Source organism: Rattus norvegicus, chromosome 20 (assembly GCF_021556685.1).
Source record: "Rattus norvegicus strain SHRSP/BbbUtx chromosome 20, alternate assembly SHRSP_T2T, whole genome shotgun sequence".
NCBI classification, from domain to species: Eukaryota; Metazoa; Chordata; class Mammalia; order Rodentia; family Muridae; genus Rattus; species Rattus norvegicus.
In genome coordinates this window covers 6,409,980-6,479,929 of record NC_141553.1, presented here as the reverse complement: position 1 = coordinate 6,479,929, position 69,950 = coordinate 6,409,980, and the positions used below count along the sequence as shown (strand labels likewise).

Genomic DNA, 69,950 nt, shown 5'->3' with positions numbered 1-69,950 from the left:
CAGTAAAAGTCAAAAGTTAGTGGCAGTAACTTGAGCGTTTTGAGTCAGGGTTTCTCTGGCTGTCCCAGAACTTACTATGTAGATCAGGCTGGCCTCAGTCTCAGAAAGATCCGCCTGCCTCTGCTTCCTGAGTGCTGAGATTAAAGGCTGTGCCACCACACCCCACCTTCCAGGTGACAACACTAATCCCAGAGCTCAGGAAGCAGGCCAGCGAGGGCTACAGAGCAATACCCCGTCTCAGAAACATGTTAGGTGGCTATGTGCTGAATAGATGCCTTTGAGGCGTACGTGGGAGGCCAGGGGAAACTGGAAGGCCTGTGGAAGTGTGGAGACAACTTTGAAAGCTGGGTCTTGGGGCTGGGGATTTAGCTCAGTGGTAGAGCGCTTACCTAGGAAGCGCAAGGCCCTGGGTTCAGTCCCCAGCTCCGAAAAAAAAAGAACAAAAGAAAGAAAGAAAGCTGGGTCTTTTCCCCACGAAATCTGAGATCAAGTTCAGGTCTCCAGGATTTCATAGTACCTTGCATGGAGTGAACTGTTACTGGCTACTTGGTTCTGGTTTCTTTTTTGGTTTTTGGATGCGGGGTTTCTCTGGGTAGCCCTGGCTGTCCTAGAACTCACTCTGTAGACCAGGCTAACCTCAGACTGGAGATCTGCCTTGTCTTTGCCTCCTGAGTGGATTAAAGGCATGTACCACCACCACTCAGATTGTTTTAATCAAGATGTGAGGAAGCAAAATACTGGTGGTGACAAGTTCTGGTGGGTTTGTGGCACTGATTTGCGTCTGAAGAGTTGGTACTGTCACAGTCTGACTGCCAGAGAAGGCTGGGAGCCCACTGTGCTGCCAGTCTCCTGCTCCTTAGTCATTTGCTGCCCTGCACTCACAATATAATTTGGTTTCTGTAGGTCCAGAGGGTGAGCGGCCTGCAAGATTCACAAGAGGGGAGGCAGACAGAGACACCTACAGAAGGAGCGCTGTGCCCCGTGAGTATCTCCTCCTCTCTGCGTGGGGCTGAACTCAGCTTCTAAGCTAGCCCTGGGTGGAGTGCGGTCCTTGTGCCAAGGTGGCCAGGAGGTCCTTGGTGTGGGACTGAAGGCCTGTAAGCCGGAACACGGCCTATTGATAGAGCTGAGCTAACATCCCTTGGGAGAGCGGGAGCCCATGCTCTCTGCCGTCCCTGTGGACTCTAGCTTTTGACAATGCTTGCCTTGAGCCTGCTGTGCGCCAGGCACCTGTGGGGAGCCGAGAACAAGAACAGCCCTGTGATGCTCTTGTCACTGAGCTTGTATTTCGTACCCACTGGGGAGGACACTGCAGTTTTCAGGTGCCTTAGAGAAGCAGGCTCACAGAAGTGAGGGTTAGGTGAACACCTAGAAGACCCAGTGGGGCTCTCCAGAGAGACACGGGGAAACCTGGGCTGTGGGGTGGGTGTGCACCAAGCCGTCCTTTTCTGCACTCTGCTTGGAGGTGAACACAGGGCCTATGGTGTGAAGGAGACAGAGTGGTCTCCAGTTCTGTTGGCCCTGGCTCACCCACTGATACAAACTGAATCGAGGGTGGTGTTGTTTGGCTGCTGATGCATTGCATTTAGCCCTGAAGTGTTTGAACATCTCACCTCATTTCCTTCACTCTTTGACCTCTCACGATGCTTTCTTATTCCCGCCTGCGCCAAGCCTTGTGGTTTGGGTCTCGGTGGTCAGAGCAGCTTTTCTGGAGGAGGGATGGTTAGCAAGTTGGTCTCTGCCTAGCACACACAGTTAATGAGTTTGGAAGGTGACTAAGGGGCATCTGAGTAGTGGGGGGAGAGGCAAGCCGTGTTTCCCACTGCCAGGGTGCGTGGTGAGGTGACTTCCTCGCTACCCAGAGGTCAGATCGTACATGACTCAATGCTCTTTCCAGCTGGAGCTGACAAGAAAGCTGAGGCTGGGGCTGGCTCGGCAACGGAGTTCCAGTTTGTGAGTATCTCCTTCCTGTCTGCTCTTGGTAGTCACTGGGTTCGTGGGGTCTGGGGTGTGATGGCTCCTTTTCCTACCATGTTGGGATCTGTCCTGCACTTTAACAGTGTGTGAACATGTGCAGACGTCATGTCTGTGGCACACTTCATTAACCGATGGCGAGGGCCCAGCCTCTGAATTTTTTTGATGCTGTTTGAACACTTGATGATCCTGCGGGCCCCGGGACGGGCTTGCTCTACCATCAGACTGCCTTCAGTCTGCCTTGGTTTCTCTGTGAAGGGGAACAGTTGCCACTATAAAGGCAGCTAATCCACGTCGCCTGCCTGCCCTAGGGACCGTGGTCTCATGGCGCCCAGTGGCAGGGCTCACAGAGCAGTCTGATGCTCTCAGATCTCACCTGAGGAAAGTGGAGTGTGGGTCCCCTGGGCTGGGGCTTCCTTAGCTTCGCATTGACTGCAGCCGTAGCTCTATTTTACATAGGGAAACTGGCTCAACACTCAGATCCGCTCCACAGCCAGAAGGGGTGGGGCGGGTGGTCTTCTGGATGTTCACTTTTGGGGGTGTCTCTAGTGGGGAGGCCAGAGTGGAAGAAACCCTCCAAGTGGGTGGGGCTGCTGCTAATGCTCCTTTGCTTTGTCTTGCAGAGAGGGGGTTTCGGTCGTGGACGTGGTCAGCCACCTCAGTGAAGTTGGAGATTATGTTGTGTTGAATAAACTTTAAAGAAAAACGTGTTCACTCGTGTTGTAGCCTACAGGGGACTGGTTCAAGGGTCAGTGTGTGAATGGAGTGAAACTTGCTTGGATTTGGGGGTGTCCTGGGCGGTCCTGTTCTTAGCCTGGCCCAGTTAGCATCTCTGTCCCTGCAGAGTGGCTTCTCTGCGGGAATGTGCCTCCGAGGTCAGGATTTGGGGCTTCTACCTCAGACCAGCCATGCTGGATGCTGCCTTCTGGAGAGGGAGGTCCCAAGCACAGGAAGGAGCTTCAGGGCAGCTTTGAACTTGGACCCTCCCTTTCACTTGTGGCCTGTACTAGAGTAGTGGGTACTGGGCTTTTTTAATGCTAAGGGTATAAGCTCAGCAGAGGAACATATGCCTAGGAGAGGCCTTGGATTCGAACCCTGGCTTGAACTTGGTAGGTTCTGCTTGGGTTTGTAAGACTGGATTCTTCTATTTCCGGGCTTGGAAATTAAGTTGCTGGAGTCCTTACTGGGGCACCTGGGGGTGTGTGTGTGTGTGTGTGTGTGTGAAGGGGTCTTCAGTGATGTCAACTAAGGTACAAGAAACTGAGAGATGGAAATCTTGAGGTGCAGGCAAGTGATGTCCCAGTTGACTACAGCATACATCCATCATGGCTCCAGAAGGTAGCCTGGTTGTGGTTGAGTGGGCATAGGGACCTGATCAGTCACTGACCACCAGGGTTGGGGCAGGGTGGGAATGGTTGTTGGGAAAGTGCCCCGGATAGGTTCAGTCAGAAGGGCAACTCAAGCAAGTGCATCTAAGGATTGGGATCTGTAGGGCCAGGGCCAGCATTCTAAACCTGTAACTGGACTCAAGTCACCCTCGGTCCTGGTAGCCCTTAGCTGTTTGGACCACTAGGTGGCAGTGGGTGAGTCTTAAAGTGCAGTTGGATTTTAAGCCCTAGGCTTTGGAACCTGAACATTGCAGTTTATTTGGAGATGGTAAACAGTTCCTGCCTTAACTCTAGTACAAAAGTTTGTATCGGGCCTGCTCCAAACCCTAATTTACAAGACAAAACAGAATCTTGGCAAAGCATGAAGATAAGAGACTGAATCCCAGAACTAGGGAGCAGAGGCGGGCGGGTCTGTGAGTTTTATTCTACACAGTGAGACTTTCAAAAAACTCCAAAATGGTGGTCTGTGTTTTAAGATCACCCCCAAACTGTCTTAGCATCTCAGCCTTTCCTGGGCTGATGATAGATGTGTGCCGTCAGATGTAAGAAAATCTAGGATCACCCTCAGACTGGGAGAAGCTTCAAGGCTGTAAGCAATTCTCGGTCATGGTTGCTGTCCCTTGCTAGTCTTTTTTTTTTTTTTTTTTTTTTTTTTCCTTTTTTTCAGAGCTGGGGACTGAACCCAGGGCCTTGCGCTTCCTAGGCAAGGGCTCTACTACTGAGCTAAATCCCCAACCCTTTGCTAGTCATTTCTTAGTGGCTCAGGGATATGTGTTCTGAATACTTTGGCTCATGCCTGTGATCACTGGGGTAGAGGCAGATTCAGAAGTTCAAAGCCAACCTTTGCTACATAGGTTTGTGGCCTGGCTAGACAATTTGCCCTGAAGCACCTTGGGTAAAAATCCAAACCCAGGTGGGCAGTGGCAAATGCCTCTTTCCTTTTTTTTTTTTTTTTTTTTTTTTCCCGGAGCTGGGGACTGAACCCAGGGCCTTGCGCTTGCTAGGCAAGTGCTCTACCGCTGAGCTAAATCCCCAACCCCGGCAAATGCCTCTTAATCACAGCACTGAGAGGCCTGCCTGCTTAGGGCAGATCTGGAACAGGTAGTTCCAGGATAGCCAGGTCTGCACAGAGAAACCCTATCTACAAAACTCAACCTAAGAACCTGCTTTGTAACACTAAATACCAGGTATTCTCCAAACTTAAAAAGAAACAAACCGGGGCTGGGGATTTAGCTCAGTGGTAGAGCGCTTACCTAGGAAGTGCAAGGCCCTGGGTTCGGTCCCCAGCTCCGGAAAAAAAAAAAAAAACAAACCTTGAGGGTAGGGGGACAGGTAGTGGTTGGGCAGGGCACACTTGTGTGAGGTCACTTAAGGAGGGTGGGCTAAAGTCAGCAAGATCCCAAAACCAAAAGGTCAATGAGATGATTGGGTAGTTCATCAAGCCAGTGGGTCTCCGTTCACCTCAGGTTCACTGAGTGCTAGGAGAAAACCAGCTTGTCAGCTTCTGAAAGTTGTCCTTTGACCTCCACACATGTGCACTGTACATGCTCGACTGTCCCATTCGTATGTAGTAAACAGTTGAAAAAAAAATACTATGTGTTCAGGAGCTGGAGAGATGGCGCATCGGTTTGGAGCACTGGCTGCTCTTCCAGAGGTCCTGAGTTCAATTCCCAGCAGCTCACAACTGTCCATAACGTCAGTTCCAGGGGATCCCTTACATGCACAGTCATACATGCAAGCTAACTTAAATATTCAAATATTGTTACCACCATAAAGGGTTAATAATGGCAGCGAATGTATTGATTAGCTTAGCTTGCTCATTTATATACATATCCCATATACCACCCATATTATCCCCGTGCTCACAAATGGACATAATTATTTACCAGCTAAAAAGATAACTGGGCTGATGAAATGGTTAGGTGGCAGGACCAGAGTACCCATGTTGGGTGACATTCAAGTGGATGTAACTTCAGCTTCAAGGGGTCTGCGCCCTATTCTGGCGTCTGCATTCACTGAGCTAGAGTTTATTGTGCAGACCAAGGTGGCCTCCTTCTAGAGGTGAGACAAAAGTCACTCACAGGCTGACCTGGAACTTCCTATCCCTCTCCTGGTACCTCTCTAGGGCTGGAATTATAGGTCTGGGCCACCAGGTCAGCGAGAGAGCAGGAACTAGCAGAAACTGTCTCAAAACACTGAAGCCCTCACTCCAGTATCAAGGGAAGACAAGACTCTCAGGCCGGCCATTGGCTGCTCTGGCCGCCAAGTGGTCATGGTGAGGTACTGCGTCGGGGAACTCAGCGAGAAGGGGAGGGGAATCCGTCATTCTCTCGGGTTTAGGAGAGGAAACTAGGACAGAATGGGGACATGGCTGGGGAGAAGAGGAGAGGTCTTGTTAGGCAGTTCCAGCCGGTGGAAGCCCAGAGGCCATGACTGTTTGAAACGGCTTTATTGGTAGCCTGTGGTAAATGTATGGCCCGTGTCCAGAGGAGCAGCCACTCGAGAAATACGCCTTGTCTGCTTGATGGGCACATCAAAGGGGCCATTGTGAGACAAAGGGCATCGTTAGAGAGGACGAAATATGCAGTGGGAGAGGAGACCAAGCTGAGGGACTGCCAAGGGCTTCCACATGGAGAGGAGTTCCCAAGAGAACGGGTGTTTGGGAGCTGTGAAAAGAAAGGGCTCGAAGTTGTTAGGTCCAAGCTGGCGGCCTGGGTACGCTGTGATGTCTTTCCGGTCTGCGCGCTCGTTCTCTCTCTCTCTCTCTCTCTCTCTCTCTCTCTCTCTCTCTCTCTCTCTCTCTCTCTCTCTCTCTCTCTCTCTCTCTCTCTCCATTAGACAGTTTTTCCTTGCTATTCTAAAAACTCTCTGGTTGAGATAGCTCTCTCTGCTAGTAAAAATTCTAAAAGCTATCTAGACAGCAGCTCATGGGTTTTCTGACCAAAGTCAGAAAGGCTGTTATAAAGAATGATTGGATCTTCCAACCAAGTGAGAAATCCTGTTAGAAAAAATTCTCTAAGGGCTGTTTTCGCTCTCCAGAGATCTCTGGGTAGAGAAGATTCTAAAGGACCTACTAATTCATCTCATGCGGACCAAAAGCCCAGTTGTTTTTTGTTTTTTGTTTTTTTTTTTTCCGGAGCTGGGGACCGAACCCAGGGCCTTGTACTTGCTAGACAAACGCTCTACCACTGAGCTAAATCCCCAAACCCCAGTATTTTATTTACATATCAGTTTGGTCATTTATTTCAGGTTTCCTTTTGATGAACCTATGAACCAACATCCCGGAACCCCAGCCCTTGATTTTTAGGAGAGAGCAAGTGCACATTTTCTCTTGACATTGTAAGAGAACTCAGATCCGTCTGCCTCTGTCAAGCACAGACAATAAGCTAGCTGGGTGGGACCCTGCCCTGAAGTTACCATTTCCACCCTGCGTGGGCCCAACCTTGCTCTGTCCTAGGCTGACCCTGAACTCAGGAATCCATCTGCCTTTGTAAGAGTAAACAAAAACCTTAGCTACATGGGATTATCTTTGATCACCACACCTTAAATCTCTTTATCTCCTTCATTAGTAATTTTCTACCAAGGAGGTTCACAGTGCAGCTGCGTTTGTCCTTTGCATTCATGAAGTTCCTCATGTAATTCATATAACATCTTCGTTTTTCAGAGTTGAGAAATTACGTATTTTTGAACTCATGTATTTAGAGTTCTTTCCCACAGCCTTACAGTCTGTCCAGAAGGTCCCACTGTTTTGCTGATATATAGCCACACCCTCGACTACTGGATTTGCGCTGTTTCTGATTATTATGGAGTCATTAACGTTAAGAGGGAGGACGCTCCTCGGAAGGAAAAAGTCTTGCACTGCTAGTACTGGGTCCAGAAAATATGCACATTATCACGCAGACAAGCCTTACATGACAGCCCCTATTGACACTCCTGGAGGCTCACACCGGGGGCCCTGTCCCAGGGGCAGAAACTATGTCGTTCTATCCCCACCAAGGCCACACCGGGCTTGGCAAGGGACTGAGAAGGCCCCAAAGCAAAATCTATAAATCAAACGGGACTCTAAAATTCTGAGTTCTCACAGGAAGCATCAATGTACATAATTCTATTTTTTAATTGGATTTTTAAATTTACATTTCTATTGGATATTTTTAAATTTATGTTCCAAATGTTATCCCCTTTCCCGGTTTTCTGTCCATAAAACCCCTATCCCATCCCACTTCCCCCTGCTTCCATGAGGGTGCTCCCTCACCAACCCACCACCCCTTCTTACCTCCCTGCCCTGCCATTCCTTTACACTGTAGGGTCGAGCCTTGGCAGGACCAAGGGCTTCACCTCCCATTGGTGCCCAACAAGGCAATTCTCTATTACATATGCTGCTGGATCCATGGGCTGGTCCATGTGTACTCTTTGCATGGTGGTTTAGTCCCTGGGAGCTCTGGTTGGTTGGTATTGTTGTTCTTATGGGGTTGCAAGCCCCTTCAGATCCTTCAGTCCTTTCTCCAACCCCTCCAATGGGGACCCCGTTCTCAGTTCAGTGGTAGTTGCAAGCATTTGCCTCTGTATTTGTCGTGTTCTGGGTGAGCCTCTCAGGAGACCGCTGTATCAGGCTCCTGTCAGCAATAGTTTGTTTTTGAAGACATATTGTCTGTGTATGTGTGAATGCCGGTGTGTGATGCCTACAGGATCCAGTAGGTGTTAGACCCCCTGGGACTGGAGTTACGGTGGTGGTGACCCACCTCATGGGTGCTAGGGACCAGGCCAGGGTCCTCTACAAGACTACTAAGTGTTTTTATTTTTTTATTTTTTTTTATTTATTTTTTTTTTTTTGGTTCTTTTTTTCGGAGCTGGGGACCGAACCCAGGGCCTTGTGCTTCCTAGGTAAGCGCTCTACCACTGAGCTAAATCCCCAGCCCCCTACTAAGTGTTTTTAACTGCTGAGCCATCTCTCCACTGCCTGTTTCAATCCCTTTCCTCTTTGGGACAGGGTCCCATGTAGCCTAGGCTAGCCTCAAACTTGCTGTGTAGCCAAGGATGATGGCCTTGAGTTCCTGATCTCCCTGCTTCTCTCTCCTCGGTGCTTGGATTACTGCCATTACGTAGTTTATTTGGAATCTAGAGTTTCATTCATACCAGGCAAATAAGCTACACCTACACCCCCCCCCCCCCCAGCACTCACTACAGTTTTAAATTGTATTTTGCTGTTGCTGATAATGTCTGGTGCTTCCTGCTTACTGGTCACGCGTTCATTTTCAGGAGCTACTATCACCTCTACAGCGAGACTTTTTTTGTCTTTTCTTTTTTTCGGAGCTGGGGACCGAACCCAGGGCAAGCGCTCTACCACTACAGCGAGACTTTTTAAAATTTTACTTTATTGGTGTTTTGGCTGTGTGTGTATAAATGGCCGTGTGAAGGAACTGGAGCCACAGACAGTTGTGAGCTGCCACGTGGGTGCTGGGGATTGAACCAGGGTCCTCTGGAAGAACAGCCAGTGCTCTTAACCGCTGAGCCATCTCTCCAGCCCCTTCATTTAGGTATTTTTAAAAAGTTACGATGTGTGTGGATACACACACACACATAGAACACATGTGGTAATTGTGGAAGTTGGTTCTTTCCCTTCACTATGTGGGTGCCAGGGATCTAGCTCAGGTTGTCAGGCTCATGCGTGGCCTTTTGAAACTGACACCTCTTGGGCCCCTCTAGACTATTAATGAGTATACTACATACAAAATAAGTAAAAGAGGTAATGGGGGCCAGTCAGATGACCCAGTAATGTCATTTGCAGCCAGGCCTCACCACTTACGTCGTCCAGTTTTCTGGTTGTGTGGTGGGAGGAAAAAGATTCCTATAACTTGCCCTCTGACCTCACAGAAGCAATCACCGTGCACACACCTGCCCCCACACATGAATAAATAGTTTGGGATCTATTTATAAATCTTGAATTTCGGGGTTGGGGATTTAGCTCAGTAGTAGAGCGCTTGCCTAGGAAGCGCAAGACCCCGGGTTCGGTCCCCAGCTCCGAAAAAAAAGAACCAAAAAAAAAAAAAAAAATCTTGAATTTCCCGACAGAATTTCCTAAACGTTTGCACATGTTTTTTTAACGGTGCCAATTTTGATGCGGGAGTGCTGTACCCCACTTTTGCGTCCTCCAAGAGGGTCAATCCCAATGTATAGTCACTGCCAGAAACGGTATTTCACGATTTATGTACGCGTTCTGTGCACACTGTCTCCCCTTTTCTGCTCCTCCTGTTTAAGAGGATGCGTTTCTTTTCTTTTCGTCCCTTTTTAAATTTTCTTTTGCAGTGTTGGGGTTCGAACCCAGTCCTCAAGCATGCCAGGCAAGTGGTCTGGCCCTGAGCTTCACTCCTAGGCAGCTTTTGCCTTTTTTGCACAAAAGGCCGCAGGATGCACAAGCGTCCTGACAGCTACCAACTGACCGCAAAGAGCAAACAAGACACACGCCCCGCCCCACTCCTGATCCCCGGCAGCTAAGGCTGACGGTCTGCGGCGAGGCACAGCAGACCGGTGCTGCCACTCTCCTGGTCATCTGAGCCACGCAACCTTGGATCAGGCTGGGCCGCTCACCCGGTGACCTTAGGCGGGCCTCTGCTCTCTGCCCAGCAGCGCCCAGGACCGTGGGGTCTCGAGTGGCGCCCACACACCGCGCTTCACCGGGCTTCCGGCGGCCCTAGCCCTACGCTATGTGCGTAGTGGCCGCGCTGGCCCCCCGCGGCCTTCAGTGCACACACTCTTTTGCGCCGGGCGCGATTCCCGACGCCAGCTGCGCTGCGCACGCGCGGCCGTCCCGCGGTCCCGCGTGCCCTTACGCAGCTGACGCAGCGCGTCCAAAATGGCGGCGCGGTCGTCGTCGGGGGCGGCGGCGGTAGAGGGGGCGGCGGCGGTGGCGACGGCGGCCGTGACGGCGGCGCGGAGCTTGGGCCGGGGGCAATGAGGCTATCCCGCCGCGGAGCCGTGTAGCGGACATACAGACTCTCCTCCCCGCCCTCTCGACCGAGCCTGGGGCGCGCGCGCGCGCGGCCGTCCGCAGCAGGCTCCCCTCCCTCGACTCCGAGGCCCCGCACGGCACCCCCCCAACCCGGGTCCGGAGGATGATGAAGCTCAAGTCGAACCAGACCCGCACCTACGACGGCGACGGCTACAAGAAGCGGGCCGCGTGCCTGTGCTTCCGCAGCGAGAGCGAGGAGGAGGTGAGGCGCCGGGGCGGGGGGTCGGGGACGCCCGATGGGGTTTCCGGAGGAGAAGGGGGATGGGGAGGGGAGCGGAGAGGGCCCGAGGCAGGGGCATGCCGCCCGGCGGCGGGTCATCGGAGGCCAGCCGCCGTTCACCCGGGCAGCGGCTCGGCGCTGGGCAGCTCGGCACACGTGCATGGGGCGCAGGCCGCCCTTTGTGGCGGAGCGGAGGGCCGCTCCCTCCCACAGGGTTGCGGCTGGCCGAGGGGAGGTGGCTGCGGGCGAGCCCTGGTAGTGACAAGCCAGGGCCAGCCGTTTGATTCTAACGTTGAGCTGATGAGCCCGTGTGGTGGAGCCTGAAAAGAAAGGGCATTGGACACCGTTGTTGTTGTTGTTGTTGTTGTTGTTGTTGTTGTTGTTGTTGTTGTTGTTGTTTTGTTGTTATTGACGGAAAAACTTCACGAACATCAAAAGCTGTATTTATGAAGATCTTTATCCCGACGTTCCTCTGCAGTTCCCAATAGGGATGACTCGTAGGGGATGCTAGGGAAATAGACAAATTTAGAGTTTTGTTTCTTTTTCCTTAAGGAACTTAAAAAAATAATTTTCGGCTTCACAAAGCCATTTCTGTGGTGATGAAGGGAGAATCAGGAAAGGCGCATGGTTTTTAAATCCACAAAGAATAGCTGCTTTGGAAATTCATAAAATGCCTGTGGGGACACACTGCTGTCGTGTGCACGGTGGGAAGATGCTTGAAACAATGAAGGGCAGTGAAACAGTGTGTTTCATCTCAGCCCTCGGCGGTGGGTTGTGGTGGCAAGCCTGCAGTACAGTGCGTCGTGTTGAAATGGGCGACAGGAACTTGACCCGTTAGTTATGAAAAGCTCTGATGAAAGGGGACGGATGAACTGCCAGGAATCACTGTCTGGAGATATTTAGGAGAAGGAGGAGAAGGAGGAGGGAATTTAAACGAAATGACCGCCTGAAGAAAATCAGTGAAAGCATTCTTTGTGCTGTTGAGGGATTGCAAAACAGGAGTTTTGGAAACGTATACTTTGTTACTTTTCCTTCATTACACAGATCTCCCCAAGGGGCGCAGTTCGTAAGCAAGGTCGTATGATGAGCGATGAGCGGGCTTTAGAATACATACAGTAAAACTGTCAGTGGTGAAGGCTGTTCTAGAAGCTTTGTTCTCTTCACTGTCATATGGGAAGTCAGATGGGATCCGGGAAACGGGAGGAAAACTAATTAGCATAATACCGTGCCTCTCTACAGTACTGTGGTTAGGTCCTTCCATGTTCTAAGTAGAAGGTTGTGTAATTTAGTCACGTGAATACAGCAAGATCTTTGGTTTTAAAAAGATCATCCTAGAGGTGAAAATGTATTTTGGATGAATACTGGACACTTAAGGTCCTTAAGAAAGGAACAACTGATTTTCCAATTTTGGTTAAACGTTTTATAATGGACTGAAGGCAGCTTTGATGTCCACCCTTGCTTGTGTGTTTTGACCACCTATTTATTGCCTTGTGCAGGTCAGACCAGGCATAGGACTTGATTTTTAGGAGCTTAAGATTTTAAACTGTTACTAGAAGGATTCAAGCATTTGCTTTGTGGTGGAGTTGCCTTTACTGAATTTCTTTTTGCATACTGGCTAAGGAGCAGAACAATCATGCTGGTCTTGAATGACAGATTCCAGTGGCTGTTGGAGTCAGAGTTTGGTAAGAACAAGAATGTTAACAGACCCGGCGGGTGTTGGACTTGTTCTGTTCAGTGAAACAAACAGGCTTTAAATGAAGAACCCACGAAGGTACAGCGTCTGTTAGGTGGGATTTACAGGTCAACACCTGTCTACCCAGAGCGGATCTTACAGTCTCGGTCCAGAGGGATTTTGGACCACAAAGTGATCTCTAAGGTACTGTTTAACGCTCAGATTATGTAATTGTGTTGGAAGGGAAGGGATGTGTTAGTTCCAGGGAAACTTCTGCGTTCTCAGTAGTGTGCCAGAGATTGAAGTTGGCTGCAACCATTGTGGGCAAAGAAAATTCCCACTGAAGAGGCATTCAGTCCTTTTTTTTTTTTTTTAAATGGGCACTATGGCTTTAATCAAGACAGACTTGTTTACAGACTGTTACTAGCACAGAGCAGCAGTAATGTAAGTGTAAATGGGACCTTGATTGTTAAATTTAAGTAGCCATTGTCAAGAAACATACATCAGTTATGAAGAAAGAGATGAAAACATTGGGGATGGAGAGATGGCTCAGCGGTTAAGGGCACTGGCTGCTCTTCCAGAGGTCCTGGGTTCAAATCCCAGCAACCACATGGTGGCTCACAACCATCTGTAATGGCATCTGATGCCCTCTTCTGGTGTGTCTGAAGACAGAGATAATGTACTCATATAAATAAATAAATGGTTAAAAAAAGAGATTAAAACATTAAAAGAAAAGTAGACTGAAAATCACTCAGCACCAGGAAACTGACTTAGTTCCAGGTCAAGCAGTGAGAGCATCCGAGCCCATCCAGGCTGGGACACTAGTCCTTAGCACAGCTACTGAGCTCTCCCTGAAGGTGACCATGGGAAAAACAGATAAGAGAAAGCTCAGAGCTCAGAGCTCAGAGAGGGAGACACAGGAAAACCTCTGCAGCTACACGGTGCCGTGAAGTCTTTCTTCCAAACTTGTGGCTGTTTTTTCTGTTGGTAAATTGAAATTAACAGGGAAAAAAAGTCCCCTGCTTATGGGTACTACTAGCTGTCCCTAACATTTCTGTAAATGGGCATTCGTGATAGCTGACATAGTTGCCGAGGTGCTATGACATGGTGCCCTGAATTATTGCTGTACCCAGCAGCTGTTCCCCCCTCCCCCCCACACGTGGAATTTCATGCTCGTGAAGACTCTGTTGTACTTAGTCCCCTGTCTGTCTCTCAGTCCTGTCACGGTGGACCTTAATTCAACACGAGACTCTAGTTCAGATAGGATCACTCTGTGCGTGTACATGCACGAGTGTGAGAGGGAGGGAGGGAAAGAGGAGGGGGAGGGAGGGAGGGGGAGGCGGATTCAGAACCATGAGAATACATTGTGTAGTCGCTAATCTTTGTGTAATATAAAAGCAGTATTTTGTTTTCTTTTCCTTTTTCCGGAGCTGGGGACCGAACCCGGGGCCTTGTGCGTGCTAGGCAAGCGCTCTACCACTGAGCCAAATCCCCAGCCCCATAAAAGCAGTATTATACAAACACTGCAGATGTGTGTTATGAAGAAATGGCTGCTTAGGCACATGCAGACCGGAGAGCTGAGCAGCTTCTGGAGGAGGGGTTGGTACACACAGACCCACCCTCTAGTGTTTTCCGGTTTTTATCCCGTTTAGAGGCAAGGCCTGCGGACAGTTCGTTCATTATGTGGGTGGCACAGTAAGGAAAGTCAGCTTATAATTCAGTTCTTCCTTTGGTTTGTTTTCACTTGGGTTGATAGCTGTTTTAGAGACATTTAGAAGCCCCGGGCTGGCCTTGAACTCCTGATCTTCCTGCCTCCAAGTCTTAAGTGGGGGAACACTGCTCAGTGGGAATACTTAGAGACTTCTTTTTTCCTCCCCTTCAGAGCTGAGTGAACCCAGAGCCCCTTGCATTTTATGCAACTGCTCTGCCGCTAAGCCACACCCACAGCCCACAGTTCTTTTTGTTTTTTAAGATTTCTTTATTTCATGTATGTGAGTACACTGTCACTCTTCTGACACACCAGAAGAGGGCATCAGATCCCATTACAGATGGTTGCAAGAATTGAACTCAGGACCTCTGGAAGAGCAGTCAGTGCTCTAACCGCTGAACTACCTCTCCAGTCCTGTAGCTATTTTTGTATTGTTTTTATATTATACAAAGATTAGCAACTGTACAAATGTACTCTTACGGTTTTGAATCCGCCATATCCTTCAGAAATTGGGCAATGCAGATAGATCATCTTGTCTCATTCAACTTTGTCTCCTAAGCCTTCCCAGGGAGGTGGCTCTTGTCCAAACCTCTGATGACGGGGAGGACTTGTGTGTCTCTAACTCCCCAGTGGGAGGGCTGAGGAGTGTCTTTAGGAGTGGACAGTGATGGACGCTGACCTCTGAGAAAGGTCATTAGTGCTGAGTGCGTACCAGGGGACGTCCAGTGCCTGGCAGAGTCAGGGCAGCCAGCACCTGAGGGTCAGTGTTAGCGCAGTGAGTCTTAGCACATTGTTTGCTGTATTTGTGTGTGCGTATTGGGGCCGCCGCCTGCCATGGCCTGGAGCAGAGGCCAGAAGACAGGTATCAATGCTTGTCCCCACCGTCCTGAGGGAGGGTTTCTTTGCTGCTAGGAAGGCCAGGCTAGTCAGCCTCACACTCGGGGATGCTCCTGTCTCCACTTCCCGGATCTGCAAGGCACCCCATCTGGCTTTCTATGAGTTTGAGGGGTCTTTGACACCTCAGATGCTTTCTCCAAGGACTCCCTAGCCTTTTGTTCCTTAAAAGAGAGGTCACCACCTAAGGGCTTTCTTTCTGTGGTGAGTGCCAGGCGTGCCTGGTGGGTTGCTGTGTGGAATTTTCTCAGACTCTAGAGCTTACCAAGTCGATGGGGAGTGGACTGACTCTGGGGATCCTCAGGGGGTACAGACTCTGGTGGCCTGAGTGTTTGTCTCCGAAATCCCCCAGAGAGATAGGGTAGGACGTCAGTGCAGACCACACCTTCCTGCAAATAAAACACCAGGGCAGCCTCTGGGCGACCACAAAGGGCTTCAGCCAGCTGTGACTAGTGGGGAGAGTGTGCTGGGTGTCTTGCCTGGTGTCCAGCAGGACATGGTTCTCAGGTCACAGTGGGGGCATGTCCACTTTTCATTTCTCTAAAGCAGTGCGGGGGGGGGGGCTTTGCTCTGATTTCCCCTCCTTCCCACCGTGTGGGTGTGGTCCAAGGTCATACCGTATGTCCTTTCTTGTTGGGTTAGTCTTTCTTCTTCACACGGTCTTAACTCTGTGGTCTAAGATGGCCCCTTAACTCAGCGGGGAGACCAGGATGGTCTTGAGCTCTCACTGCTCCTGCTCCACCCAGCCTTCCACACTGGGATAGATTGCAGGTGCTCACCACAAAGGCTGCCGTTTAGAACTACTCCTTGCCCTAGTCCTACTTTCTGTTTCTAGATGATTCTTATTTCCCAATCACAAGTTACACATCTGCCATGTGCAAGACATGGCTTTCTTCATCACCTGGTGCAAGTTAGAAGGGTCTTTCTTTAGGAGTACTTCCTTTTGAGATACGGTTTTGCTGTGCAGTCCTGGCTGTCCTGGAACTCCCCCTGTAGACCAGGCTGGTCTCGAACTCAGAGACCTACCTGCCTCTGCTTCAGGAGTGCTGGGACTAAAGGTGTGTGCCACTGTGCCCAGCTGGGAATACATTTGTTTTATCATTTCTACTTCTTGAGGGGTGGGCGGAGTGAGACAGAGACAGACAGACTGACTGACCGTGTGTGTGTGTGTGTGTGTGTGTGTGTGTGTGTGTGTGTGTGTGTGTGTGTGTGTGTTTACGACGGAGGCCACAGGTCACCTGTCACTCAGTTGTTGTCCACCTTATATTTTGCTGTTTTTTTTTTTTTTTTTTGGTTCTTTTTTTCGGAGCTGGGGACCGAACCCAGGGCTTTGCGCTTCCTAGGCAAGCGCTCTACCACTGAGCTAAATCCCCAACCCTTGCTGTTTGTTTTTGAGCCTCACTGGTCTGGAGCTCACTGTAAAGGTTAAGCTGCCCGTCAGCGAGCCTCAGAGCCGCCTGGGCTAGGATGGTGAGCGCGTGCACTGTGCACTGTGCACCGTTGGTACTCATTATCAGTTAAGCTGTTCCCTAGGCATGCATTTGTGTGTGTGTGTGTGTGTGTGTGTGTGTGTGTGTGTGTGTGTTGTGTACACACATCTCTTTCTCTCCCCACACACATGTGTCTACACATATAATCTGCACATGTATAGTGAGGGTGTGTGTAAGAAAGTATATTGTTATGTAGTTCATAGTCTGCACATATAGTGAGTGTGAGTGTGTGTGTGTAAGAAAGTATTTTGTTACGTATTCAGATCCTCAAATCCTGGCTCCACACTCAGGCGATCCTCTTGCCTCTCTAGATGAAATCATAGGAGTGCATCACCAGGCCCAGTTCCCGTGGACGCTTACAAAGCCAACTCTCTACCTGTGTCTGTCCTTTCCTGCCTACCCAGCGGACCCCTCCCACAGTGAGGGACCCCTCCCTCCATCCTGCGCTGTTCTCCACCATCACTGAAGCCATCTGTGCAGATCGTCCTAAACGTTTTCAAAATCCAGTAACCAGCTCGCACTTCTCATGTTACTTGATCTTTGTTTCTTCTCTTCTGATTTTTCTCTTTCTCTTCCTTTCTTTCTTTTTTTTCCTGTCCTTTTGAGGCAGCTGTGTGCAGCTCAGGCTGGCTTGAGACCCAGCCGTGTATCTGAGCTCTTGAATGTGGACCCTCCTCTCCCACCACATCCAGCTCCTCTTCCTATGAACCTTCGCTTCTCGAGCTTCTGTGGCTTCTCCACCTCTGCTCCTTCTGGATTCCCTCAGTTTTCTGACTTGGTTGCAGTGAGTGAGGGCACAGTCTTGAGCCTCTTCTAAGCAGTTGGGGCTTCACACTGATACTTTCGGGAGCCTATTTTTAGCTCTGAGCACTCCTGAAATCAGGCCTGATGGCCAGCAGTGTACTACTCCATGTTTCCATGTGGGAACCTGAGAGACATCTCAAGTTTCAGGTGCTCACGTGACTTTTATTTTATCTTTTTCACAGGGTTTCACTGTGTAGTCCAGACTGTTTGGGACTTGTGATCCTCCTGCTTCAGCCTCTCAAGGCTGGGATTATTGGCAGGCCTAATGAACTCTGCTTTTTTTTTCCCCCCCGGAGCTGGGGACCGAACCCAGGGCCTTGCGCTTGTTAGACAAGCGCTCTACCACTGAGCTAAATCCCCAACCCCGCTTTTTTTTTTTTTTTTTTTTTTTAAAGTGGGGGCAGGTGGGTTAGAAATTGAATTTAGGGCCTCATGCATATCTTTCACTTCCACTGAGCTCTCATATAACCTCAGCCCTCAAACTGAAATCCTCATTCTATTCTTAAAATCCACAACAGCCAGGTACACAAATCCGCCCCTCATGGCAAAATCAGACTCCGTACACTGAGTAAGAGAGGCCTCCTGTGCTGTGTAGCTCAGGTTGGACACCCTGGGGGTCACCCTAGCCTTCCCTTACTCCATATGCACTTCTAATCTGGCCAGGATCCCAGCTTTAGCCGTCTCTCCCTGACCTTCACTCTGCTGCCATAGCCCAGTCCATTCCTGCTTCTCCCCTGGACTGTCGCCAGGACTTAGCTGGCCTCCCTGCTTCTGGCCTTCCTCCTATGTCATCTCTAACCCAGGAGTCAGATTGTGTCCCTTGTGTGCCGCTGAACCCCCTGCCGTGACTCTGACACACCCGGCCCTTCCTTTTCTCCCCCTGTTCTCCAGCACTTGGCCTCATGTTCTCTCTCTCCCATGTTCCTTACCAGTCTCACTCCCTCAGGCTGGACCTCGACCACCATCTTCTGACCTTCGTTAAGCACAGCAAGGCTGGGCCTGGTAGTGCACTTGGGAGGCAGAGGCCGGTGGATCTCTGAGTCTGAGGCCAGCCTGCTCTACAGAGTGAGTTTCAGGACAGCCAGGGCTACAGAGAAACCTGTCTCTAAATACTCAAAAGAAGCATTACTAAACAACACTGGCCCACTGTCACTGTGCAGACCCACTGCTGCTTTTCCCTCAGCCGCCCCTGGCCACTACATGTAGTGTGTGTTTGTTGACTGGCTGCTCACTCCAGAGGGCAGGCTGGTCCTCGGGACAGGGGCTTGGCTGTTATTATTTTAGCATTTGCTTCTCTGCCTTGGCACTCAGAGTGCAGAGGTTCAGGGTACTGTTTGGTAAATCAGTGAGTGTGTGGGTAAGCCTGAGGAGTCCATCTTTGCCACTGAAGAACTAATAGCCAAAACTCACACGGTTTAGGTGTCCTCCAGGAGCGCGTTAGTGTCCTGTGTTCTTCATCTCTCCATGTGCTCAGATGTCAGTGGGAAGAGCTTTGGTGCTGGCGAGCAGCCGGGGGGAGGGGGTCTTTACACTCGTGCTTTTATTATTTAAGTTATATTTGTACAGGTTCGTGCATGTGACTGCGGGTGCTCAGAGCACAGGTGGCAGCTCCCTCTGGGGCTGCAGGGTCTGGAGCTGCAGGGTCTGGGGCTGCAGGGTCTGGGACTGCAGGGTCTGGGGCTGCAGGGTCTGTGAGCTGCAGGGTCTGTGAGCTGCAGGGTCTGGGGCTGCAGGGTCTGGGGGTGCAGGGTCTGTGAGCTGCAGGGTCTGGAGCTGCAGGGTCTGGGGCTGCAGGGTCTGGGGCTGCAGGGTCTGTGAGCTGCAGGGTCTGTCTGTGAGCTGCAGGGTCCATGAGCTGCAGGGTCCGTGAGCTGCAGGGTCTGTGAGCTGCAGGATATGGGTACTGGCAATCAAACTTGGGTCTCTGGAAGAACAGTGCATGCTTATAAATGCTGGGCCACCTCTAGCCCCAGGGGCGGGGAAGTTTTGAGATGGACTTGCTTTATCATCTGTCCTGTCCTCAACTCATTATGTAGCCGAGGCTGGCCTTGCACCTGCCAGTTCTCTTGTCTTCAGCGTCCTGAGTGCTGGGATTGCAGTCATGTGCCACCAGGCTTAGCGCTTCTCTGGATCTTCCTGGATACCTAAAGGACACAACACAGATTTCTGTCAGATGTTAGACGGTGCCACTAGGAAGGATTTGTGGGGAATTGACACATGGTGTACTAGACCCATAAGCCTGCTGGTGCAGTGCTTGAGGCTGGAGGGTTCCCTTTCTGCTGACAATCTGGAATCTTTTTGTTTTGCTTTGTTTTCATGATGGGTTTCTCTGTAGTCCTGGCTGTCCTGGAACTCACTCTGTAGAACAGGCTGGCCTTGAATTGAACTCACAGAGACCTATTGCCTCTGCCTCCCAAGTGTTGGGATTCAAAGCATGAGCCACCACTGTCCAGAAGGAAACTTTTAAAATATATATTCCTTACTGTGGGGTATGGACATGTGCTTGCGTATCAGGGCAACTTTCACCAGTTGGCTCTCCTTCCATGATGGGGGACCTAGGGATTGAACTCAGGTTGTCAACTTTATTGGAACAAGCCCCAGTATCTGCCGAGCTGGCTCTCCAGCCCAAGAAGCAGTTAGCTTTCCTGTGTGATGTGACCTCTGGCCGTGCACTCTCTCGCCACGGACGTGTTGTGGTTATTAAATGCCTGCCTTTGCTGCTGATTGCCGAGTTGACTCAGGTGCTGGGCTCCTGTTTGGTCGCTTGAGGGAGGGGCCGAGCCGGCTCATGGCTCGTATACACACTGTACTGTGACGCTTTCCCGGAGGGTGTAGCGTGTAGTCTGCCTTCAGCAACAAGGCGAAGCAGGTGAGGCAGGACACACCCTCAGTCACTTGGGAGGTAGAGGCAGGAGGGTCAGGAATGTAGAGCCATCTCAGACTGTCCACAATAGACCAGTTCAAAAGCAAAGAGCAAACAAAATCCCAAGGAGACGAAGCATTTGGATTTTAGTCATAAAGGAAATTAGGAAAATAATCCAGAAAGATTCTAGGTGTAACTGTTTGAGCTGGTCATGGTGGTGCATGCCTTTACCCCAGCGCTTGGGAAGCAGAGAGAGGGCGATCTGAGTTGGAGGCCAGCCTGCAGTATTCCTGAGACACTGTCTGAGATTACCTTTCTGTTAGGCACTACAAGGTTGGTTTGTTTTTTTTTTCCCTCAAAAAGGAATAATTTTTGTTATGGGAAATCGGACAGTGATCTCTAGAAAGAATAGGAACTGGAGGAGGTTTAGACACTACGTGGCATCTGTGTGCAAGGTGAGGTCACTGAATCCGAGGTGTGCTGCTGGGCGGTGGTGACAGGGATTTGGAAGAACCTGAGGATGAGCTGGGATGCGGGGTGGCGTCGGGAGTGTGTGGGGGCGCTGTGGACACTTGGCTCTGTTGGGTTAGTCTAAAGAGGAGCATGCCTGGTCTGCTGAGAGCTCAGCGGACAAAGTCACTGTCATCTGCTGCCAAGCCTGGTGAGCCGAGCTGGCTGCTAGGACAAACACCTCAGAAAGTTGTCTTCTCACCTCCACACACAGGCGTGTCTCTTGGGTGGGCACACTTGTGTGCATGCTTGGGCCAGCATAAAAACAGTTAAACTATAATAAAATGAGAATATTCTAGGCAGAAAAATCTTCGGTCACTGGGCCGTGGAGATTGATGCGTCTGGATACCTAGTTCTTAGGAGCCTGCCTGTCTCAGTGTTTACAGTAAAGAACGCCCCTGCTGCAAGAAAGCTGGGAGCTCTGGGCTGGACGGCGGAATGGACTTTCTCCAAAGAGAAGAGAAGACCCTGTAAGGAAAGGGTTGGCTAGAGACAGAGACATGATAATAATGTCCCTCTTCTGCAGCCACAGAGCAGCCCTCAAACCACAGTCGCTGAGTGCACTGCCACAGTCGCGGTGCTATGCTGGGAGCCTGCGACCTGAGGAGGCCAGGGGGGTGTCCATGCAAGCTCAGTACTCAGTGTCTCCATTTGAAACTGTCCCAAGAACCGAGAACGCACAAATCCCAGGGACAAGAAAGATGGAGATTCAGAAGAGTGATGGATTTTGGAGAAAACCTAGAACTTGGGATTTTGTCAGGGCAGGTTGGATAGTGATGGTAGTTGTGATGGTAGTTGATGTGGGTGAAGCTAGGGTTGTGCTCCAGGCTTTAGAGAGGGCTGGAGAGGCCACCATGCACAGGAGGGGGTAGAGGGGGAGAGACACACAGAGGGTTTGACTGGCTCACAGAGGGCTGGGAAGTCTGGAGTGGCTTTCCCTACACTGGAGAAGTGGGGTGTCCACAGTGGCCGTCCTTACTCTGGAGTAGTGGGGTGTCCACAGTGGCCGTCCTTACTCTGGGGAAGTGGGGTGTCCACAGTGGCCGTCCTTACTCTGGAGAAGTGGGGTGTCCACAGTGGCCGTCCTTACTCTGGGGAAGTGGGGTGTCCACGGTGGCCGTCCTTACTCTGGAGAAGTGGGGTGTCCACGGTGGCCGTCCTTACTCTGGAGAAGTGGGGTGTCCACAGTGGCCGTCCTTACTCTGGAGAAGTGGGGTGTCCACGGTGGCCGTCCTTACTCTGGAGAAGTGGGGTGTCCACAGTGGCCGTCCTTACTCTGGAGAAGTGGGGTGTCCACAGTGGCCGTCCTTACTCTGGAGAAGTGGGGTGTCCACAGTGGCCGTCCTTACTCTGGAGAAGTGGGGTGTCCACAGTGGCCGTCCTTACTCTGGAGAAGTGGGGTGTCCACAGTGGCCGTCCTTACTCTGGGGAAGTGGGGTGTAGCTGTGAGGGAAGCAGAGGTAGGCATTGCTCTATACCTCAGCAGTCCCAGTCCTGAGCCGAGGCCTGGATGCTGTCCGGATGTGGCTGGTGTTGAGCGCATGGAAAGCCTCAGAGGACTCAGCTGCTTAGGAGACAGCACGTCTGCTGCTTTTTCTGAGACCCCTTTCTATGTGGTTGTTCTCTGGATGCTGCCTGCCACAGAGGTGTGTCTTCTAGGTGGTTCTCAATCCTTTTTTTTTTTTTTTTTTTTGGTTCTTTTTTTTTTCGGAGCTGGGGACCGAACCCAGGGCCTTGCGCTTCCTAGGCAAGCGCTCTACCACTGAGCTAAATCCCCAACCCCCTTTTTTTTTTTTTTTAAGATTTATTTATTGTATATATGTGAGCACACTGTCACTGCCTTCAGACACACCAGAAGAGGGCATCAGATCTGGGAATTGAACTCAGGACCTTTGGAAGAGCAGTCAGTGCTCTTAACCACTGAGCCATCTCTCCAGTCCTTTCAAGATGAAGGTTTTAAGGCAGGCATGGTGGAAGCTGGAGAGGAAGATGCCTCTTGGTTAGGAACTAATTTTAGAGCATGGTATGAGCTGACTAAGAATTTCCCTCCCTCCCTCCTCCCTCCCTCCTTCCCTCCTTTCTGTCTTGACAAAGTGTCATTGTGTAGTCCTGGCTGGCCGTGAACTCTGAGACCTGCTATCTTCTGCCTCCCTAGTGCTGGTATGGGGGTGTGAGGCAGTACCTGGGAGCTCTCCTGTTCCTGAGGCCCTGAGAGAGACAGTGGACTGTCCCTTTTGGGACAGGCGGGGACTCAGGAGAGGTTGGCTCTGTTGCTGGGACAGAACTGTCCAGAGTGCTGGGGACAAATGCTGGATAAGAGGTTGGGGGTGGTGGTGGGGCAGGAGGCTGTGACTGAAAGGAGAGTGAAGTCTGTTCTCCTGCATTGTAGGTCCTAGGTGGCTCATGGCTAGAAGGCTTCAGTTTCAGCTCTACACTGAAGGGGAAATCCTCATTCTAACAACACAAGATAGATTTCACTGTGCACTATGGAGAAAGGAAAGACTTACTGGTTCTGTACCCTTTACTTTGAAAGGGAGTTCTTTTTGGAGAGGGAGATCTGAGGTTAGACAGTCTTTAAATCTGTCAGTCTGGAGGTAGTGTTAGGTGTGACCTATCCATCCACCTCCGTGACAGGAAACTGAAACCGAGAAGGCTCACTCTGTCTGTGATGCTATTTCTGGTAAAACAACGCACTCAAGGCAGGACATGTGTTTTCTTGGGCAAATCCACAAAAGACCAAACAGTAAAATGGAAAAGGCTTGAACAACTCTACGCCAGTGTTAACCACAGAGTGGGGGAGAGAGGCAGCCCCGCCACACAAGTGGGGCATGTACGGCTCTGACAGCCGAAGCTGCACTGATCCTGTATCCTAGCAGCAGTGGATGCTGAGGGCAGAAGCTTAGGCCTTCGTCAGAAACAGCTATTTTGGGCGAGTCTCTAAATAGGGTTGAAGTCCACTTACCCACTTCCTGCCAGTTTTCCATTATTTCATGTTTGTCACAGCAAATTATTGGTTTTTGTTGTTTTTGTTTTGTTTTTTATTTATTTATTTATTTATTTATTTATTATATATAAGTACACTGTAGCTGTCTTCAGACACACCAGAAGAGGGCATCAGATCTCATTACAGATGGTTGTGAGCCACCATGTGGTTGCTGGGATTTGAACTTAGGACCTCTGGGAGAGCAGTCAATTTTATGTGTATGGGTGATTTGCCTACATGTATATCTGTGTACCCTATTTGTGCCTGGTACCTGGGAGGTCAGAAGAGGGTGACAGATCCCTTGGAACTATAGTTGTAAACAGCTGTGAGCCACAGTGTGGGTGCCAGGAACCAAACCCAGGTCCTTTGCAAGAGCAGCCAGGGCTCTTAACTGCTGAGCCCTCTAATCCTGGTTTTACTACTGAGACATGGTAAAACTATGCAGCCCTCGCTGGCCTAGAACTCATTATATAGAGTGGACTGGCTTTGAACTTACAGAGATCCTCCTGGAGTTCACCAGATGTGACTCGCTTGAGCTCCAAAATGCCTTCTGTGTGTGGCTTGTCCTTTGTGGCATTGCATGGTGCCCTGATCATCAGTCTCTAGGTGACATCCTGCATGCACAGGAAGACATCCCTTCCTCAGTTGTCAGGCTTGGTTTGACGTTGTGAGTGATGTATATGTGCTTGTGATGCTCACAACATAGCATAATCGTTTTTTCTAGTCTAAATTCTGTACGTGCGTTTATTGGCTTTGCTCATTAAGTGGGTAAAGGATGATTTACAGGGCTGGAGAGATGGCTCAGAAGTTAAGAGCGTTGGCTGCTTTTCTACAGGATCTGGGTTCAATTCCCAGCACCTACAGGCTCACAGCTGTCTATAACTCGAGTGCCCTCTTCTGGCTTCTAAGAGCACCAGACACACATGTAATACACAGACACACATGTATATATAAAATTTTTTTTTTAAGATTTATTCATTTATTACATATCAGTACACTGCAGCTGTCTTCAGACACACCAGAAGAGGGCATCAGATCTCATTACAGATGGTTGTGAGTCACCATGTGGTTGCTGGGAATTGAACTCAGGACCTCTGGAAGAGCAGTTGGTACTCTTAACCACTGAGTCATCTCTCCAGCCCCCTATATAAAATGTTTAAGAAGGAAATCTGATTCCCTGTTCTCTGGAGTTTGCTGTGCTGACTTAGACTGACTCAGAAGCATGACCGAGTGTAAGCTGCTCTGAGGGCAGTGAGCGCCAGCCTGCGCTGCAGAGTGAGGTGCTCCCTCTTAATTAATAAAGGAATAAATGGGGGTTGGGGATTTAGCTCAGTGGTAGAGCGCTTGCCTAGGAAGCGCAAGGCCCTGGGTTCGGTCCCCAGCTCCGAAAAAAAGAACCAAAAAAAATAAAATAAAGGAATAAATGAAAAATTTGAATAATTCCACATTCCTCTCTGCTGTTGGTAACATTTTTTTTAAAATATTTATTCATTTATTATATATAAGTACACTGTAGCTGTCTTCAGACACACCAGAAGAGGGCATCGGATCTCTTTACAGATGGTTGTGAGCCACCATGTGGTTGCTGGGATTTGAACTCAGGACCTCTGGAAGAGCAGTCAGTGCTCTTAACCGCTGAGCCATCTCTCCAGCCCTGTTGGTAACATTTTTACATTACAAAATATAGTAGAGTTGCTAATCACAATGACTGTTTTTCCCATCTCGCAAAGTGTGCATTTGTAAAAAATTATGTGACAGTTAACAAATTATCTTTGAAAATTACTTTTATTTGGGCTGGAAATGGATCTCAGTCGGTAAAACACTTGCCTATCTATCATGCACAACCCTGGGTTGGATCCCAGCACCTTATAGTGCACACCTGTAATTCAGCCCTGGGAGGTAGGAGCTGGAGGCGGGGAGGAGGGGAAGGAAGGAGGGAGGGGGGAGGGAGGAGCGGGAGGGCCATAATCCAGGGCTCTGGCTTGAACTACTTGAGACAGCCCCTGTCTCAAAATCATAAAGTTGCCGTTCTGTTTGCCATGTTAGACATGGGGGTGTGCCTCTAATCCCCATACTTGGGAGGCTGAGGCAACAGAATCATGAGTTCAAGGCCACCCGAGTATGGGGGTTTGAAAAGGAAGGCACCCCCACCCCCCATAGACTCATGTGTTTGAATGCTTGGCCCATAGGGAGTGGCAATATTAGGAGGTGTGGCCTTGTTGGAAAAAGTGTGTCACTGTGTGTATGGGGGGGGGTTGAGGTCTCCTCTGGTCAAGCTATGCCTTGTGTGACACTCAGTCCCCTTCGGCTGCCTTCTATGTAGAACTCACAGCTCCTCCTGCACCATGCCTGCCTGCACACTGCCATGCTCCCACCTTGATGATAATGGACTGAACCTTGAACCTGTAAGGCAGCCCCAATTAAATGTTGTCCTTATGAGACTTGCCTTGGTCATGGTGTCTCTTTACAGCAATGAAACCCTAACTAAGACACCCTTTCTCAGAAGAATATATATATATATATATATATATATATATATATATATATATATATAAAACAACCAATAATAAGTGTCGTACAGTTTGCGCCTTTCCCCTAGTGCTGGAAAGAAGTCTTGTTCTCGATGCATCCCTGTGCAGTGTGTGCTGAGAGAGCGCCTCAGACATCATCACCTACACACCAGTACGGTTCACTGAGGGGAGGCTGTCCTTAATGATTTCAGAGAGGACCTGGTATAGATTTTTCCCTGGTAGAAAATCAGTAACAATCTCGGCCAAAAATCCCTGTTTGGCCTCGGCACCTGCTGAAGATGGCAGACTTGTTTTTTAGAATTTCACAACAATCGGCTTTGTTCTTTGAGGACACAGAAAAGTGCTTGTAGCCCGTCTCCTCAGTGTTGGGAAGTGAAGGAACCTAGCGGCGTATGCAGGCTTGGTATGCGCTCTAACCACTGAACTATTAGGCGGGGTCACTAGTAGTCATTTAAAAAGTAGTGAGGCTGTGCTGGTGCGCACCTTCAATCTCAGCACTCAGGAGGCAGAGGCAGGAAGATCTCTGACTTGAAGGCCAGCCTGGTCTACAGAGCAGGTTCCAGGACAGAAAAAGAAGTAAACAATATATTATTTGTATTTGTGTTTTGAGATCCATCTGCCTCTGCCTTCCGAGTGCTGTGCCTGACTGTTCTGTTACATTTTTAAGCATCCATGGAGACCTGAGACCAGGGAGTTGTGAGCTGCCCAGCGTGGAGCTCTTCAGCTGATGCATACCTTCTTGATCTCCCTCCTTTCCACAAAGCACCTCCTAGGCTTCCTTGTAATTGCGAATGATTGCATGGCCCAGAACGTCTGTTCTCACCTATCTGTCTTCAATGTTGAAAGCCTAAAGTCACACAGACACTTCTCCAGTGCCCCATTAGCCCTGGAGGGGATGCAGGCATTGCATTGAGGACGGAGCATCAGCAACCCTGTGCCGTCAGTACTCCATCACCTGTGCCGTCAGTACTACTACCTCACCTGTGCTGTCAGTACTCCATCACCTGTATTGTCAGTACTCCATCACCTGTGCTGTCAGTACTACTCCATCACCTGTGCCGTCAGTACTACTACCTCACCTGTGCTGTCAGTACTCCATCACCTGTGCCGTCAGTACTACTACCTCACCTGTGCTGTCAGTACTCCATCACCTGTGCCGTCAGTACTACTACCTCACCTGTGCTGTCAGTACTCCATCACCTGTATTGTCAGTACTCCATCACCTGTGCTGTCAGTACTACTCCATCACCTGTGTTGTCAGTACTCCATCACCTGTGATTTCTGCAGTCAGCGCTGCACTGTGGAAAGAAGCTTCTCTGGCCAGAGCTGACAGCAGTAGTACTCTCTGGTCATAAACAGTTCTCTAGAAGAGCCGATAAGCACATCTTGTCTCCCTTTAACGGAACAGCAGCAGTTTCCCCACTAGGGCTTGTGACCTCCCTACGTGGCCTTGACCAAGGTAACAGTACAGGTTTGCTGTACCCCTTGTGACCTCCCTGCGGGGCGCGTGGGCAGGCGCTCAGACTCGTCCTTGGCTGTGCTTCCTCACTTCCCACTTGGGTTTGAGGCAGGGTCTCTTGCTGAGCATGTATACGCCAGGCTCCTGGCCTGCCAGCTTCCAGGAGTTCTCCTGCTTGTTCCTCATTCACTGTTTAGCTGGCTGGGATTGCAGATGCCTGCTACTGTGCAGTCTTTAAAGATGCATTTATTTACTGCATGTAGGAGCGCTCTGTCTGCATGTACACCCGCAGGCCAGAAGAGGGCCTCCGAGCCCATGACAGATGGTTGTGAGTCACCGTGTGGTTGCTGGGAATTGAACTCAGGACCTCTAGAAGAGCAGTCAGTGCTCTAACCACTGAGCCATCTCTTCAGCATCCATGTAACTTTTTAACTGTGGGTTCTGGGATTCCAAATTTTATTTTTCATGTTGATGTGGTCCATAGTTCATTCACGAAACTATCTCTCTAGCCTACTTTTTTTTTTTTTTTTTAAGACGAGGTCTCACTGGCCTGGAGTTCACCAATGAGGTAAGACTGGATAGTCTGGGAGCCCCAGTGGTCTCCTCAGCTCTGAGATTACAAACACTGGCTACTGTGCAGTTTTAATTTTTTAAGACAGCGTTTGCCTGCAGATATATCTGCGCACCACATGCATACCTGGCGCCTGTAGGGGCGGTTGGCCATCACCCATAATCAGTTCTGGAATCTGGTGCCTGCTTTGACCCCATCGGGCTCCAGGTACACACAGTGCACACTCGCCTACAGAGCAAAGAAGGCAGAGCTCTTCAGAGCTCCCCGCTCTTCCACAGAGTCAGGGGGAGGGGGGAGAGAGAGAGAGAGAGAGAATGCGCAAGAGCACTGACCGCCCACCACCGTGATTTCAGCTCTGGGGAATTCGATGCCTCCTTCTGGCCTCTGAGGATACATGTGCACAAAACTATCCCCTACTTAGAACACATTTATATGTGTAAATAAAAATAATAAGGAACTGAAATGCACAGGAGGGAAACAGCTTGGTGAGCTTCAGTCAGAAACACTGAGAGTGAGTTGGCGGACTTTGCAGGGCTAAGGACAAGCAAGTGTGGTTGCTGGAAGAGAACGGGAGCTTAGGAAGTCCCATCAGGTTCAGCCATGACCACAGTGATCTGCCGGGTGGGTGGGGTGGGGTGGAGGCACGCCCTCTTCTGATGGCAGCACTCTAGGCAGAAGCAGGCAGAGCTGGTTCCAGCCCAGCCTGGTCTGTAGCGCAAGGGTGGCACAGCGAAACCCTGGCTTGGAAAACAAAACACATTCCTACAATCATTTGAAGTGCGTTTGTCATCCAACTTCAGGTTTTTTTCCGTATTTTATGTATTGGACCAGGCATGGTGGTACACACCTTAAATCCCAGTGCTTGGGAGATGGGGTCTGGTGGTTTGTGAGTTTGGGTCCGCTCTGTCTGTATCTCAGATCCAGGCCAGCCAGGGAATCTGTTTCTAGACACATCATACTGTTGTGGTTGTTGTCTGTGCACACGTATGGATATGTGTGCTGTGTGTGCCACAGTGCGTGCGCAGTCTCCTCCTTTCTTGTGCTGCTGGCTGCTCTGGTAAGGTCAGTTTTACTCTTTATCTTCCGTCGTGCTGTAGGGAGGCACCGCTGTGTGCTGCTTTCTATGTGGGCTCCCGGGATCTGACTCAGTGAAGCTTTATCTATCTTTGCCAGTTAGGCCATCACCAGCCCTCTCTTCTTAGTTCCCGATGTGCAGTTGCAGTAGGTTGCAGGGTACTGTCCAGAGTCCTGGGCTCCGAGAGTGTGCCGGGAGCAGCAGTCTTTTCTGAAGGCAGTTGGCTGGATCAGTTTTCACCCGGACATGTAAAAGTTGTAAGTGTGCCATTACTAAAAATACACGCTGCTCAGACGACCTCTCCCGTATATGTACTGAATGCATCTATTTTGAGACCCTGTTGCACTGCCAAGACACGCTAATCCCCTGCAGCTGCTGAACATGCTCCTTAACCTTAAGTGACAAGCCTGCTTCCTTCTCCCCGTCCTAGCTGGCACACAGGGCAGTTGTGGTTCAGTCCTGCAGGTGCTTGAGGAAATTTGCCCCCTTTCCCTTCCCTTTGGCTGTTGGACACCTTAGGGGTCTCTTCTGTGGCTGCCATCCTCTGGTGGAAGGGTTTAAGTGCCAGGAGGTGAGGAGAGTCACTAAGCAGGGCTGACGTGGGAAAGGACCAGGTAACAGTAGCTGTGGCTGGCTTCAAACTCAGAGGGCTGCCTGCCTCTGCCTCCCCATTGCTGGGACTAAAGGCGTGCGCTGCCACACCCTGCTAACGGTGAATCTTTATAGTAGTGGTGTGTGGTCCTGGAGGACTCTGGGAACTTAGTGAGCTCTGGTGAGTGTGGCCTCTCAGTTCACAGGCCTGACAGAAATAACTTCTGGGAGGGAAAGTTGACTTTACGGATGGCTTCAGAGAGATTTCAGACTCTCACAGCAGGTGTGGCAGGGGCTGTCCGTGGTGAGGAATGTTGGCCCTCACACACTATGCCCCCGAAGCAGAGATATAGGGAATAGACAGGTCAGAGCTCGAAAGTCCTGTCCTGTGTGAGTTACTGCTAAAGCCAGACCCCAGTTGGACCCTAAGGCCCACCCAGTCTTCAGTGTGGTTATATAGAGCCAGGGACTGAGTGAGAGCCTGTACAGGACGCTTCAGACTCAGGCTGTATTTTGTCCATGTCCCCAAAGGCTCATCATAGCCCTCTTCATAACACCATGTGTTCAGTTCCTCCTGAACAGTCAGCCGCAGGTCTCAACAGCTGCGAACTCTGTTCTGAAGGCCACACAGCTGGAAGATAGCCCAGTAGTAGAGCCTGTTCCCATCAAGGCCATGCACTTGATCCCGAGGGGTTGAGAATGTCTTCTGGGGCCCCAGGCAATATAAAAAAGAATGTGACAGACTTCCAGTGATGATGACAAAGTGAGTATTGCCAGTGTGAACCAGCAGCACGATTGTCACAGGAAGATTGGGCCTGGCAGAGCCACTAGATCCTGTAGTTCAGGGTCCAGCATCTGGAGCATGTGATGGCTGCCCCACCCCCTTGGCATAGGCTTTGCAGTCTATGTAGCCTGGACTTGCTTCTCTTGGTGCCTACAGCTCCCTTCCCTCGCAGCCGTCCGACATTCCTAGCATCCACAGTAGTCTAAGCTCTCCACTGTGGCCCCACAGTGTGTTACCCGGCCACAGTGTGAGCCTTTATTGCCTTGTCTTCAACCCTGCATGCCTGGGACGAGCACCATGGGGACAATGTTGAGTTCCCTCAGCTGGAGATGTAGCAGGGCCCTTTAGACTGGCTTCAGAGTCCTCTAAGAACCTATAGGATGACATTTTCCTAGGCCACCCCCTTCTATCAGTGTGCCCCTTTGACTCTCTCTGGTTGATTGATATAGGGTCTTAGCCTGTTAGCCCACGGCTGGTCTGGAACTTGCTGTGTTCTTCATGTTGCTTTCAAATTTGAAACCAGCTTGCTTCAGCCTCGGGAGCACTAGACTTACAGGCGTGCACCACCATCTGAAACCGATTTGTATTTTATACTCTGGGCCTGCATTGGGAGTTCCCACCTTTTAAACATTTCCTGTTGACCCAGACAACATGCAGGGAGGCTTGCTTCATGTAGAGCTTTAAATGTTTGCTCCCAAAATGCATTTCACAGCTCCCTGATACTCTTTCTGTTTCGCATCCAGGTATAAGGCTGTAAGCCCCAAGCAGGGCCAACGCCATAGATCTATAGACTGAGTATACTGTCTGGAATCTCCTCTGAGACATGAATTCGCCTTTTCCCCCCTTTAGGCTGTGATGGAGTGGTGTTGAAACAGGATTTCCCGTAGCCCAGGCCAGGCTGGCCTCCAGCTCCCTGTATAGCTGAGGATGACCATGAGCACGATCCTCCTGCCTCTACACCCCCCCCCCCCCCGACAATGCTGAGATGATGAGCCTTTTTTATTTTTATTTTTGTTCTCGGACTTTTTTCCTCAGGTGTTGGTAACCAAATTAGCATTGCACGATGTCTTAGGGTTTTCCTGCTGTGAGCAGATGCCATGACCAAGGCAACTCTTATTTAATTGGGGCTGGCTTACAGGGTCAGAGGTTCAGTCCATTGTCATCAAGGCAGGAGCATGGCAGCATCCAGGCAGGTACTGTGCAGGAGGAGCTGAGAGTTCTGCATCCTCATCTGAAGGCTGCTAGAAGGTAACTAGAACTAGGGTGTACTAGCCCACGCCCACAGTGGCACACCTACTGCCACTACCTCCAAATAGTGCTGTCCTGGGCCAAGCATATGCAAACCATGACACATGTACAGTGGGCACACCTTGTCAGCTGAACCTATTCCCACCCCTTCACTTTCACAATTCAGCTGCTGGGATGGTTTGCATAAGCTCGTCCCAGGGAGTGGCACCATTAGAAGCTGTGGCCTTGTTGGAGGAAGTGTGTCACTGTGGGGTGGGCTTGGAGACCCTCCTCCTAGCTGTCTGAGGATGCTCAGTCTGTTCCTGGCTTCCTTCAGGTGAAGATGTAGAACTCGGCTCCTCCTGAACCATGCCTGCCTGGATGCTGCCATGCTCCCGCCTTGATGATAATGGACTGAACCCTGAACCTGTAAGCCAGCCCCAGTTAAGTGTCGTCCTTATAAGACTTGCTTTGGTCATGGCGTCTGCTCACAGCAGGAAAACCCTGAGACAGCCACATATTTTAAGGATTTGAAAAAAACTCAGATTCTTTGTCACACAGTAGCATGAGATTGTCTAGCTGAGTTCACACTGAGGCCTGAGAACCAGTGTGGTCAGGTTTGGTGTTGTATCCCAGGCTCCTGGGACCAGTTTTCTGTATTCGTCTCCTTTGCACTGCTGTGACCACAGACTTGGCAGAAACACCGCACAGCTGGGAATGGCATTGCCACTCAAAGCTTCCTAAGGACTTCAGTCCACGCGGGGAAGGACGGACAGACGAATGGGTAGAACACGTGGTGGCAAATACTAGACTTCACAGTACTGCAGACTACAGCTGAGCATGCCGGCCAGACTCGAGTAGGCGGATCCCTCACGGGCAGGCCCACACAAGCGTTCTGGGAGCTAGAACTTACTGGAAGCTCTGCTGTTGTGAAAGGAGTGCCACAGCAGGGCCAAGTGCAGTGGAAGCATGGCCTGGAGACACTCCAGGGCCAAGCCATGTAGGGAGGCTGAGCAAGACGGCCACCATAGGCCTTTCTGCAGTTGGTGTGACTACTAGGAGGGGCTAGGAGGTGTGGCCTTGTTGGAAGAGTTCACCACTGGGGGTGAGCTTCGAGGCTCAGCAGGCCCACGCCATTCCGAGGTAGTATAAGTGTCTGTTTTTGTCTGCATCTCTGTGTCTCTGTTTCTGCCTGTCTGTGTCTCTGTCTGTGTGTCTCTTTGTGTCTGTCTTTCTTGTTTGTTCTGTCTGTCTGTCTGTCTCTGGAATTGTGAGCCTCAAATTGAATGTTTTCTTTTATAAGTTACCTTGATCATGGTATCTCTTCCCAGCAATAGAAAACTAAGACACTGTGCTGCAGAGTAAGCTCTGTACTGTGGTGAGAACGAGTCGAGGGACTGTGGAGCCCGCTAGTGTATTCCCCCGTGGGAAGTGGGTGGTGTAAAGGTGCTGCTTGGTTGTAACAGCAGAAGGCTGGAGGCGCCCAAGGTCCACCAGGCCCAGGGTGTGACTCAGGGATGGGTGCTTATCCAGCTCACGTGCAGTCTTGGACTCCAACACCAAAACCGAACAAAACACTCAAGTGCAAGTGCAGTGAATTATGATAGGAGCCTGTTAATAAAGTCTTCAGAGGGGCTACACATAAGGCCAGCGGTTGAGAGCACCGCTGTTCTTCCAGAGGTGCTGGGTTCAAATCCCAGAACCCACGTGGTAACTTCTAAGTGCTCCGATGCTTCCCCTCTTAAATTTTATCTTTTTCTATGCGAGTAGGTGTTTTGCCTGCCGGTGTGCATGCGGTGCCCGCAGAAACTACAAGAGAGCCTGGATCTCCTGGAACTGGAGTTACAGATGGTTTGTGAGCTGCCGTGTGGATGCTGGAAACTGAACCCTCTGTCCTCTGTGAGGTGCACAGAAAGAACAGGGCCCTTTATTGCTGAGCCATCTCTCCAGCCAAACTATGCCCCTTTTGGACTGTGCAGACGCTGGGTACCAGTGATACACACACACGTCTAGGCAAAGCACTCAGCACATGGTGATCAGGGCAAGTCTAGGAACAGAAGCTAACCTTGGTGAAGCACACCCCAGCAGGGATGGCTTGGGAGTAGGCCTTTATTAGTTTTATATGGACACCTTTATTAGTTTTATAAGGGAGGAAGGGAAGGAGGAAGGAAGGAAGGCAGGTGGGTGTGGGCTGACAGCTTGAGGGGGTGCTTCAGTGTGTGTGTGGGGGCAGCATATGAGGCATTTGGTCACATTGTCATGGTCAGGTGACAGAGCTGAGAGAATGCACTGCTCTGCTGGCCTTTCTTTCTCTTCCTCTTTGGCTTGCTGGCTGGGGACCTGCTGCCAGCTTTGTTCACAGACATTGTAAGGTGCGTTCATTAGCGCCCGAGACATCGGAGTGTCATCAGAAGGAGCTGTCCGTCTTGCTAAGTGTAGAAATGACATGGGTATTGTGCTGACTTGTTAATCAAAGAAAGAAAACTCAAGGGGTTGAGGATTTGGCTCAGTGGTAGAGCACTTGCCTAGCAAGCGCAAGGCCCTGGGTTTGGTCCTCAGCCCTGAAAAAAAAAAAAAAAGAAAACTCAGGTATTCAGAGGTCAAGACCTATTGATGTCTGGAGTTTGCTTTGAACTGTTCCCTAGTGTGGCTGTAGGAGGTCAGGTGAGACTGGGAAGCCTTCACAGTCATCGAGGCAGGGGAGGGGGCAGTTCACGCGAATATTTACTTTGGTGTTGGTCATCTGTTAAGAGGAGTCCTGTAGGGGTTGGGGATTTAGCTCAGCGGTAGAGCGCTTGCCTAGCGAGCACAAGGCCCTGGGTTCAGTCCCCAGCTCCGGAAAAAAAAAAAAAGGGGAAAAAAAAAAGAATTTGATATATCTTGCTTCTCATTATAGAGACTTCCTGTTTCTGTCCCAGGGCTTCATCGGTTCGGCAACTAACTATATTTAGGTTACTAGTCCATTTTGAGTTGATTTTTTATTTTATCTGAGGAGTCCAATGAGAACTTGTATTTTGATGATGAGTTTTATGGCCTGTCCGTGTTATATGTCAACATCCTTTAGTATAGAGAGAGGAAGGGTATGATTTCAGTGCGAAAGTTCCTCATGGGTGTGTGGTTCACATTGGCCCAGCTGCTGGGGTCTGTTCTGGAAGGCTGTGAACCTTCCGGTCATGGGCCTAACTGGGAGTCACTGGGATTACTTTGTCTCTGCTTCCTGACCCACAGAGATGTGAACTTGGTGATTTGTTTCCACTGGCGTGGGACCACACAGTTCCTTGCCATGATGAACAGTTCCTTCAATCTATAGCCAAGAAGCACAAAAGCCCCACTGACGTTCCTGAAGTTGCTTCTTGTTGGGTGTTTGCCGATGGCGGCAAGGAAAGCAACCTTGCACAGCAGCTAATGCTCGCACAGGCCGTGTGGTGTTTGCATGACCACAGTGGTGTCATACTGCCCAAAGCAGAAAACAGTTCCAAATGGCACCTTGTCAGTATGGGAGGGTAGTTTGGGCTCTGCATATGAACTTGCGGAGCCGTCCGGACCCACACAGGACAGGTTTTATGGATCAGTAGCAGGAGACTCTGTCATGACAGGGAAAGGAGATTCAAGGATGACAGTGAAATTTCCAAGAAGCCCCAGGTGTGGAAGGGACATGAGATGGTGGAAGGTCAGTGGCTTCTGTGAGGGCCAGAGAGGCAGGAGCAAGTTCAGCAGCAAAGATGGGTGGGAGGGGGTGCTCATGGGGAATGGTTCGGAATAGTGCAGGAGGCTCAGCCCTCCCCAGAAAAAGGCCTGTGGGAGACACTCAGCCGTCCTCTAGCCCTGAAAGTTAGCAGCCCATGCGCACCCTCACCTGGAGTCCCCCAGAGAGCTGTGGTGGAGGAACTGGAGAAAGTGTGCACTTCAGTCTCCGCCATCACCAGCTGGTTAAGTCCAAAGTAGTAGAATTATAATCATGTGTGTATCTGTGTGGGTATACACATGTGCATGTGTTTTTAACTGATGTATGTGTCCGTGTGGGTATACACATGTGCATGTGTTTTTAACTGATGTGTGTGTCCGTGTGGGTATTAAAACATGCATGTGTAGCCTGCTGAGTCCAGAGGAAAGTGTTGATCCCCCTGGAGATGGACTTACCCAGTGTGTGTGTGCTGTGAGCAGACTAGGGTTCTCTGAGAGAACTATAGGCACACTTAATTGTTGAGCCGTCTCTAACCAGGCCTTTCGTCTTTTTTACATTTTGTCTTTTTCCCTTTTGTTTGTTTTGAGACAGCGTCTCTATATGTAACCCTGACTGTCTTGAACTTCACCGTGTCATCTTCCCATTTCTTTTTTTTTTTTTTTTTTTTTTTCTTTTTTTTCGGAGCTGGGGACCGAACCCAGGGCCTTGCGCTCACTAGGCAAGCGCTCTACCACTGAGCTAAATCCCCAAACCCATCTTCCCATTTCTTAATCAACTTTCTAAGTTAAATTTCAGCTGAACATGATGGACACACATGTAATCTTAGCACACGGGAAGTGGGAGTCAGGCGGGCCAGACTGACTACAGCATGATACTCTTATAGTATACATTAAAAAAGAGTTCTGGGGCTGGAGAGATGGCTCGGTAGTTAAGATCACTGGCTGCTCTTCCTCAGGACCCCGGTTTAATTCCTAGCACCAGCAAGGCAGCTGTAATTCCAGCTCTAGGGACTCCAGCGCTCCCTTCTGGCCTCCATGCACACGATGAACTTGAGTAGTGGAAGGACTTCCGCCCAGTGGGAGCTCAGCTCCGGAGTGTACTGTGGGCTGGACACTTGTGTGGCCTGTGGCAGTGTCCATAGCTTATGGCGTCCGTCTGTCCACCTGGTGGCCTCACTCCTGGTCGTCTTGCAGCTTTTCCAGGCTTCTTGGCCCCACCTGTTTTATGTGTGTTCTGAGGGATTTAGGAAACAGGAGAGGACGGAGGAGAAGGTGAGAAGACAGCTGAGTGGAGGGGAGCGCAAAGGCCACAGCCCTCGGTTGTTCCCAGAAGATGCCATTGGCATGTCCTGGGCGGAGCGCCTACTGTTCCCAGCACCAGGCGCTGCCTCGTAAAGAGTTATTTGTAGCTGTAAGCGAGAGCCAGTTCCTAGTTACTGTGGTGCTTGTTCTGTTTGGACTGACTTGTGAGTATCTTCTTGAATGTGACCTCCCTGTGACCTCTGACTTCAGGTGCTGCTCGTGAGCAGTAGCCGCCATCCAGACCGATGGATTGTTCCTGGAGGAGGCATGGAGCCTGAGGAGGAGCCAAGTGTGGCAGCGGTCCGGGAAGTGTGTGAGGAGGTACGTGCTGACAGCCTGTCCTGCAGGTGCTACTGTGTCTCCGCCCAGAGTGGTGTCCTTCTGACCCCAGAAAGACAGCATTTAATGGTCACCACAGCCTCACGGCTTCAGTGCTGTGACACAACAGGGTTTGTCCCCATTTTCTGCAGGAGGAGGGCTGTCAATAGTGACGGTGTCTAGTGACACCTGTCAGGCTTTTGTGACTTCTTGTGGCTCTTCTCCAGCATCACCTCTGGTGCTTGTCATAGATCAAATGTCAGTGCTAAGAGGAGGCAGCTGCTCGGTGATGCTCATTCTCTGTGACATGGAGGAGGGCGAGGCCGTGGCTCCTGTGCCTGTCGCCGTGGCTAGTGATACAGTGCTGGTTATGGTATTGAGAGCTGATAGTATTTCAGTCATAGTGTGTACAACATATGTGGGCCGGTTTCCTTGACCGCCTCCCTAAATGTGCCAGGATAATCCAGAGTCAAATCGTGAGTCCTTAGTTCCCTTGGTGTGAGAACTCACAGCCCAGGAGGGCTGGGGAGTGGCTTAGTTGAACAGTGTTTTCCTAGCATGCATAAAGCCCACGTTCAGGCTCCAGGAATTCTCCCTTCTGCACAGAGAGCTCACGATCTAAGGGGGAGTAAAAGCCCAGAGGAAGGAGGAAGAGCAGTTGCTCTGCGGCCTACGGCGGCCCCGTGCTCAGCTCTTCTAGTGCGACCTCACTGAGGACGTGTGCAGAACGCAGCTGCGGCTGCTCTTGTCCCCATGAACTTCCTTGGCACACAGAGTATTTCTTTTCAAATGTATTTGCTTGTTCTAGTGGGATCTAAACCTGATTCTGTAGACATAGGAAGTGGCATTTGGGGCACTTAGGGGCCAGGGAATCCGTGTTAGTGGTCAGGTTCTAACGTGTGCAAGGGGCAGCTCTCGGTGCCACCAAAACCACACGGAAGGTTCTTGGCTAGGCTGTGGCTCCGTTTGTAGAGTGGTGACCTGGCATTCCCGAGTCCTGAGTGTGACCCCAGCACTGTATGAACCGGGATCAGGGTACAGACCTCTCCTTCCAGCTCTAAGGTGGAGGCAGGAGGAGCAGAGTGAAGTCAAGGCAGCCAGAGCTACACGAGCCTCTATGCCAAGCAGCCCCAGAGACTGCCCGCCCGCCCGCCCGCCCGCCCGCCCGCCATTTCTGTCGGTCGGGCTCCCGCTGCAGCCCCGTGAGAGTCTCTTACCCAGAGTACTCTTGAGACTCAGTCCCTGTTGCCTTCACTGTAGGGGACCAAGACTCGTGTGGGCGGTGGCCATGCTCCCCTCAGCCTCCCTTGTTGTCCTGCTGTCGTTTGCCTGTCTCCTGTGGGAGCAGCCTGACCCTCACTGTCCCATCCTCACCCTCTGCAGGTGCGGGTTCTGCACGTTTGCCTCAGGTGTCCTCATATGGAGGAGAGATCTGTACTCAGCAGCTTCTGCCAGAGGGGACTGCCCGGCTCCCACGGCCTGTCTGAGTAGCTTGGCTTTCAGACCCTCTTCAGAGTTGCAGCTCCATTAGTGTCTCGTGCCCATAGCCCCAGCACTGGGGGTAGAGGTAGGGGGATTGCTATAAGTGGTTTCAGACTAGCTTGGTTTACATAGTGAATTGAGTTCCAAGACAGGTTCCATATCGAGACCCTGTCTCGAAATAAACCAGCTCCTTTAATCATGTCACTCGGGAGACAAGGCAGGCAGCCTCTCTCCACCTCACATATAAACAAAGGAAGCAAAAAATAAGAGAACGGTCAAGAAGAGGTCTTTCCGTTTGTGTGTGTTTGTTTGTTTCTGAGACAGGGTTTCTTTTTCTAACAGCCCTGGCTGGCCTGAACTTGCTTTGTGTACAGGGCTGACCTTGAACTAAGAGATCTGCCTGCTTCTGCCTCCCAAGTGCTGGGATCCAAGGTCTATGTCACCACTTGGCTATAAGACCTTTAGGGTTTGTCCGATTAGAGACTTACTTATATTTTAGTTTAACATGTTTTTTCTATGGATGTGAATGAGTAACTGGATGGGATGCTCGCCTGTGGTCCTAGCATGTGGGAGGCGGAGGCAGGAGGCAGTAGACTCTGGCCTGAGATGCTCTGTAACAAGACAAACCCCTGACAGTCTGTGATTTCAGTCAGTCAGTCTCTGACAGGAGTAGCCATAGAGGATACAAGGCATGGTCAGCATATGGGTCCGGCTGTGTGACTGCGGCTCCCCTTTGTTGACGGTTAGACACGGCCGTCTCAGCTTCTAGATGGAGGTGCTCTCTGAGGGCTCTGCTCTGGAAGGGCACCTCCGCCATCCTAGTCCCCTGGGGTGAGGGACAGGAAGGCCAGAGAGTGCATCTCCAGACTCTGCATTGGCTGCAGCTACGTTTCCTTTGGGAAAGCAAGGCTCTGATGTAAACCCCTGCATAGACTACCTTAGCCACAGGACAGAAGCCAAGGGGCTTCCAGGGGAGCTGGCCTGTCTGTCTTGGGGGCATGTATTTTTATTTTTTTATTTTATTTTATTTTATTTTATTTATTTATTTATTTATTTTTTTGGTTCTTTTTTTCGGAGCTGGGGACCGAACCCAGGGCCTTGCGCTTCCTAGGTAAGCGCTCTACCACTGAGCTAAATCCCCAGCCCTAGGGGGGCATGTATTTTAAGGAGATGCAGCTATAATGTCTGCTTCCTGATTTGGCTGTTTCTGTGACTTTTTTTTTTTTCTTCTTTTTTTTGGAGCTGGGGACCGAACCCAGGACCTTGCGCTTCCTAGGCAAGCGCTCTACCACTGAGCTAAATCCCCAACCCCTGTTTCTCTGACTTTTGACTGCTTCCTGGCCCATCCGAGAGGCAGCAGCCACCTTGGCAGTCCTATCGTAGTGTGTTTTAGGGAATTGATTATGGAACCTTGGCCTGCAGGTCTGTCTCCTCGTATGTCTGATTCTGTGAACTTTCTTATCCCTTAGCAAACACTTTTCTTTCCTTTTTAAAGATTTACTTGTTTTATGTATATGAATACACTGTTCTGTCTTCAGACATACCAGAAGAGGGCATCAGACCCCATTACAGATGGTTGTGAGCCACCATGTGGTTGCTGGGAATTGAACTCAGGACCTCTGGAAGAGCAGCCAGCGCTCTTAACTGCTGAGCCATCTCTCCAGGCCAGAAGACCACTTTCTTAACCTAATCAGATTGGAGTCTGCTGACTGCTCGTGGAGGGCTCAGCTCTGAGGAGGTCTGGGTTCCTGTGGGCAATGATTCCTGTGGTCTGTCTGCCATCCTTCCTTGCTGACTGCAAGGAAAGTGAGAGGTAGTGGCTGAGCATCTCCAGGGGACGTGAACGGGTCAGAATTCACCGCAGATCTGCACCTTTAAAGCTTCTTACCAGCTGAGTGTGTCTGCCTACTCAGCAGCGCCTGCTCTGTCTGTATCAAGCCTGGGCCTCTGCACAAGTACACACATGTACACAACATATTTGAGTTTTGTCTTCAGTGAGATTAGCACCTTATGGAGGAATACAAATAAATAAAAACTATAGTCTGAAAGTTAAGATTTAAAAGAACAGTCAGTTTGACATGGTATAAGCCTTCCTCTAAGAGGAGGTCTGGATAACTTCAGACCTACCCGCTCATTTCTGAATGTCCCATATTGGAAGGGTCTGATGTCTGTCTCCTGCCCCAGAGAAATGTTAGAAGAGGGGTGGGAACATGGGTAGCAGCGTTTTGCCCTGGAGCAGAATTCGGCCTCACATCTTACAGCATCTGAAGTCTTGGACCCTCTGTGTGCAGGCAGTGGCACTGTGACTTTGTACTTGGCCTTCCTAGGCCTGAGGTCTCTGGACTTTTGCCTGGTTCTTTCAAGAGGATGGGCACTGGACCAGTCAAGAGGGTTCATGCTACAGAAGTCTGCACGTCTAAATCAGGCTGCTTCTGTCATTTTCACAGTACCTGAGGCAAAGTGATGTTTGATTTGATACCTTGCAGTTATGAGCTCAGACAGACTAGGGAAGATCTGAACTGCGAGAGAAGGGAGGTTGCTCAGAGCCCTGGGACCAGGCTGCTGTTGCTTGGCCTTAGCGTGCATTGTGAAGGACAGCGGTCTTACAGAGCACACCTTGGTTCCATGTCTAGCTCTGGAAGTTCATCTTTTTGTTATATGGCCCCCTCTCTCGGTGGTGTGGTGTGTGTGTGTGTGTGTGTGTGTGTGTGTGTGTGTGTGTGTGTGGTCACAGCCATGGTATCTCACATGTGTGAGAGTCACAGGACAGTGCACAGGAATGGTCCTGAGGGTTGGCCTGGGCTGTGAAGCTCTTCAGCAAGCGCCTTTACCTGCAGAGCCGGCTCCCTTCCCTCTCCAGCCCTGGGTAGCCGAGCTTTGTGGGAGAGGCTCTGCAGTGAGAAGCAAGGCCTGTGTGGTCTTAGGGTTACTGTTTCTTGTAGTTATGCAGGAAACTTAAAACTTTGGCCAAAAGGCAGAGAGGGGCCGAGTCTGAGGCTGCTGCGTGACGTCTCTTTCCTTTCCTTGCATATATCTCTGTAAGCCACGAGTGTCGCCATGGATAGAAAACTGTGTGTGTGCGCGCGTGTGTGTGTGTGTGTGTGTGTGTGTGTGTGCATGCACCCACGTGACTTCCCCTGCACTGCCTTCTTTCCTGTCACCCTTGGCTTTGCTGTGAGCTCACAGCCTGGGGCTTCCCTCAGGTGTGCACCCTGAGGTGCCGGCTCCCCTGGCTTGGTGCTGCCCCTCACATTTGTAGTTCACGCGCTGACAAGAATGGCTTCCACTGCAGGCAGGCACTGCTGGTCTGTTGAGGAAAGAACAAGAAACGACCATAGTGAACTTTCGTTTCTGGGATAGGAGTGGAGCTCCTGATTGAATGGGAGCCAGAGGCTAGGTCTCCTCTCCACATCATCTCTCCGTGGTCTACACACACACACACACACACACACACACACACACACACACACATGCATGCACACTCACAGGCATATGTGCACACATGCATACACACACACACACACACAATCAGTACAGTCTTAACAAGGCTCCTTTTCTGAGAACATTTTTTAATTGATTAGCTAACTAATCGATTAACAAATCGGGTGATTTTGGGGATACAGTTTTAGTGTATAGCCCAGGTTGGCCTTGTACACAGATCTTTCTGTTTCTCAGCCAATTAAATTACTCCGTAAAGTTTTAACTGGCTTGTCGCGTCTATTCATGTGGAAAGCTGCTGGTGTGACCAGGAAACTGTTGTGGAGTCCATGGTGACTCTTGTCACTGTCCCTGAGATTTCAGAAGGAGCTCTTGGTGGAGGGTGCTCTGATGAAACACCTAGTGGGAGCGTGTGGGGGGGATGGCGTTGTGGCACAGAGTGAGGATGTGGAAAGCAGGAGCTTAGAGCGTTTGTTCGTTCATCAGTCATCATGTTCCTTCCTCCCCCGGGAAGCAAATGAGGAGCAGTAGTGACGCACTCTCGTTCTCCTTCACTCAGTCTAGGACCCCAACCCGTGGATGCTGTTGTGCAGGGCACAGTGGTCTGCTGACCTCCATTAACCTGATGGAGGGACTGGCTTACACTTGGTAAAGCCTGCCAAGATGACAGTCAGTACGCCATTACAAGAAATGAGTACTCCTCTGTGGAACTGTTGGCTGTTCTGTGTTAGCCAGGGCTCCTGTGGATAAACGAGGAAGACTGTTACGGGTCACAGCAACAGGACGTGATCGAAGCTCTTTCAGCTCACTTGGGGGCCTTTCGGACAGAAGTGAGTTAGGAACAACGCTGTAGTGGGTTCCTCTGCTGGTTGGTGTAGGTCCGAGGTCTGTGGATACCAGGAGCTGTCAATGCGCTGCTAAACTGGGCACAGCATTGCACACCTGCAGTCCTGACACAGCTCGTGGGAGAGAGCAGGGGACACTGCTCAGTTCCTCCTCAGCCCCTGACACCTGCCTCTAAGAACAAACAAAATGGAGAGAGACTGGGGGGGAGGGGGAGAGGGGAGGGAAGGAGAGGAGAGGAGAAGAGAGCGATGGCTTAGCTGGTAGCGTTGGCTATGCAAGCATGAGGACCTGAGTTTGGATCCCAGGACCCTCTGAGCTAGGCATGATAGCGCTCACTCCCTTTAAACCCAGCACTTGGAAGCAGAGATAGGAGGATCTGTGCGTTTGAAGCCATGGCTGCCAGAGTAACAGTGAGACCCCGTCTTTAAAAAAAGCAAAAGAAACTCACACAAAAAAAGACAGATTGAGGAAGACAGCCAGTGTGAATCTCTGACCGCCACACTCAACAGTCACGTGCTGACACGCGTGGTCACTCGTGCACAGAAAACAGCATGAGCACTGACATGGGAGGCAAGCAGCTCGAAGCTCCCTCCCTCCCTCCCTCCCTCCCTCCCTCCCTCCCTCCCGTGTCGCTTAGCGATGACCTACCTTACCTTCTTTCTGGAGTAAGTGTGCTTCAACTAACACAGTCTCCAGTGCTAATGCCCACAAATTAGAATGCAGTGCGATTTTAGGCTTCAAGAGATAAAACCTGATTTCCCACCCACATAAGATGTGTGGAAGGACTTCAAAACAGCCATCCCTGGTCTCAGACGGCCGTTCTGTTGCTGTTCTGTTGCCTCTCGCTGTCTCCGTCTGCAGTCACCACCCCATACCGCCATCATCACAGAAGCACAGCCAGCCTCGCACGCTCCCACGCTCGTGGAGAACACAGTTTTGGAGTTCCTCCGTCCTGGCAGATCCCCGTTGCTCAGCTAGTTACTCCGTTACGTGAGTTAACCGTCAGGAAAGCATGGCGCTGTGGATGGACAGGAGTGAGCACGGTTCCCACTCGGCTTCCCACTGTTACACAGAGAGGAAGTTGTAGATAAAGATACACATCCCAGCTCACTGGGGTCAGGCTGGGAAGATGGCTCTGGCTTCTTTTCAAAAGTAACCAGGTTCTGTTCTGAGCACCATTGCTGTGCATAGCTGCCTAGGACTCCAGTCCCAGGGCTTGTGAGACCTCCCTACTGCCCTCTTTGGGCACTAGGTGCACACACACACACACACACACACACACACACACACACACACACACACAGGCAAGGCATTCATATTCAGACTCATGTATATTTGCTGTGTTTTGCCGTTTCCCAAATGTTGGGATTAAAGGCATAGACCACTGTGCCCAGCTTAAAAATATTTTTTTGTCTTCCTTCCTTCCTTCCTTCCTTCCTTCCTTCCTTCCTTCCTTCCTTCCTTCCTTCCTTCCTTCCTTCCTTCCTTCCTTCCTGACAAGGTCTGCTCTATTATGTAGCCCTGGCTGTCCTGGAATTTCTATGTAGACCAGACTGGCCTCAAACCTGTAGACACCCACGTGCCTTTGCCCTCCAGGTTCTGAGATTGAAGGAGTGTATTACCGAACCCAACAAATTAGTTTTTTCACTTCTTTTTTTTTTGGTTCTTTTTTTTTTTTTTTTCGGAGCTGGGGACCGAACTCAGGGCCTTGTGCTCGCTAGGCAAGCGCTCTACCTCTGAGCTAAATCCCCAACCCCTCACTTCATTTTTTATATGCATTAGTGTTTTGCCTGCTGTATGACTGTGTGAGGGCATTGCTTCCCCTGGAGCTGGACTTGCAGACAGTTGTGAGCGGTCATGTGGGTGCTGGGATTTGAGCTGGGTCCTTTGGAAGAGCAGCCAGTGTTCTTAACTAGCTAATCCATTTCTTCACAACGATTTTAATTAAAAAGCTGGTATTGTGCCCTTATCAGATTAGCTGAGGTTTAAAGGCACGTTCTGCTGATGCTGGAGAAGGAGGCACAGAGTCCTCACTGAGGAGAGAACTTGCCGCACAAGCTCGAGGGCCTGAGTTCTGTCCCCAGCCCCCATGTGAGAGACCCTATCTCAAGAAATGGATTGAAAGCGGCTGAGGAGAACACTGGTTGATGATCCCTGGACACCACACACACACACACACACACACACACACACACACACACACACAGAATGTTAGTGCTGGCTGGGCCCTACACTGGCACACCTGCTTTCTGCTGGCTCTTGCCACACATTGATGCCATGGTGGCTTCCTCCTGCTGCCAGCTTGCTGTCTAGAACTCACTGCTCTCTGGATTTCCAGCTTAGTCACTGAATTTTATGGAAGATTGTGACTGCAGCTGAGTGTGCACACTTTCCCAACATTACCGTGTAGTGTCCAGTTCAAACATGCATCTGTTATAGTATTTTTTTTTTTCGGAGCTGGGGACCGAACCTAGGGCCTTGCGATTGCTAGGCAAGCGCTCTACCACTGAGCTAAATCCCCAACCCAGTATTTAATTTTTAAAGGTTTATTGTTTGTGTATGTAAGTAAATGCCATGTGTATGCAGTTGCTTGTGTAGGCCAGAAGAGGGCGCTGGATCCCCTGGAGCTAGTGTTACAGGCGGTTGGGAGCGAGTTGTCTTGTATGTGTGCTAAGATTTGAACTCAGGACCTCTGGAAGAGCAGCAAGTGCTTTTAACTGTTGAGCCATCTCTCCAGCCCCAGTGTTTATAGACAGGCTCTTACTTGTAGCCCTGGCTAGCCCATAGCATCTTTGGTAGATCAGGCTGGCACTGAACTCAGAGATCTGCCTACCTCTGCCTCATGATTGCTGGGATTAAAGATGTACTCTACCACACACATCCAATTTTGTTACTTTTATTTTTTGAGACAGCCTGATTGGGGCTCCACAGAAATCTGTGTCTCTGCCTCCCAAATTTGGGTTTAAAGGCACGTGCCACTAGGCCCCGTCCAGCATTTGTTTTAATCTGGTCCTTTGGAAACAGAAAAGTAAAAGGGAATATAGTTTTTTTCAATACTACCACTAGCATTTTGGTCTTTTTTTTCCCATGTGAGTTTGTGCTGTCCATCCGTCTGTCCATCTGTCCATCTGCCCATCCATAGCATTCCTTCGCCTGCAGGCTTCTCGAACATTAGATAGAGGGGAAAACGGGCTTCGTTAAAGCACACGAGAGACAAGTGCTGGGCAGCAGGGTGGCCCAGTGGGTTGAGTGCCTGCTGGCCAGCCCGACCACCTCAGTTCTCCCCGGACTCACACAGCGCTGTGCTGCACACAAATGCACACGTGCTCGTTAACAAGCTCGGTAACGGTAGGCATGGGCAGGCCAGCGTGAACCGTGAAGGGCCTGTCTCGACTAAACACTAAGAAGCAGACAACAGACGGACAAGCAGACACTAAGGGACTTGGGGCCACTCAGTTGGTAGAGCTCCCGCCTGGCGCACACAGAGCCCCACACTGAGCACCACGTGAGCCATGGTGGTGTGCGCGTCCTTAATCCTCGCGCCTGGGCGTGGAAGGAGGAGGATCTTCATGTATGTCGCAGGTTTCAGGTTAGCTGGGCTGCTCAAGACCCTGCGTCAGAGGAAAAGGAAGGCTCGGCAAGTCAGGTGCTCGCCACCAAGCCCGTGTTTGAGTCCCAGACTTTCATGATGGAAGGAAAGAACCAAATTCCTCAAGTTGTTCTTTCTTTCATACACTCAGTGGTGTGTGTGTGTGTGTGTGTGTGTGTGTGTGTGTGTGTGTGTGTGTGTATGAGACTGTGTGTGTGAGACTGTTTGTGTGAGACTGTGTGTAGAAAACCAGGCTGGGCAGGACAGCACACAAACCCCTTTCATCCGCATCCGCATACACAAGAGGCAGAGGCAGGTGGATCTCTGTGAGTTCAAGGCCACCCTGACCTACACAGTGAGTTGCAGATTAGCCAGGAGTACATCATAAGATCTTGCTTAATAACAACAACAACAACAACAACAACAACAACAACAACAACAACGGCAACAATAATCACGTTAGCAGCCATCTGTTTTCTGATTCATCCGAAGGTTCTGTTTTCCTTACCTGCATCTCGTTTTTTCCTTGTTGATACAGCATTCCTGTACCTTAGTGCCCACTCACGGTGGCCGCTTGCATGGCCACGCGTCTGAGTGCTGTACACAGAACCCCCCACTGAAACCCTCCCCTCCCCTGCTCCTCCATTACCCAGGGCGTGTGTGTGCTTTGTAAGAAATTCTTCTGAGGTGAAGAGTGGCGAAGCAGGTGGAAGCACTTGCCACAGGAGTGTGCGTGCCTTGAGTTGCGGCCTGCCTCTGAGGAGGGACTGTGACCTGTGAGCCCAGTGACCTCTGCCCTGCCCGGGGTTGCTTTGGCAGCGATGTTCCTTCACAGCGATAAGAGTCGAACACAGACGCCCCGTGTCCAGCTGAACAGGTAGCAACAGTAAGAACCACGATCGACCTCTGTGAGAGCCCAGGCCCTCTGTCCTCAGAGCTGTCACTGTTGCACATGCTGTTCCCTTACTCTGCAGCGGGGCTGCGTGTGCTCGCTTGTGAGCTCAGCGCCCGAGACACTCAGCAGACTTTCTGCTGCCAGTCACTAGACCTTCCACCTCCCAAGGACGGGTAGGATGAGTTTCCAATTTGTTCACCTGTTAAGGTGGTTGCCTTAAATTTTAGCAGCTCTTTAGTCAAAGAAGTGACTGATTTCAGCGCAAAACAGCTACCCAAATTCTCTTTCAGCCATTTTACAACTGACATAGTCAGGTGTCATGGTGCAGGCCTAATCCTTGCATTCAGGAGACAAAGATGGGTAAATCTCTTTGAGTTTTAGGCCAGCCTGGGCTACACAGCAAAAGTCCAGAACAGCCAGAGCTACATAGAGACACCTCATGCAAACACCCAGAACCAACCAAACGGAAATAAATTAAATATGAGCCGGCAAAGGTGGCTCGCCCCTCTGTTCCCAGCATTTGGGAGGGGAGAGAGGAGGATCCAGAGTTTAAAGTAATCCTGGGCTGTCCCAGAACTCTGTATCAAAAACTAACTCAGAAAGGAGAGAAGAAGCTGCCTTTACTCAGCTCGTCAGGAATGATTGAGTGGCAGCCATGGCGAGCAGCTCGTTCAATGCAGAGATTAGAATCTGCTGTCAGGCGCCCCCACCGAGTTGGACTAGCTGGTGTTGGAACCCTGTTGGATAGAGGGTGAATGACTGGGATAATAGCCAGCCTCCTGTTTGCTGTAATGAGTCCAGCAGAGGCTCCCAGGACACTTTTGTTTGCTTTCCCATCCAGCCCCACATTCCAGTAGGACTCTTGAGTCATCGGGGAGAGTGGATGTGACTGACCTAGCCCCTGCCTCCAGAGCTTCCATGGTCAGGACCGTGGATGGGACAAGTGGGTTTATCTGCTTGGAAAGCAGTGTGAGCCACCCCAGTTCACTCAAGTTCCGGAGGCAGCTACCTGCAGAGTTCACCACCCAAGAAGCTTAGAGTCAGAGAGATCTGTGCAAGTGAGCACAACCGTCTGTGTGCATCTGGGGGGTGGGGTGTCCCCAGCTATCCCCTCCTGTTTTGAAAAGGGTTTCACTGAGCCATGTGGGAAAGAGCCTGACTTCTAAGCTAGTCTGAGCAAACAAAGTCCTCTTTCAAAGCTAAAACAGCAGGCAGATTGCCTGCCATTCAGGATGGGCGGCCTGAAGTTCAGTCCTGGGATCTCCCCTTAAGGGAAAAAGAGAGCCAGGCAGTGGTGGTGCACATCTTTAGTCCAAGTACTTGGGAGGCAGAGGCAGGCAGATCTCTTGAGTGTGCTGTACAGACTGAGTTCCAGGACAGCCAGGGTGCACAGAGACCCTGTCTCAAAATAATAAAACGGTAAAACGTAGTGGGAGGAAAGAACCGACCCCACAGAGATGCCCTTTGACCTCCATGTGGGTGCCAAGGCAGGCACATGCCCTCAGTCACAGAAACACATCAGTGCACATGCACGAATAATAAAATACAGATGTTAAACACACTCCTGACACATCTGGAAAGAGCACTGAAGTCCACACAAGCATGGCTGTGGGCACCTGCAGTGCCAGCACTCAGGAGATGAAGGCAAGGGAATGGGGCAAGTTCACCCAACAGGGCCGTCATAGCAAGGTCTAGGGCAGCTTGGCACCCTCAGTGACACAATCCTTTCTGCCATTCCTGAAGCCCTGGGCTCAGTCTCCAGCGCCACACTGACAAAGTGGAACTGAGTATTAAACATCGAGAAAGTGTGGCTTCAGTTTAAGATAGCATGGCGTGTGGGGCTGGAGAGATGGCTCAGCGGTTAAGAGCACCGACTGCTCTTCCAGAGGTCCTGAGTTCAATTCCCAGCAACCACATGGTGGCTCACAACCATCTGTAATGGGATCCGATGCCCTCTTCTGGTGTGTCTGAAGACAGCTACAGTGTACTTGATAAATAAATAAATCTTAAAAAAAAAAAAAAAGAAACCAAAAGTAACTTCACGGTCAGTAGCTTGACTAAATGGAGGGGTGGGGAGGAATCAGCAGTGAGCACTGAGCACTGAGTTTGGAGGAGGAACAAAAGTGATGGCAGCTCATGAAGTACGCGTGAGCGTGTGGTTTCAGGTAACAGGTTTCCTGAAGCTGACACAGCGTGGCGCAGCTGAAGCCTCCCTCTCCGGTTTAGAGACTAGCACACTATAGGCCTAGAAGCTGTGGTCCTCCATCCTTTGGGAGGCTAGAAAGAGCATCGTCCCATACCCTCATAGGCTTCCAGGAAAAAAACCAGGAAGTGCTTAAGGGCCCAGTTTGAAACTACTGTGGCACTCATTCCACAGTGTGTCTGTCCGCCAGAGTAAGTCCCCGGCTGACAGTCCGAGGAAGAAGATTCTCTCCAAGTAGGGAGCGGCATGTCAGTCAGGGTGTGGGCCCGGGGAGTTGGAAGCCAGTCTGCAGCTGCCCTGCTGAGGCAGGCAAGCTGATAGCATCCAAGAATGATGAGGGCTGTCTTCCAGGATGCAGAAACTCCATGACCTGTGGGCAGAAGGGCCTTTTAGGTTTTACTGTTGTTTGTTTTATGTGTATGTCCCCCACTCGTATGTCAGTGCATCGTATTTGTGAAATGTGTGCAGAGGCCAGAGTGGGGGAGCGGGGTCCCCTTCAAACTTGAGTTTTTTTTTTTGTTTTTGTTTTTTTTTTTTGTTTTGTTTTTTTGGTTCTTTTTTTCGGAGCTGGGGACCAAACCCAGAGCCTTGCGCTTGCTAGGTAAGCGCTCTACCACTGAGCTAAATCCCCAGCCCCCCAAACTTGAGTTATTGATGGCTGTGAACCACTATGTGGGTACTGAGAATCAAACCTGGGTCCTCTGCAAGAGCAGCCAGTCCGTATAACCACTGAGCCACCCCTCCACCACCGTACAGCATCTTCCTAATGGGGCTGGACAGACAGTGGTCATTTCCCAGCCGGGTAAGTTGAACAGCTGAGGTGAATTAACTACATCCACGGACATAAGCATAGCCACTCTTCCGTGAGCGGGTTACTGAGGGGGATTCTTGGGTTAGGGGTTTTGTTGTGTTATTCTGTGTGTCTTTTGTGGAGAACCTATAGAGAATGAGAATGCCATGTACTGTCAATAGCAGGGGAGGCCTGAGCGGTGGGGAGGCAGCAAACATACAAGGAGGGGCTCCGCACAGCTGAGGAGCAGGGGCTCCGCACAGCTGAGGAGCAGGGGCTCCGCACACAGGCTGGTGTTCAGCTGTCTTTTCACAGTAATAAAACATTATTATTATTATTCCTGGGACCAGCAAGGTGCCTTCATGCACCAAGACACCTGCCCGCCACCAACCCTGACAGTCTGTTCAACCCTCTGCTACACATGGTGGAAGAAGAAAGCCTATTCCCAAAAGTTGTCCTCCGACCTCCGCACAAGCTAAGAGAAATCTGAGCTAACTCTCCAGGCCACTTTCCCTCTGGTTGTTTAAAATATCTGCTGAGCTCCTGCGAGGCTCTAACTGTGTCGTGTGGGTGCTTCAACCACACCCTGTTCTGGGCGCCCGCTCGCCCTCCCACCCTCCCACCCTCCCTTCCTCCGCAGGGCCCTGCACTAGAGTTGCCTCTGGGGCTCCTCTGTGACTGAGCTTCCCGCCTTCCACAGGGAGCTTCAGTACACAGCGCTTCAGTGTTCCCAGTTCCTGTCCTAGAGGCTTCCTCTGCCATAGAAAACGGTCTGAATTAAAGAAACAAGTATCAGGAAGCTGCAGTCGCAGAGAAGATGGTTCTTACTAGATCCCGGCTCCTCCCTGAGCGGTTCTCTCCCGTCAGCCCAGGGTTGACTGCTTGGTGTCGGCATGGCCGTGGCTTTAGGTTGACATCTTGCTGGGTTTTGGCCTTCACTTTAGGGCCACAAGATAACTGCCGTTGCTCCAGGTTTCAGGTCCCTGCCTGACGCGCAGTAAGTATAGTGTTTCTCTTCACGCCGGTTCTCTGTTGTGGGAAATCTTCCTGCAGTCCTCAAGAGATATCCTCCCAGGAGCCGCTGGCCTGAAATGGCCCCATGCAGCACCCTTAGCCCACGCTCACTGTGCGCCTTACTCAGGCGTGCCTTCCCCACGTGAGACAGAATCTGGTGCCCTGGCAGGGAGGTTTGTGGGAGGTGCATCTGTGCCTACCAGACACCTACCATGAGGGAAACCCACTTTGGAAAGAGCTGGTCCACCTGGGGCCAAAGCAGGGCTCTTGGTGGTAAGAGTTCTGTGGGGCCTTCCTGTCAGGACTGGGCCTGGTACCCACACGGGGAGGCTGGCAAACATGGGAGTTTGAGTTTTTTTTATTTTCATGTGGGCATAGAACACCCTCAAGGAAAGAGTGATACAGATTTCCCCCTTTAAAAAGGTTTGTGGGCTGGAGAGATGGTTCAGAGGTTAAGAGCGCTGTCTGCTCTTCCCGAGGTCCTGAGTTCAATTCCCAGCGACCATGTGGTGGCTCACAACCATCTGTAATCAGATCTGGTGCCCTCTTCTGGCCTGGAGGCACACATGCAGGCAGAAAGCTGTATGATGTGTATATAATAAATATTTTTTTAAAAAAGGTTTGTAAGCTAGGTATGGTGGTGCAAACCTTTGATCCCAGCACTGAGAGTCAGAGGCAGGAAAATCTCTGCAAGTTCAAGGCCAGCCTGATTGACATAGCAAGTTTCAAGACAGCCAGGGTTACATAGAAAGAACCTTCCTCAAACAAACCAACAAATAATAATAATAATAAAATTAAAAGATGGTTTGTTTTCTAGAGTGGGCATAGAGTGCTTGGGGGTTCATGCTTGGCTGCTTTTGCACGATTGAGAAGTAAACCGTGGGCCTGCCTGCCACATGCAGGAAGCAGTGTCCCCAGCCCTGAGCACCACGCTTCTAAGGGCAGGGTCTTGCTAGCGTAAGTGAAGACTTCTTCTGGGTTAGGGTTTGACATAACGATGATTAAACAAGTCTGCACCAGCGCTGATGGGGTTGAGCTTACACACGTCCGAGTCAGATGTCTGAGCCAGGCGCTGTCAGATGCTGAGCTGGCGCCTGTCCCGACCTGCTTCTGCAGTCATGTGGGTGGTAAAAATACCCGCGTTCGCACTGCTGGCAGCACTGGAGACTGAGGAGTCGAGAGTTGGCTTCCAAGAACTGTGAAGACTTGAGGTGGTTTTCAAAGAGCCACCCCGAGGGTGTCTCCACGAAGACCCTCCCTCCATTGGCCTCAGGCTCCTCCCTCCATTGCCCCACTGCAGCCTCTGTCTGAGCCATTGCTTGTGGTGCTAGGATCACCCCAGCGTCCTCACACTGTAGACACCGTGCACAGCGCTCCCCCTCAGTCCTGACTTCCTTTTTTCTGTTGTCCTCGTCGTTGTTTGAGGCAGGGCCCCCAGGTTGTCTGAATACTCATGGCAGTCCTCCTGCCTCGGTCTCCTGAGTGCTAATTTGCAGGCATGAGTCACTGTGCCTACTTTCTGACATTTCTTTGAGGACATTTCCTCTAAGAAACTACTAAGATCCCGTTTTTAAAACTGGTGAACATGGGGTGTTTCTGTGGTTCTGTTTGGTTTTGCTTGCTTGTTTGAGACAAGATCTCACTGTGCTTCCCTGTGTGGCCTGAAGGACACCATGAAGACCAGACCGGCCTCCAGCTCGCAGAGATCTGCCTGCATCTGCCGTCAGCTCTGTGCTCTTTTTTTTTTTTTTTTTTTTTTTTTGGTTCTTTTTTTCGGAGCTGGGGACTGAACCCAGGGCCTTGCGCTTCCTAGGCAAGCGCTCTGCCACTGAGCCAAATCCCCAACCCCAGCTCTGTGCTCTTAACTGTAGAGCTGGTGGTGGGCTCGCTTTGGATTTCTGTCAAGTGTGCACCATGTCAGCCTGGCAGTGAAGTGAGGAACCGGAAGCCTGTTAGCTTTGCCAGCTGGATATGGATTAAAAGGAAGATGGGCTGGGTGGTGACAACATTCTTCGAACTGTATACTAAGTTGCTTTTTTTCTTTTTGGTTTTTTGTTTGATTGTTTTTGGCTTTTGAGTCAGGGTTCTTTGTGTAGCCCTGGCTGTCCTGAAACTCACTTTGTAGACCAAGCTGGCCTCAAACTCAAAGATCCACCTGCCTCTGCCTTCTGAATGCTGGGATCAGAAATGTGTACCACCGGGGTTGGGGATTTAGCTCAGTGGTAGAGCGCTTGCCTAGGAAGCGCAAGGCCCTGGGTTCGGTCCCTAGCTCCGAAAAAAAGAACCAAAAAAGAAAAAAAAAGAAATGTGCACCACCTTGCCCGTGAGTTGAAAGATGCTGTTACATGATTTCCAACCTCTTCTGGCAGAGCGAGTCATTTATGTTGTTTGGTACAGAAATCACTGTGTTTACTGTAGGGTGGCTCAGGCTGAGTGTCCTCCCCAGCGTGCATGAGGGCCTGAGTCCCATCTCCTCCACACACAGTCCAGCCAATCCAGCCTAGAGTTCAGGGTTATCTCAGCTATACAGGGACTTAAAGGCCAGCCTGGGCTATATGAGTCCCTGACTAAAAAGTTACTACTATTTGCCTTGTCAGAATTGTACATTGTAAGGCTGGGTGGCTGAGAGTGCTGTTGGGCTTGCAGTGGAGCGAGTTCCATGTTGGTGACTCACAACAGTGACCCCAGTACCAGAGCATCTAACACCTCCTCTGACCTCTGGGCGGGAGGCGTGCACATGGGGCAAAGGCAGGCAGGCAGATACTCATAGACATAAGCATAAAGTGAGTCAGTGTTTTAAAATCACAGGCTGGTTAGCACTGTTACCTGGAGCTCACTCCCATTAGTAAGTGGGAAAATGAGCATTAGTAAGATGGCAGCTACTGGAGGGAGCACAGGTAAGTGATAGCTTGTCAGGCTCCCTCCTCACCCCAGTGCTGTCCACCTCAGCCTTGGCCTTATGGGTGGAGGCCTCCTGCAGACGCACAAGCCAGGGGTTGCTCTCCTCGGGATCAGAACACAGAGCTACTGGCTTCCTAGCTGGGCTTGCCAAGAGCACAGCTTCACTCAGGCACTCCCTGACGAGCTCATGAAATAGCTGACTTGGAAGAACAGTTATTCCTGAAAATGAAAGAGAAGCAGTTTCATAAGAGAAGGTAGGACAGCTCCATTCACAGTACCAAAGCCATTGGAGATGAGGGGATATAGAATTAGGCTTGAATTCCTTGACAGTAACATAGAACACAGTCATTTCAAAATACAAGTGACCCAGGAACCTCTTTGTAATGTAGCATGTAGTTTTCTCTACCCCACTGTGTGTTCCTGCCGATGAGCTATCTCGGATCTGTGGATAAAGACACGCACGCACACACACACACGCGCGCACACACACGCTCATTGTTAAACTGGCTTAGCAACTACTGCGTCCCTCCCTCCCTCCCTCGGGTACTCCTGGCCAACCCCTCCAAATCTGCCCTCAGCTTAGTGACTCAGTTACTTTCTGTGAAGCCCATTGGCCCTGCTTCCCAACATGCTTTCTGGTTGTTTTCCATTTCCACCTACATTTTGGAGGATCTCTCCCCTGTCACTTCAAGTCTGTCCTGTCTCGCCCCCAAGTATCTCGATTCTCATCCTCTCTCCCAGCCTGCGGGAACCCGGAATGTCGGCGCCAGCACCGACACAGTACCTAGAATCGGGCGAAAGCCTACTGGATGAAAGAAACACACACACACACACACACACACACACACACACACACACACACACACACACACACAGACACAGGTTATCATGTCAAGCCAGGAGAGGAAGAGAGAGAGAGGGAGAGGGAGAGGGAGAGGGAGGAAGAGCGGAAGGAAGAGTGACAGTGAGGAAGAAGAGTGAGAGTCTCCTGTAGCTTTATTCACCACTTAAAATTGAAATAAAAGGAGCATTATTTAGCGTACAGGGATACCGGAAGTCCCGCCTCTTCTTCCCAGCCTTTGGCCACTGGCATCTTTAAGATCAAAATCAATTGGGGGGCAAGGATCTTCAGTATCAGTAATTCCCCATCAAAGAAAGCATCAGAACCATCCCTCCATCTGGTCCTTTTGGTTTGGTTTGGTTTGGTTTGGTATTTTATTTTATTTTTTGAAACAGGGTCTCTCTGTGTAGCCCTGACTGTCCTGGATCTCACTCTGTAGACCAGGCTAACCTCAGACTCACAGAGATCTGCCTGCCTCAGCCTTCCGAGTGCTGGGATTAAAGGTGTGTGGGACCACGGTCAGGCTGGCATCAGTCTTCTGCATCAGTCTCTTTTGACTCTCAAGAATGTTAGACAGCGTGCCTGGAGGATGGCTCAGCAGTTAAGAGTGCACGCCCTTCCAGGTTCCTGAGTTTGGTTCCCAGTGCCCATACTGTATGGCTCATGGCTTCTTGATGTTCCTATCCTCTTTCGGCATCCCTGGCTGTGCACACACTCGCATATGCGCTCTCTCTTTCTCTCTCTCTCTCTCTCTCTCTCTCTCTGACCATGTAGGCACAAATTAAATTTTTTAAGTTAATAAATAACTTTTTAAAGAAGTGGAAATGTGGGGCTGGGGACTTAGCTCAGTGGTAGAGCGCTTACCTAGGAAGCGCAAGGCCCTGGGTTCGGTCCCCAGCTCCGAAAAAAAAAAAAAAAAAAAAAAGAAGTGGAAATGTGGAAACCAAGTAACACAGTGTAACGAGGATGAGAACACTCAGCTGTGACAACTGCTCCTGACGGACATGGGAAAGGAGAGCCAGTGACCTGGAATGGACTGAAGTGTTCATCGCCCACGAGCCCAAAGGCACAGCAGCCATCAGAAGAGCCTTGGCATAAAGAATGTATATTAAGAATGTGGTGGGGGTTGGGGATTTAGCTCAGTGGTAGAGCGCTTGCCTAGCAAGTGCAAGGCCCTGGGTTCAGTCCCCGGTTCCAAAAAACCAAAAAAAAAAAAAAAAAGAATGTGGTGGAAGCAGCCATGATGGCACACTCTCCCCACCCCTCCGTGATGTGACATCTGTCACCAGAAGACCTGTATGGTTCCATTGGCTTACTATTTGGTGGGTCCTGCAACTTCTGAGGCAGCCTTTTGTACACAGGCAGCCCAAGTCATGTCAGTTAAGACTCTCGCTGCCAGAGACCACAGTCACACCCCAGCCTGGGCAGTGGGGTCCTCCCTCTGGCATTCACCAAATCTGCTGGCTCAGCCTACATGTGCTGCATGGCTAAACACCTTACACAAGGCAGCTTTCGTGACGCTCTATTGGCCTTCATGCGTCTGTCACCTTGTTAACAGTGTGGCAAGCTTTTCAGTAGTGAGAAACCTGAAAGGACTCTCCCCCGGCATGCCTTGCTGTGACCACTCCAGCTGTGACACACAGGAAGTCTAGGTGTGCATGAGCTCAGAGCCAAGTCCTCCCGAGCGCATACTCACGATTTTTGTTGTGTTTTTTGGGGGCGGGGGGTGGAGCCCAGGAGAGGGCGTTAGGTCTGCTGGAGTTCCAGGCAGCTGTGAGTCACCTGACATGGGTGCTGGGCTCCAAATGCAGGTCTTCTGGAAAAGCAGAGGTGCACCCAGCTGCCGCACCATGTCTCCAGTGCCCTCACCCTTGTTTACAGAGGACAGAAGATTCTGAGTCACACAGTACCGTCCTGTGCTCATTCTTCTTCCTCCCTCTTCCAGGCTGGAGTTAAAGGGACGCTGGGAAGACTGGTCGGGATTTTTGAGGTAAGTCTGCTAATACCTATGTTCTGAAAGTCATTAATAGCCGTGTTTTCCTGTCCTTGGAAGGGGCCTCGGGGCTCCGTCAGGACCGGCAGCACAGCAGACTAACCTCTGCTTTTCTTACTGCTGTGTGTCTGTGTGCCTGCCTGTGTGTACCTGTCCGGAGACCTGAGATCAGCTTCTGTGTCATTCTTAGGCGCTGGGGGCCTCTCACTGGCCTGGAGCTCACCACATAGTCTAGTCTGAGCCCCGGCGATCTCCCTGAGGTTACTGTGCCCAGCTTCTTCCTCCATGGCTCTGGAGTCACCCCAGGCCCCAAGCGTGGGCAGTGCCTTGCTTACCCTCCCTGCCATCCATTCCTCCTGCTCCTCCCAGCGAAAAGAGAAGCAGAAGAGAGGAGATGGGTGGGCTGGGGGTGAAGCATCAGAGAGAAATGGGACCAGCGAGGGGCAGGTCAGTGGGAGAGGGGCTGCAGGCCCCAGGGCTCATTAGTCCCCCCCACACACAGTCTGTGCACTCCCTTTTCCCAGGTCACAGCTTCCACCCCTGTGCAGCATAGTGGCGGGGGATGGGGGAGCCCGGACTGAAGAGTGGGCTCGGCTGCACAGATGGCTCGGCCATTAAGAGTGCTGGGCGTGGTGGCACACCTTTAATCCCAGTGCCCCCTGGGAGACAGAGGCAGGAGGATCTCCATGAGTTCAAGGGCAGCCTGGTCCACATAGCAATTTCCAGGACAGCCAAGGCTGCATAGTGAAACCCTTTCTCAAAAATAAAAAGCATTTGCTGTTTTTACAGAGGGCCTGAGTTCAGTTCCCAGCACTCATGTGTGGTAGCTCAGGCCACCTCTAACTCGTTCTCAGAGGATGGACACCCCCTAGGCTTTATGAGGGAGTGGGTACACACACCCAGAAAACCACATTGTAAAAAAAATCTGCCAGATGTGTGCCCTCTGTTCTGGTGGAGCCCTCTCAGGACAGAGCAGCAAACGCAGAGGCATTGTGTGTCTCGGCCTTCTGCGCCGGGTATAGGAGAGCGTCCTTAGTGTCTCAGCCCGCTAAGGAGCACTCTGTTCTCTCCAGAACCAGGAGAGGAAGCACAGGACGTATGTGTACGTGCTTATTGTCACGGAGGTGCTGGAAGACTGGGAGGACTCGGTGAACATCGGTAAGTCATGAGCTGCCCGGTGGAGACGCTCAAGTGGAGTGCCATGCTGAGGATCGCGGCACCCATGCCCTGAAGCTGACGTTAGCTGACGTGAGAACACATCCCCGAACAATTAGACGTGTTTCTAAACTCAAGCGGATCCTCCCAGCCAGGCCGTGCTGTGCTCCTGAGCAGGTGCTGGCCTCGGGCCTCTGCCCTGCTGGGCCAGGGAAGAGGCGCGATGCGCTGCTGTCTTCAGCTCTCCATTCGTTCCTGTGGAGAGGCAGGGGCATCACTAGATTGTACCAGGCCCTAGATTCTGCCCCCAGCACCACAGAACATCAGTGAAGTGTTCAGGGCTTGAAAAGGAGACCAAGATGGGTGTGTTTATAGCTGTCCTTGCAACTCAGCCTGGCAGGAACCACACCCAGGTTGGTTTTGTTTTTACTTTCTTTTTAAAATTTTCTTTTTCTGAGTATTTATTTATTATGTACACATCATACAGTTTTCTGCCTGATTGTACGCCTGCAGGCCAGAAGAGGGCATTGGATCTCAATATGGATGGTTGTGAGCCACCATGTGGTTGCTGGGAACTGAACTCAGGACCTCTGGAAGAGCAGTCAGTGCTCTTAACCGCTGAGCCATCTCTCCAGCCCCACAGTTTTTAAGGTGGCATTGCTTGTTAGTATGCAGACATTCCTTTTCCTCGCTCATCAGTGTTACTCAGTGGTGACTCCAGCGAGAGGAAAGCCTGTGACCTGCTCTCCGACCTGCTTTCACATATGTGTAGCCTGGAGAGGAGGGCACTCACCCCTGACCTTCCTGCCTCACCTCGCAAGGCTGAAGGCACAGCATGTACCATCCACGCAGCAACCCGTTACTGTGAACCGTGGGTCTTAAATGTAAATCACTAGCGAGCGACGGACTTTCACGGTGCTGTGTGCAGTAGTGTGGGAAGTGGCTAGAGCTGTGGAGAGGGAGTGCGCCCTCTGAGCTTCCGTGGAGTGTGAGGTGGACAGTGGATGTGGTGGCTCACCCTGTCTGAGGAAACACAGAACAGTTGGCACTGAGGGAAGGAAGGCGGGCGAGTGCTGTTCTCCCGCTGCCGCTGCTGTGGTGCAGCACTGTCTGAGGTGGAGCTGTCCTGGGCTCTCCTCAGTGCTGAAGATGGAGGCAGCAGAGCTCCAGGAGGCCCACACTTCCTCAGGGCGTCCTCACCTGCTGCATGCTCTCCTGGGGTTAAAGACAACAGCAGGATTAAGGGTCTTTTCTTAGTGGCTGAGATTTAGCTTGGTGCTAGAATATTTGCCCAGCAAACACAAGGCCCACGTCCATTTCCAGGCAGTTGTCTGTGTAGACACATGTTGAGGTAGGTGTGAATTAAGAAGCATGCTGTTATTTCTAATTGCTGAGATTGCACACTTAATTAATGCCCTGACAGGAAATGGTTAAATGCCAGCCGTGTACCCTAATACCTGGCCTGGGACCTCATTACTGGGTCAGTTACCCCTATTTTATGTCTATGGCTATTGTGCCTGTATGTGTCTCTGAGTACCCGCACGTGCTTAGTGCCCACAGAACTAGAAGAGACAGATGCCCTGGAGCCAGTTAAGGGGAGTTGTGGGCCACCTGTGGGCACTGGCAGCTGAGCCCAGTTATTCTGGAAGGGTGGCCAGGTCCACTGAGCCGCCCTTCACCTTCACGTTTCATTTTTATAATATAGAAATGTACATAATATAATGTAAAGGAACCAACTACAATTTAAAAACTTAACACATTGGGGCTGAAGAGATGGCTCAGGGGTTAACAGCACTGGGTGTTCTTCCGAGGACCCAGGTCAGACTCCAGTACCCAAGTAGTAGCTCACTACCCCCTGTGGGTCCAGGGCACCAAGTACACATGTGGTCTACACACACAACAGACAGAACAGCTTAGGAAGGGAGCCCCACTTACTGTCCACCCACTATGTGAGAAAGTGGAGCACCGAGGAAGGAGTCTGTAGCTTGCCCAAGGCTCCCCAGCTCATGGTGCTGGAGGTCTGCCTGGCGTCCCGCACACCGACCTCATGGCCTGGCTCCCAGCCGCCTCGCTCTCCGTGTCTTATGTACCCCCCTCACCATTGGAGGGGACCCCAGGCTGGCTCTGCTGCTTCAGCTTGAAGCAGTTGTATGGACTGCCCACAGAGCCAGAGAGTGGGAGAACACACCTTTAGTACTGGCACTCCGTGAGTTCAAGGTCAGCCTGGTCTACATAGCACATTCCAGATAGCCAGGGCACATAGGCTGTCTCAAAAAATAAAGCAAAACAGTAAAAGTAGACTCAAAATGGTATTTTGTTAAGTTACCTGGGGTTTCGTTTTTGTATTTTCTTTTTTTCTAAATGAGCACATGTGCGTGATGGGCGTGTGGGTGCAGCCACCCATGGCTTGCAGCACATGGACCCAGAAAGCTGCTCTGGAGTGATCAGCTCTCTTGAGCCTTACAGGGCCTCAGAGCTTGAATTGAGCTCGCCAGGTCTGCACAGCAAACACCTTGTCCTCTGAGGTGCTCGCCAGCCCTCTTTTCTGTGGCGGATCAGTCACTTACACTGTTCTTAATGAAAGGAGGGGACAGCAGGTTATAAGTCGCCCTCATGATGACCAGGGCAGCTGGTGATGCCTGGGTGATGTCCAGGTGATGTCTGGGTGATGTCCGCGTGATGTGTCTGCGTGATACCTGGGTGATGTCTGTCCAAAGATGAGGATGACAGACCCTCCTTGGAGATGTGGTCGACAGTGCTCAGAGGCTGGAAGGGCTGCCAGCAGAGTGCATGCTGGGAATATCCTCAGTGTCAGGTCCCAGACAACTGGCTCCTGCAGTGCACTCTGTAATCATGGGAGGTGCAGGCTTTACTTCTGTAAAGAAGGAAAAGTACTGAGAACCATTGCTTTGGAACAGATGGAGGTGGGCTCTCATGTAGCCCGGGCTGGCCTTGGGTTCCCTGTGTGGTTCACCAGAGTCCTGGGGTCACAGGCACTGTTGCATGAAGCCCGCCTCCCCCTCAGAGCTGTGCTCCTGTTCCCAGCCGGTGTTCAGCTCTTCCCTCTGCTCCACAGGAAGGAAGAGAGAGTGGTTTAAAATCGAGGAGGCCGTAAAGGTGCTGCAGTATCACAAGCCTGTGCAAGCGTCCTACTTCGAGGCACTGCGACAAGGCTACTCTGCCAACAATGGAACCCCAGTGCTGCCCACCACCTACTCCAGCTCCATGTCGGGCATCAGATGACTGCAGACTTGCGGAAGAGCTGGAGAGTGCAAAGTAGACTGAAGCGTGGCTCTCCTCACCACCCCACCTCACCTCTTTCACCCAGGCATGGCATGGTGGGCGGTGGAGAGGGCACACTGAGGTGCTGCTGTGGGCTGTGGCCAGAGGCGGGGGTGTGTGGCATGGGGGTGGGGCTGGGTGTAACTCACGAGCACTTTCCTGCATGCCCGTTCCTCCCCACTCACCCTGTCCTCAGAGAGGGCACCTCCCTCCCTCCCTCCCTCTCCTCCTTGGGTTCCGAAGCGTTCCCATTTGTCTCACGCCAGCCTGGCCAGGTATTTTCTCTGATTTTTTGTTTTCCCATTAAAAGACACCCATGTGTGATGGAACTTTCTAAAACCCTGTCCTGTGCCGTACTGTTGTCCCACAGGGCACATCTGTCTACACTGACGTCTGCCGTGTAAATAAGCAGCTTAGCGAGCTCTTAACTCTTAAGGGTTTCACAGTTTGGGTTTTTTTTTTTTTTTTTCTTTTCTTTTCTTTTCTTTTTTTCCCAGGTATTTCTGGTTTGAAGCCCCTCACACTTCCTGTTTGTTTAACGCTAGTAACTAGGCGAGCTTCCCTATCCTCTGTTCCCAGCCATGTCGAGCCTACCTTCCTCTCACCCCTGGGGCTCTGGCTTTCTCTGGGCCATTCCCATGCCAAGGAAAACAGAAGGGAACCTGTTTTCTTTTCTGTTACCAAGCCTGGAAAAACAGTGATAGAAACTGACTTCTGTCCGATATGCTCACAATAGGCTTTAAACTGGACACCCTCAGTCTCAGAAACTGGACCATCAGGCACCACGTCTGTCCTGCTGGCTGGGAATTCTTTCCATAATGCTTTCCTTGCTGCCATGGCCTCCCTTACCCTGTATGCCTTACACCACGCCGACCTGGGTACGGCCCCATGCTCTGCAGCCATCTCCCTCCCATAGTCCTGTCCCCGTGCAGAGGCCCCACCCAGGTCCTGAGAAATGCATGGGGGAAAGGCGTGAGCATGTCTGTGCCAAGGGTTGCACCAAGAGCATGCTCCAAACATCAGCTTCCTTTCCACCCGATGAGGGCCACTGCTGACCCTCTGGCTCGCTGCAGGCTCCAGTCGGGATTTTATGGAGGTTTTGTGCGGAACTCACCTGCCAGTTGTGGTGTTTGGTTGGGAATGGAGGGTCTGAGGAAGGGCTGAGCTAGGAGGATGAGAGGGGAGCTGAGCCTGGCTTAGCGTGGGAGCTCGGGACTTGTTGTGGCATTGCCTATGTTGGAACGTAGCCAAGATGTGAAATTAAAATAGTACTTCTCTTTATTTAAAAACTAATAAACACTCAGACTTTGAAAAGCCTTTTGCTCTTTGTTCCACGTAAGGACTGTGTGTGGTGATGCATGCCATCAGCACTCAACACTTGGGTGTCAGCGGACAGACTATACGGTTACATAGATCCAATTTGTATTTTGTACCCCAGTGTTGAAACACAGATTTCTTTTTTAATTATTTATTTATCTTTATTTTATGTACATTGATTGGTGTTTTGCCTGCATGTATGTCTGAGTGTGAGGATGTCAAACCTTGGAGTTATAGCTATGAGCTGCCATGTGGTTGCTGGGAATTGAACTCAGGACCTCTGGAAGCGCAGTCAGCGCTCTGAACCACTGAGCCGTCTCACCAGTCGGAAACAACTCAGTGTGTGTGGAGGGGTGGAAGAGGTGTCTCGAGATGCTCTCAGACCTCTGGACAGGAGTGGCCTCCCGAAGTAGTGGCCCAGTGGGTAGAGACATCACTGGGATATGAGTGCAGAGACAGGCCTGCTGTCATTGGTCCTGCTTAGGGACAAAAGCTCTGGTTCTTATTGCCTGGCTTAGAGCATCCTGACGTCCTGTTCACACACACAGAGGAAACTTAATTCCAAACCACGCTCTTGTGGGTCAGCTCTCCTCAGCCACGTAGCCTGACAGTGCTGTGCTGGGAAACTGCCCTGTGAGCTGTGAAGAAAGGAAGCTGTCGGCTGCCTTCTTGGGCCACTGCAGGTGCACCTGACTGGCCTGTCACAGCAGCCAGCAGCAGAGATTGGACCTCCAAGTTCAGCTAGCGGGAGCCAGCTCCGGACAGTTCCAGAGTCCGCCATTGTCGTCGGTTTCCCTGTACCCTGAGGAGTGGGGCATGCTGGTGTTTTTCCTCCCTGGCTCAGTCTACGTGCTGGCGGCTGTTGCTGGCAGAGTTGGAGTTCTTTTGTGACAGATTGGTTAGAGCCACAGTCTTAAACACAGTGAGGAAAGAAGAAACAAGAAAGTAAAAAAAAAAACAAAACTTGCCCGAATCCAGGCTCTGTCACGAGTCCCCAGCCCGATGGGAACTGGTTTCCACGCCTTCGTGTCCCGCTCACAGTAAATTTGCATGTCCTAGATTCTGTCACTAGGAAATACCCGTTAGAGTCCACCATACTCTGGGTAGAAAAGATAGCATAGAGGGAGTGTCTTTAAATAAAAAAGTGTCCTGTTTCTGTCTGTATGTGATCGTAGACACTGGGGAAACTGCAGTGAGGTCATGTGATCCTCCTGAAACGGGAGTTGATTCTGTGCACGTGTGATTTGAGAACGAGAAGCCAGGCATAGTGGGTTTTTTTTTTTTTTTTTTTTTGGTTCTTTTTTTTTTCAGAGCTGGGGACCGAACCCAGGGCCTTGCGCTTCCTAGGCAAGTGCTCTACCACTGAGCTAAATCCCCAACCCCGAGAACCGAGAAGCCAGGCATAGTTTAATCCTAGAGTGATGCTCATCATCTCAACATTTGGAAGGCTGAGACAGGAGGATTGCTGCCCTTTAATGGTAGCCTGGGCTTCATAGTCTTTAAGAGGAGGAGACAAAACGAAAGAATGAGTCAGCCACGTTAGAGTCTCTGTAGTAATGTCCCAGAAACTGCAGCCACTGAGACACAAGCCGAGCCCCGGTTCCTCAGCTCAAGCACAGGGCTGGACAGGGAAGGAACAGCCCTGTCAGTGCGGCGTGACGGAAACTCAGCCTGCCCTACCGTGCCTCGCCTGCATGAGACCTGTGGGAGTGTTGAAATCCAACAGGCCACCGAAAACCTAGAGTGGGCCCAGAGGCCCCCATCCCTGGCTGTGTGTGGTGGACCACCTGCCAACAGGGAGGCCCGCTGGTGGCCTTGCTTCCCGAAGCTGCAGGGAGCAGGGCGAGTCATTTCCCTGGGAGTGGGTCAGCAGTTTGTGAATGGAGCCACATAGCCAGGTGTTTTAGTGGCAGAGATACTGTGCGTGGTGAGGAGTTGGCCTTAAAGGGCCCTGGGCTTGCCACTGAGGAAAAGCCAGCTCAAGAGAACGCTCACAGCTGCTCCTGTGCATCCTGCTGTGTGTAGCATGCTGTCCTTCACTTGCTCCCTGCTTGTACATGCTCTGGTCCACACCTTTGCTAGAGTCCCGTCTTCATTGTAAAAACAGCCCGACATCCCCATCTCTGGTCACAGAAAGACCTAAAGAAGCACTGTGGTGTGGTGTGGTTTGGCTTGGATTGGTTTGATTTGAGATAAGATCTCACTGGGTAGCCAGCCCTGCTTGTTCTAGAACTCATTATGTAAACCAGGATGGTCTTGAACTCACAGAGTACTTGGCCTCAGCCGCTAAGAGTGCTGGGGTGAAAGGCCTGTGCCACCACTGCTGCTCAGCCAAGCAGTGTGGGTTGTTTCAGTGTGCTGATTTCACGATTTTTGGAGTATATTTTAAGCATGTCCTAGTTGAGATAAGAATAAGAATTGAGGGGTGGGGGCGGTTGGAGAGATGGCTCAGTGGCTAAGAGCACTGAACCAAAAGTCTTGAGTTCAAATCCCAGCAACCACATGGTGGCTCACAATCATCTGTAATGGGATCTGATGCCCACTTCTGGTGTGTCTGAAGACAGTGACAGTGTACTATTGCTTGAAGGGGAAGAAAACCTAAAGAAATAGTGTTTTCTTTAAGAAAAAGGGGAATGAGCTGTACTACTTCCTGTTCAGAAAGACAGTTCTCTCTTGACAAAAGGGAGGCAAGGCAGAGCAGTGCAGTCTGTCAGAGCTGGAGGGACAGGGTAGCCACCTGGCTCTTCTGAAAGGCACTTGTGCCCGCTCTCCGGGGTGGGGCCGTTTCCTCTGGCTGCGGTGGCCCCTTTAGTGAGCACCCTAGCCTAGCCTTTGGAGTGTCCAGAAGCAGCCAACCCCCGTGTCCGAAAAGAGGAAGCTGTTTTCTGTGTCACTTTACTGTATTAGGACCGAGGCCACCTGCCGCCTGAGTGTGTTCTGTGCTGTGGGCCCCGAGGTTCCCTTCCCGGTGCCTAGAGCTCTGGGATGCGGCTGTGAGCTTGAGGAGGGAGGGCGAAGACAAACGCTTCTACCTCACAGTGCCGCCTGGTGTGCCCGGTGTCTGGGCTACTCCTGAGGTGAGTCTGGTGGTGGCGTGAGTTTGGCTCTTTGACATGAAGTGTTTTTTGTCTTTCCTGTCCCCAAAGCTCCCCGCTCAGTGGTTCAGGGAGTGTTAGCGTGTCTTAGAACTTGGCATTGGCCCTGGGGAGGAGAGCCCAGTGCGGGAGACTGTGCTCTCACTGGCCAGAGGGCCTCCCCTGGGAAGGAGGAAATCCTGCTGAGGGGCCCTGAGAAAGTGAAGTCACTGCTTTTTCCTTTCCTGGTGGCCAGGTGTTTGCTCAGTCCAGGTTTTGCCTCACTTACAGAGAAGCATTCGTGAGCCCTGATCTTACCTGACTTCTTACTAGACAATACTGGAAAAGACCTCCGTTCTATTTATTTTCGTTTTTCTGTCCTGGAACTTGCTCTGTAGACCAGGCTAGCCTCAAACCCAGTGATTGGCCTGCCTCCGACTCCCAATCGCTGGAATTAAAGGTGTGCATGCACCGCCTAGCATGGCTTTAGAGAAGTCTTTCTAACCTCAGGAAAGGATGAGGTGCCTTAGTCTGGCGGTTGGTTGGGCCTTCAAACTCCTGTTTGTGGAGTCGAGTGATCTCTAAGGAAATCATTTTACCTAGGAGGCGACCTGCATACTCCTGTAGGCCATTCCTCCATCTGAGCTGCGGTGGCCCTGAGTTGAGCGTCTCCTAAACCAGCCTTTCCTCAGTAGCTTCTCCCTCTCCTGAGCCTTCGCCTCAGCCCGTGATGGCGACGCCTGCCCCTAATGAGAGCTGTGCGGGTTGCTCCTCACCTGCCTGTGGTTCAAGAGATCAGACTCTCTGGAAAGACATTTTGGAGAAGAGCTCCAGGGAGACGCTTGGGGAAACACTGCAGTGCAGGTGGGATGAGGCAGCCTTTGTCGGTGAGCGAGAGGAAGGGAGGGTGGACTTGCAGCCCACAGCCGACACGGGAGGGTGTGCGGCGCAGTGTAGCGCTTCAAGTGACAAAATTAATTGGTCCGGTCTGTTGTAAACAAAACAGCCTGCGGGATGGTTCTGTGAGCGTCAGCTGCCTTCTCCTGTTTTTATGGCCGGAACACTTGCAGCTGGTCATAATCAAAGAAAGGTTGGTGTTTAAAAGTAAAATCGTAGCCCAGATGGCTCCCAGTTGAGTGAATGCTTAAAAGAAGTCGGGAGCCTCGGAAGCTGCTGAGGGAGAGGCAAGTGCTACCCCACCTGCCCTGCTGAGGCTGGGCAGGAGCATCTGGGGGCTGACTGCGCCTTTGTCCCATCTAGAGCTCTGAGGGGCTGGGGTCTGAGGGCCCGAGTTACAACCCTGCCCCACCTGGCAGCAGAAAGGTTCCAGTGGCCAGGACTCATCCAGGTAGCCCAGGTCATGGGGGCAGAGTAGCCGCCATCTTTGTCTTTCCTGCCCTCTTTTAGTGAAGGAGAAGTGGTCAAATTTAGTCGGGTCTCCAGAGCTGAGACTTAGAATCAGGCCAGGCAACCCAGGGCTTCACAGGGGACACAGATGTGTCACAGAGACACCGAAGGAGGCACACAAGTAATGCCAAGTGAACTGGATAGAACATTCTAAGACAAGGAAGGGTTGCTGTGGGCCTTAAAGCTCCTGCCCTCGGCTCTTGACACAAGAGCGGGAGTGTAGGATCCCAGCTAAATGGGCTCCGGGTTCCAAAGCTTCACAGCCTGTGGGGCATATCCGGGATTTCCATTTTCCCAACGGCCCAGCCTGGCCCCCTTCCCGGTGTCCTCAGAGCCCTGCTGGGGAGACCTTAGCAGTGCTCTTGGGCACTGGGAGAAATGGGATCCCATCCTGAGAAAGCAGAAGGAAGCTGAGTTTTCCCGCTTGCCTTTCTTCATGCAGTATCCTCAGGTTCTTCCACAACTGAGCTCTGCACACGGCACATGCCTTCCTACCGCCCTTTACAGCAGGCTCCTCCCACAAGGAGGAGTCATCAGAGCACTTCCGGCACTTGGGTAGCATCCCCAATCCCCAACAGCCCCCCCTGTTAAAAACAAAGGCTCACCCTTGTGAGTGATGCCCTTGCTCCTGCTGAGCCTGCTCAGTACTTGATACACATCTGTTCTCCTCTTCCCAGGGGCTTCCTGAGTCAGTTTAAAAACTTACAGAGATGGCTCAGAGGTTAAGAGCACTGACTGCTCTTCCAGAGGTCCTGAGTTCAATTCCCAGCAACCACATGGTGGCTCAGAACCATATGTGATGGAATCCGATGCCCTCTTCTGGTGGGTCTGAAGACAGCTACATATATTCATATATAAAAAAATAAATCTTTAAAAGAAATCTTACTAATGGTTATCCTACCGTCAGCATCCACCTTGTCTTCGGTTCCTGGGAGCAGCTGCCAGTCCCGTGACCTGTCAATCCTCTGACTCGGATGCGCCCGCCCTCCCTGTCACCCCGCCCCCAGCTCCCTTGCCGGGTCAGAGATGGTCCCATGAAAGTCAGGATTTGCCACTCAGAGAACTGAAACAGGTGACACAGGCGCTGAGGCAGTTAGAAGCTGTCTTGTCTCCTGTCTGCGTTGCTGAAGGCACGGAAAGCAAGGTAGACTCCTCCCACCCTGTGCTAACCCGGACAGGGCTCGCCACAGCTTGGCTGCCCTCTGGGTGGTAGTGGGGTGGAGGAAGGTTGGCTGTGTTGGGCGTGGGGCAGCATTCAACAAGCTCCGTCCCCCTGGCCCCAACACGGAAACCAGGGCTTCTCTGTTTGCCCTTAGAGATGAGGGCTTCATTTACCGCGTAGACCATTCTGACCTCAAACTCAAAGACAGATCCCCTTGCCTCAGGTTTATAGGGCAGATCATCAAACTGAGCTTGACGAACATTTTTAGTTTAATGAAAAACAGTATAATGAGGTTGGTTTATAGGGATTTTTTTTTAAAGATTTATTCATTTATTATATATAAGTACACTGTAGCTGTCTTCGGACACACCAGAAGAGGGCATCGGATCTCTTTACAGATGGTTGTGAGCCATCATGTGGTTGCTGGGAATTGAACTCATGACCTCTGGAAGAGCAGTCAGGTGCTCTTAACCGCTGAGCCATCTCTCTAGCCCCGAGGTTGGTTTATAGAAACACACACATACCCCAAAAGGACACAAAATTAAACCCATGCTGGAGAATGATGACTTCTCGCACAGGGTACACTCCTGAACCAGGGGGATCACGTAGCAGCTGCCCCTGAAGACTGCCCTCAGGGCCCACAGAAGCCCTGTAGACGGGGGTGGGGGAGTGGGGAGGCTACGAGCGGGTGGGGATAAAAGCACTAATAAACCACACGCCTTGATAAACCAGATAGACACACCTGGCCCTTGGCAACGGCCGATCTGCTTCCCTGACCCGGTGAGTGGAAGAGAGGCTTCCAGGACAGAAGTCTGCAGGACCTTGCGCAGAGGCGAACGTGTGTGCCCAACGGGTGCTGACGCCATCTGAGTGATGACAAAGGTCGGTCCAGGTCACCTCAATGGCGTAGCTACCACTGTCTCGTGGCAGAAGGGTAGTCCCTGAATAGTACGGACTGGCTTCACTGTGAGATGGATGCCTGTCAGGTCAGACACCTGCTCTTGAGTTCAGACTGCGTGCTGCCATTGTCCCCCCTCCTGTCCTCGGAGGCCGGAGGTCAGCACAGCCCGGGGGTCTCCGTCACAGCCCGCCTTGTCTCTTCTTTTATTTTTGAGATTATTATCACATCATTTTCTCTTTCCTCTCTGCCTCCCTCTCTCTTCCTTGTTCCTTCAGATGCACAGCCCCTCTTTCTTGTTATCGTCTTGGTTTCTTGGGGGGTTTTTTGTTTTATTTATTTATTTTGTATTTGAGAGAGAGCCCCTCTGATTGAGGTAGACAGGAAGCCAGCAAACCCTGGGGATCCTCCCCAGGGATTCTCTGCCTCACTGGCCTGCGGTTGCTGCATGTGGCACTGTCCAGCTTTTATGCGAGTGCCAGGATCAAACTCACCCTCACAGGTTGCGCTGCAGAATTCTTTCCAGACAGCCATCTCCTGGCGCCTGCTCCTCTTTGTGACAGGATCTTAGGTAACAGGGGCTGACTTTGAACTCATGGTCCTCTTGCC

The 69,950-nt window shown here is 51.0% G+C and overlaps 2 protein-coding genes across 3 annotated transcripts in view; both read left to right on the top strand.

Moving 5' to 3' along the window:
• Rps10 (ribosomal protein S10) overlaps window positions 1–2,704 on the top strand; it is a 4,601-nt gene extending 1,897 nt beyond the window's left edge. Inside the window, 3 exon segments of the mRNA NM_031109.2 lie at window positions 904–981; window positions 1,898–1,953; window positions 2,598–2,704. Coding sequence (NP_112371.1) covers window positions 904–981; window positions 1,898–1,953; window positions 2,598–2,639 — 176 coding nt within the window. The 3' untranslated portion in view covers window positions 2,640–2,704.
• A 7,503-nt stretch (window positions 2,705–10,207) lies between these two features.
• Nudt3 (nudix hydrolase 3) lies at window positions 10,208–62,797 on the top strand. Of its 2 annotated transcripts, NM_001024243.2 has the most exon segments (5): window positions 10,208–10,570; window positions 36,947–37,057; window positions 56,999–57,043; window positions 58,120–58,204; window positions 61,278–62,797. In NM_001024243.2, coding segments are annotated over 5 exon segments (507 nt in total). In that variant the 5' UTR covers window positions 10,208–10,471; the 3' UTR covers window positions 61,445–62,797.
• Window positions 62,798–69,950: the final 7,153 nt, after the last annotated feature.

Bases quoted from the DNA above. Each gene is read 5' to 3' on its own strand.
- Nudt3 (XM_087597062.1), top strand. From the start codon at position 10,472: ATGATGAAGCTCAAGTCGAACCAGACCCGCACCTACGACGGCGACGGC. The intron at 57,044-58,119 runs GTAAGTCTGCTA...TGTTCTCTCCAG, and splicing joins GACTGGTCGGGATTTTTGAG to AACCAGGAGAGGAAGCACAG. The intron at 58,205-61,277 runs GTAAGTCATGAG...TCTGCTCCACAG, and splicing joins GGAGGACTCGGTGAACATCG to GAAGGAAGAGAGAGTGGTTT.